Below are 53,552 nucleotides of genomic sequence, written 5' to 3' on the forward strand. Positions count from 1 at the left end.
GGAGATGGAAAATCTGTGGAAAGGGTGGCATTGTGGCACAGCAGGTAGAATAGGTGCTGCACAGAAAAATGGGTTCAGGGTAGTTAATTATAACATTAAACAAATGACAACTTTGTCATCACACTTGACTTTTAGTCAAAGTAAAGATTAAAATCCTTAGGACGGTTTTTCTCTGTGGTTTCAAACCCACACATGAAATAAAAGGTTTGAGGAAAACCTCTAGAAAAAGGTTTCATCTAGCACCCTAAATGATTTTTTTTATTCTGTAGAAACCTCTGTGGCAGTGATAAACCTCGAATCGAAATGTGGTCCAGAAATTCCCATTACTAGTAAACAATTAAACATTTAAAGAAAATGCTTAATCACTTTGTCATCACATTTTCCTCTTAGTTAAAGGACAGATGGAAAATCTGTGGAAAGGGTGGCATTGTGGCGCAGCAGGTAGAATAGGTGCTGCACAGAAAAATGGGTCCAGGGTAGTTTGTTTATTAGGATTTTAACGTCATGTTTTACACTTTGGTTACATTCATGACAGAAACGGTAGTTACTCATTACACACAAGATTCATCAGTTCACAAGTTTATATCAAACACAGTCTTGGACAATTTAGTGTCTCCAATTCACCTCACTTGCATGTCTTTGGACTGTGGGAGGAAACGGAGCACCCGGAGTAAACCCACGTGGACACAGGGAGAACATGCAAACTCCCCACAGGAAGGACCGGACCGCCCCACCTGGGGATCGAACCCAGGACCTTCTTGCTGTGAGGCGACAGTGCTACCCACTTAGCCACCGTGCCACCCCCAGGGTACTTAATTATAACATTAAACAAATGACAACTTTGTCATCACACATTACTCTTAGTCAAAGTAAAGATTAAAATTCTTAGGACGGTTTTTCTCTGTGGTTTTAAACCCACACATGAAATAAAAGGTTTGAGGAAAACCTCTAGAAAAAGGTTCCATCTAGCACCCTAAATGATTTTTTTTATTCTGTAGAAACACCTGTGGTAGTGATTATCAAATCTGGACCTCAAATCCAAATGTGGTCCAGAAATTCCCATCGCTAGTAAACAATAAAACATTTAAAGAAAGTGTTTGGTCACTTCGCCATCACACTTTCCTCTTAGTTAAAGGACAGATGGAAAATCTGTGGAAAGGGTGGCATTGTGGCGCAGCAGGTAGAATAGGTGCTGCACAGAAAAATGGGTCCAGGGTAGTTAGTTAAAGCATTAAGCAAATGACAACTTGTCATCACACTTGACTTTTAGTCAAAGTAAAGATTAAAATACTTAGGACGGTTTTTCTCTGTGGTTTCAAACCCACACTATAGAAAAAGGTTCCATCTAACACCCTAAATACTTTTTTTATTCTGTAGAAACCCCTGTGGCAGTGGTCCTTAAATCTGGACCTTGAATCCCAATGTGGTCCAGAAATTCCCATCATTAGTAAACAATTAAACATTTAAAGAAAATGTTTGGTCACTTTGTCATCACATGTCCCTCTTAGTTAAAGGAAAGATGGAAAATCTGTGGAAAACATACAGAAGATGAATTGGCTACTATATATTGACTGTGAATAAGAGTGTAGGTGAGTACATGTGTAATGCCCTGTGATGGATTGGTGGTCTGTCCATGGCGTATTCTTACCTTGCACACAGTTTTTCTGAGTGGTTTCAAACCCACTGTAACCATGACCACAATGAAGGAGCTAGTACAAATTAAAAATTGGAAAAATAAATTGAATTGGGCACCATGGTTGTTTGGCTGGTGAAGTGAGGGTACCCCAGGACAACATCATAATGTTAAAAACATAATTGTTTTTCCCATTTCCCAAAACACTGTGAACTGGCTAATCTAACTTGCCTCTAGATTTAAGAGTGTGATGTGCTATAATGGATTGGCACGCTGTCCAGGGTGTTTTTTTACCTGACTTTGACCTATTTGAAAAAGTTAGTTAAACTGAATTTTAAAAATGGTTTAAATAATTTTGACCTTGATGGCTGTACCTGGAAGATCTCTGCCTTTAGGGATGATATGGCATGATGGTGAAGTAGGTAGTGTAGGTGATGCACAGCACCAGCGTCCTGTAAACCTTGGATCTTCCCTCTCTGTATTGTTTGTGAAAAGATTGGAACAGCATAAACAATTTGATCTTGAAGTAGAAATGGTTAAACCTCATCCAAAGACCATCTGTGGACCCCTTTGATTTAGGCAAGGCAAGGCAAGGCAAAGTTAATTTATATAGCACCTTATACACAACCGTGGCTGACCAAAGTGCTGTACAGGCTCAGTATACTATGTAACATAAAAATCTTACAATAAATTCCATTCCTAATACATAATACATAATAAAACGATTAAAACTATTAATTACAGTCGCTGCACCCCTCAACCAATGTTAAACGCCAAGGTAAAAAGATGTGTCTTCAGCCTTGACTTAAAAACACCAAATGATTGTGCAGTCCTAATCTGGGAAGGCAAGTTGTTCCATAATGTTGTAGCAGCTACTGCAAAGGCTCGATCACCTCTGCTTCTGAGCTTAGACCTTGATGTTTCCAAAAGCATTAGGTTACCAGACCTTGGGTGCCATCCCATTTAAGGCCTTAAAAACCAGCAATAATACTTTAAAATTAATGATAAATTTCACTGGGAGCCGATGAAGGGAAGCCAGGACTGGCGTTATTGAATCACGTTTCCTTCTTTAAGTTTTAATAGCAATATTGTAGTAAATTGTAATTCTTTAAAACTAATCATTTTAAATGATCATTGTTTGTTGATTCTGACAATACATTTATAGCATAAAATTTTATGCACAATTTAAAATACATATAAATATGATCATACCAAATGTCTTCACTAATTGCGTAATCATGGTCAGGTTTGTGTGGGTCTAGCACCACCCAAAAACACTGGGCACTTGCAAGGGTGTTAATCCAAGGCACCTCACTATCCTTTTTGTCTGATAAACTGTCAGGGTTAGAACACTAGCCAAGGCTGTAGTGTTTTCATTGACTGTATGCTAGCTTTCATTCCAGCATGGACAAAGTCAAGCTTACTCCAAATCCAGAAACGTACAAACAATGTGTGTCGCAGATGCACTCAGACATGATAAACTTTGTTTGCATCTGGTTGATTTAGAAACAGTGCATTTATCAAGTGGTTGAACAAAAGAAAGTCTTAGTCCAATGGGTCTTGGAAGTCTCAGGAATTTGGGACATTTGTGGTTGTGGTCTGCTGTGGGTCAGCGGAACATAAGCTCTATTAGTAACTGTCTCTGTATGCGTGTGTATGTGCATGTGCATGACCAATATTTGCATCTTAGTCAAAGCTTGGCTTTATGTGCCTTGGTATCAAATGTCAAGAGTTGAGCACAATTTAAATGCAATAGTCATTCATAACCTGCCAATCTTACACTCCCTAAAAGACATCAATGAGTGTTTAAAACACAGTAGTCATTTAGTCATACTATCTGTATGCTATTTGCTATAACATAATCAGAAACCTTACTCTAGGCCTTTTTGAAAAATCATTAACTAGAGAGTACAAGTTCACATGGCTCTACGCATTAAATTTATATAACAGGAGAAATATTCTGATGAAAAAAGGCCATAATACATGTGCAACTCTCTACTAAGCATTATAGAAATCTTTTATGTTAAATATAAGTCAAGTACATGCCAGTGTAAATGCCAGTGAATGTGATGATTTATAGCACTGTAGCCAGATAGGCAGCAGGAATACACTATCTTTTTACACCACCAATAACTTAAAATGAAGATGTTTGTATTCACAAATATTTGTAAATTGCTAATATTCCACAGTGTTCTCACAGACAAATGAAAGCTCTGATTTACTAGTGAACTGAACAAAGACTCACTTGAACATATTTTATGCGTGTATTTTAAACCAAGCAGCATGTGTTTGCAAATAAGGCCTACAACCATTAGACTTCTTCAACATAAAATAAAAAATGAACAAAGCCAAAAACAGAGGGAGAGAAGAGACGGTTATTTATTTATTTTTTAATTTTTTTAATGCATTTTCTCCCCTTTTTCTCCCCCTTTTTAGCGCGTCCAATTGCCCCATTGCATCATGGTTCCTCTCCGCCTATGCCGATCCCTGCTCTGCCCGAGGAGATCGAAGCTAACCCATGCCCCCTCCGACATGTGGGCAGCAAGCCATATGCATCTTATCACCCACACATTGACGAGTGTTGTGCCACCTAGCGTTGTGTACGTTGAGACACACCCTAAGAGCACTCTTTCCTCATCTCTGTGTAGGTGCCTCTAATCAGCCAGCAGAGGTCATAATTGCACCAGTCTGACAGAGAGAGACCCATATCCGGCTTAGTCCCGCCCATCTGAACAACAGGCCAATCGTTGTTTATGCGGCCGCTCAGCCTCAGCCGGCAAGGCAGAGCTGAAATTCTATACGATGTAATCGAGATCCCAACTCTGGTTGCAGCGTGTGTTTTTTACCGCTGCGCCACCTGAGCGGCCTAGAGACAGTTATTTAAATGTTGATACCAAACCATACCTATAGCTCGGTGCTATTCAACTGTGCTGTGATGCCAACTGAGATAACTGATCAAAAATCATTCATATGTCTCATAAAAGAAAATACAGTGACGAGTAATTTGACTTGCTCATCATGATTTTCCTGTTTTACCACTGTCTTATCCTGGTCAGGGTTGTGGTGGATTTGGTCTTCCTGGAATCATCAAGCACAATGCAGGCAACCCCAGACAGGATGCCAATCGACGGGGCATTGGCCATATACAGCTCTGACACAGCCAATGATGTCTGTATATACGTAGACTCCCTACCGGCCAATAACACCGCTGGGAATTCGAAATGCAGTTTACTGCTGTGCCACCAAAGCACCTGACATGGGTCTTTTATTACTGAATTCAATACAGCAACACTGAAATATCTATATAAAATTTATTAATTTGAACTCCTGTGTGGAGTTTGCATGTTCTCCCAGTGTCTATGTGGGTTTCCTCTGTGTGGGTTTTCTCGGCTTCTTCCACAGTCCAAAGACATGTAAGTTGGGTGATTTGGAGATACAAAAATGCTTGTGATGGTGTTTGACATTGAAGTTGAACTGATGAATCATATGGAACCTGTAACGACCTGTCCTGTCACAAATGTAACCAAAAGTGTACAACACGATGTGAAAATCCACTCTATTAGACACTCCTACCTGGTTGGTCCACCTTGTAGATGTAAAGTCAGAGACGATCGCTCATCTATTGCTGCTGTTGGTCATCTTCTAGACCTTCATCAGTGGTCACAGGATGCTGCCCACGGGGCGCTGTTGGCTGGATGTCTTTGGTTGGTGGACTATTCTCATACCAGCACAACACACACTAACACACCACCACCATGTCAGTGTCACTGCAGTGCTGAGAATGATCCAACACCTAAGTAATACCTGCTCTGTAGTGGTCCTGTGAGGGTCCTGACCATTGAAGAACAGCATGAAAGGGGGCTAACAAAGCATGCAGAGAAATAGATGGACTACAGTCAGTAATTGTAGAACTACAAAGTGTTTCTATGTGGTAAGTGGAGCTGATAAAATGGACAATGTGTGTAGAAACAAGGAGGTGGTTTTAATGTTATGGCTGATCGGTGTAAGTTTCTGTTGAAACCATTTAGCCATGTAATGCCCCTAGTAAAATGAATTACACAAATTGGGTTTTGTTATACTGTTGTCTCTTTAAACAGCTCCATGCTCAGATTCTGCCTGGTTTAGGATGTCCGTCAGCAAAATAAAATAATCATCATGGAAATGTATGTAGAACACACAAAGATCCCTATGTGGAAACATATTAGTACAAAAACTTCACATCAATAATTCAGTTCTTAAAACTGCCTCTAGCTTGAAGTCTAAACCTAATTTAACCTGAACCCATCCTAACCTTACAACCCTAATACAAACCACTGACCTAATCCTTGCAAGCAGGCTTATAAAATGTCTGCACAAGGTCAATGTTGTGACATTTTACTAACCTTGTGCGTGCTAGGTTCCCAGTAAAAACATTTACACATGCACACACATGTTTTCACTGGCACCCAGTTTACGTGCATGACGTGTAAAACGTATATTTTCATTGTTGACAAGAGGGTTCCACCTGCTCTAAAGATGGAATATCCAGTGTGCTGCCAGCAGTCCAGAGAGATGAAAATAGGGTGGTTGAAAGGTTGTGCGCTTAAATACACACAGCAGACAGACTGGGGAAACATAGAGAGCAAACAGGCAGATTACTAATTGTATTTGTATCATTTATCTCATTATCATAGTTTCCATTTTTTCCTATACTAATTTATATAAAGAAGAATTCAGCAAACTCTTAAATGTCCATTGTCACTCACATTTATATCTGGATGTGGAAAATCTGAAAAGCATACAGAACATAGAGCCAAAAATAAATAAATAAATGGATAAACGGACAAACTTAGAAATTACATGCCTGTGCATTCTGTTGTTGGACACTGCTAATACAAAAAGCTCATAGGATATAGACAACAAGCCAAAACACCCCCTCTACTTCATTTTTCCAATCACATAAGTAATGTATTATTACACCCACTTATAGTAATTATCTCAAACCTAATTTTATTTTTAAACCAGCTTTTCAAAGCAATTGAATTGTCTGGCATGGTTTTAACTATCAGCTTCACAAAGTTGACTGGGCTGCCATCTAGAGACTGTGTGCAGCTAGTTTCTTTTTTTATTGACTAGCTCAGGTCAGGATTTTAGTAGGATAAAACCACATTGTTCTAGAATGCTTTACAAATCAGCACAGATACAGGTTAGATACAGGTATGGGCTGCTGAGGGGCAGAAAATCTGAAGAAGGTTTAACCATTTAACAGAAAAATGTACCTGCTTTTTAGTGTCTAGTGAATTTGTTTAGTAAAAGCTGTAAACCAATCTGAAGTTCGTCCCGGAGGCTAAATGCTGCCAGTGTAAACACTTTTTCTGTCATGCGATACATTTAAAGGAGACCCACAACACTTACACTACACTACTGTAAATTAGACAAGAGATGCTCAACTGGTTTGTTTTACACTATTCTGTAAACAGACCTCTGCAGGTGGCGCAGCGGGATATTCCGCTAACACACCAACTCCTCGGTTCGAAAATCGGTGTTGCCACTAGTGATGGGTCGGTCGCGAACGATTCGGCTCTAAGAGCCGGCTCTTTAAAGTTAACGACGGGATCCGGCTCCTGATTGGGAGCCGATTCGTTTTTGTTTTTTTTTCGTTTTTGTTTTTCTGTTAAAGCCGCACATAATAGAGAGAGAGAGAGAGAGAGTGAGAGAGAACTTTATGAAGTTTTACATTGCGTTTTACACAGGCAGACATTACACGCTGGAGAGGTGAGGAAAATAAGTGAGAGGAAACAGTAAAGTTTGGACATGAGGAGCCCCTTTTACAGAAAATTTCAGACCCACTGAACTGGTGGGAGACCAAGTATTCAGTCTACCCACATCTTATACATGTGTTCATCTTAGACTGTGTAATGTAGCAACATCTGTCCCCTCAGAGAGAATCTTAAAAAAAAAAAAAAAAAAAACAGGGCATATGAAAACTGAAGGAGAACCAGGATCTTCGCTAAAGACAAATACTGTCACCTGGATGCTGCTTTTTTTTTTTTTTTTTTGCACATTTTCATTTATATTTTGTTGAGTGATGCTTTGTTGATGTGTTCTTTCACTCTAGATGCAAATTTACAAATAATATACACAATCAGACCTTTTTGTCTAATTGAGATGGGTCTCAAGTTGTTTTGGTATTTTATAATTTATTGTTGTAGCACAATGTTCCATGTGGGTGGCATGGTGGCTAAGTGGGTAGCACTGTCGCCTCACAGCAAGAAGGTCCTGGGTTCGATCCCCAGGTGGGACGGTCCGGGTCCTTTCTGTGTGGAGTTTGCGTGTTCTCCCCGTGCCTGCGTGGGTTTCCTCCCACAGTCCAAAGACATGCAAGTGAGGTGAATTGGAGACACTAAATTGTCCAAGACTGTGTTTGATATAAACTTGTGAACTGAAGAACCTAGTGTGAAGATAAACTACCGTTCCTGTCATGTATGTAACCAAAAGTGTAAAACATGACGTTAAAATCCTAATAAACAAACAAACAATGTTCCATGTTGAGTATATAAATAAAGCCATTTAAATAATAAACATTTGATACAATGTTTTTACATTAGTAATAAATTAATTTAAGCAACAAAAAAATCTAAGGAGCCACTTGGGAGCCGAAAGAGCCGGCTCTTTTCAGTGAGCCGAGCCAAAAGAACCGGCTCTCTAAAAAGAGCCGGAATTCCCATCACTAGTTGCCACCGGTCGGCTGGGCGCCATCTAGCAGGTGCCTGAATAGGGCGGGACAACCGGATTATGTGGGTGGGGTCTTCAAACGCTGTGTAAGGACCCTGATTGGCAGATAGAGAGGTGCCTGTGCAGAATGCATAGGTAAAAAAGGGTTCTACTAAGGGCTGTGCGCGGGTCAGAGGATGTGAGCAGCAATATACCCTCCTCAACTGCAATCAGGGATCCCCCAGCAGCGGAAGACAAATTGACTATGCTAAATTGGGAGAAAATGGGAGAAAATGCATAAATAAAGTAGAAAGGAAAAATACAGACCTCTGTTATAAATGTAAGCATAAGTGCTGTAGGTCCAGACTGACAGACCCTCATCTACAGTATGTTGCATCCTGCACATCACATCAGCTGTTGTTAGGAAAAAAAAAAATTTATGCTTTACTGTTACAGATGTGTATAGTTTATCATTTCAAATGTTACTCTTCAAAGTCTTACATGCGATGCTTAACTTACAAATGTTTTAAGTATGTAGTACTTAACTTATTGTTGTTGGTCATGTTGCCATATTGTGCCAAAAGTCAATAAAACTGTTTAGCAAATAGGAATTTGAAACTAGACAGTTGAGGTTAACTTTACAGACAGTTTAAAGGGACATGGGGTATGTTACCCCAGCTAATTATTAATCCAGGGATCTCAATTCCATGCTGGAATGGCTTTACTGGTGTGTAAATACTTACAACAAATACCTTCTTTAAAAATCCTTCACAAATGTAGAATGTCATGATGTGTAGCTTTCATCTAGATGGAGGTCTGTCAGTCTGGACCAAGTGAGCTTCTTTACATTGTGTCGATTGTGCATGTTTGAATTAAATAATTGTTTTCTTTACGATTTGTCACATTGTTGAACAAAAAGGTTTCAGGAAAGTTTGAAAGTTTCAGGAATTTGGGACATTTGTGGTTGTGGTCTGCTGTGGGTAAGCGGAACATAAGCTCATTTAGTAACTGTGTCTGTATGCGTGTGTATGTGCATGTAATGTGTAACGTCATGATGTGTAGCTGTCATATAGATGGAGGTCTGTCAGACTAGACCAACAGAGCTTTTTTTTTTTTTACATTGTGCAGATTGTGCTTGTTTGAATTGAAAAATTGTTTTCTAGTCTTCATGTTTTATATTTTAATATGGTAAATTAAGCTGATAAATACCACTTGTGCGCTACAATTGCTTAAAATGCCATGTTGACGTTTGTTCCCTGAAGAGGATGTGTTGACTGTTTTTACCTTAAAACCAGAGGTGTCGGGCCGCTCAGGTGGCGCAGCGGTAAAAAAACACACTGGAACCAGAGCTGGGATCTCGAATACATCGTATCGAATCTCAGCTCTGCCTTACCGGCTGAGGCTGAGCGACCACATGAACAACGATTGGCCTGTTGTTCATATGGGCGGGACTAAGCCGGATGGGGTCTCTCTCTCTCTCTCTCTCTCTCTCTCTCTCTCATGACTAATGCAATTACGACCTCTGCTGGCTGATTGATGGCGCCTGCACAGAGATGAGAAAAGAGTGCTCTTAGGGTGTGTCCCTCCGTACATGCAGCTAAGCTGCACTGCACTCATCAAAGTGTAGGTGATAAAATGCATACGGCATGCTGCCTACGTGTCTGATGGGGCGTGGGTTAGCTTTGTTCTCCTTAATCAGAGCGGAGATCGGCATTGGTGGAGAGGAAGCATGATGCAATGGGGCAATTGGATGTGCTAAATGGGAGAAAAAGTGGAGAAAATGCATAAAAAAAATATAAAAAAACAGAGGTGTCTTTTTGACTTGGGTTTCTTTATTAAACTAATAACTACTACCTTACTATTAGTACTGTTTTGGTTGTTCAGATATGGCAAACTATGGACACCCATACATGTTGCGCTATCATGGCCTGACTTCGGATTTTCAGATATACTTTGCTACCATCTGCAGTACATACTGTGTACGTAGCAGTGGCTTCGTCTCATTCTGCATACTACGGTACTAAATAGTATGTCAGAATGCCAATGATATCGTGAAACATTTACTACTGTAGTGTGCGAAGTGTGTAAGGGCAAACGCTGATTGGTGGAGATTTGAGTCACGCAGTTGTTAGCCAATTAGAAGCAGTCCGACTCATTAAACGCAACATGAGCGCGAGCTTTGATGTAGATTTTGATCAGGGGAAAGCAAGGAGAGAAATGGCGTCTGTAAGAGAGCGAGCAGCTGCTTTAAAACTAATGGGGAAAATGTACAGCCCTATGCACCCTCCTGTCGGTAAGCACAGGTTATTTGTGATTATTAACTGAAGAAATGTCTTTTATTGATTTTTTTGCTGTTATACATAAGTAAAAGGGCATTTCGTGTGATAACACTGCACGCTAAACTAATATAAGGTCCTGGTATTCCCTATAGTGCCCCTTAATGTTAACCTATATTACTGAGTAAATGTTGTATTAATAATATGTGTCTCATTCAAACAAATGAATACCACTGCAAGCAGTTTTTTTTTACCACTGAAAAGTACCACTTCTGTCAATGGAACTGTAAATATGTAGTAATAATAGCAACATCAAATTATCCCTGTATTATTTAAGGAGAATCAGTTTTCTTAAACTACATAAATGTATGGTCAGGCAGGTAGGTCAGTTTGCCTAATGGAACCTATACATCAGCTAATGATTTCTTGTTTTACAGAGCAGCAAGTAGTCAATAAACCATGCCAGTCCAGCTTCATCTGGAGCAATCTCATAGCTCACCTCCAGTCAGAGGTAAAGGTCAAGCGGCGACGCCACTTTCTCAAATCGCACGACAATTGCTTTGTAGGCTCTGATGCAGTCACTGTAATCCAATCCTACATCAACCAGGGCAAGATTTTAGGGCATGCCAATGTGCCCAGAGCCAAAGCGGTGCGTGTGGGTCAGGCTCTTCTGGATTGCAAAGTGTTTGAAGCAGTAGCATCTAAATCGTTTGGGAAAGAGAGCAAGGTGTCTGAATTTCAGGATAGTGACTGCAGCTTGTACAGATTCCTGAGCACGCATAACCCTGTGCTAAGTCATGCTGAAAACACATTCACCTCCCCTTGTCAACAGAGAAAAGCAGACAGCCAACACAGGTAAATATTGAATATTTTTTTATTTATGATATCCTTACATACTCTACCAAAACCTTAGGTTTATATGTTGTTAGGCTGGAGTGGTGAGCTTAACATTTTTATGTTTTGGTATACATGTTCATGTTCTGTTTAGTTCTTTGTCACATAAAGTGTTAATAAACCTAGTTGACAATTAAACTACACACCCACGCTGTTTTACTACCAATCTTGATACCAGTAATGTCCGGACATCAGTCCCCAGTGTGAAGCTTTATTGCAGATACTGTATTGTAACATACAGTATTTGAAAAATAGAAGAAATCCGCATGGGGCAAATACTCTGAGCTCTGTATACAAACTAATACATACAGTGTATCACAAAAGTGAGTACACCCCTCACATTTCTGCAAATATTTTATTATATCTTTTCATGGGACAACACTATAGACATGAAACTTGGATATAACTTAGAGTAGTCAGTGTACAACTTGTATAGCAGTGTAGATTTACTGTCTTCTGAAAATAACTCAACACACAGCCATTAATGTCTAAATGGCTGGCAACATACAGGGGTTGGACAAAATAACTGAAACACCTGGTTTTAGACCACAATAATTTATTAGTATGGTGTAGGGCCTCCTTTTGCGGCCAATACAGCGTCAATTCGTCTTGGAAATGACATATACAAGTCCTGCACAGTGGTCAGAGGGATTTTAAGCCATTCTTCTTGCAGGATAGTGGCCAGGTCACTACGTGATGCTGGTGGAGGAAAACGTTTCCTGACTCGCTTCTCCAAAACACCCCAAAGTGGCTCAATAATATTTAGATCTGGTGACTGTGCAGGCCATGGGAGATGTTCAACTTCACTTTCATGTTCATCAAACCAATCTTTCACCAGTCTTGCTGTGTGTATTGGTGCATTGTCATCCTGATACACGGCACCGCCATTGAATGCACATGGTCCTCCAGAATGGTTCGGTAGTCCTTGGCAGTGACGCTCCCATCTAGCACAAGTATTGGGCCAAGGGAATGCCATGATATGGCAGCCCAAACCATCACTGATCCACCCCCATGCTTCACTCTGGGCATGCAACAGTCTGGGTGGTACGCTTCTTTGGGGCTTCTCCACACTGTAACTCTCCCGGATGTGGGGAAAACAGTAAAGGTGGACTCATCAGAGAACAATACATGTTTCACATTGTCCACAGCCCAAGATTTGCGCTCCTTGCACCATTGAAACCGACGTTTGGCATTGGCACGAGTGACCAAAGGTTTGGCTATAGCAGCCCGGCTGTGTATATTGACCCTGTGGAGCTCCCGACGGACAGTTCTGGTGGAAACAGGAGAGTTGAGGTGCACATTTAATTCTGCCGTGATTTGGGCAGCCGTGGTTTTATGTTTTTTGGATACAATCCGGGTTAGCACCAGAACATCCCTTTCAGACAGCTTCCTCTTGCGTCCACAGTTAATCCTGTTGGATGTGGTTTGTCCTTCTTGGTGGTATGCTGACATTACCCTGGATACCGTGGCTCTTGATACATCACAAAGACTTGCTGTCTTGGTCACAGATGCGCCAGCAAGACGTGCACCAACAATTTGTCCTCTTTTGAACTCTGGTATGTCACCCATAATGTTGTGTGCATTGCAATATTTTGAGCAAAACTGTGCTCTTACCCTGCTAATTGAACCTTCACACTCTGCTCTTACTGGTGCAATGTGCAATTAATGAAGATTGGCCACCAGACTGGTCCAATTTAGCCATGAAACCTCCCACACTAAAATGACAGGTGTTTCAGTTATTTTGTCCAACCCCTGTAAGTGAGTACACCCCACAGTGAACATGTCCAAATGTGCCCAAAGTGTCAATATTTTGTGTGACCACCATTATTATCCAGCACTGCCTTAACCCTCCTGGGCATGGAATTCACCAGAGCTGCACAGGTTGCTACTGGAATCCTCTTCCACTCCTCCATGATGACATCACAGAGCTGGTGGATGTTAGACACCTTGAACTCCTCCACCTTCCACTTGAGGATGCGCCACAGGTGCTCAATTGGGTTTAGTCCATCACCTTTACCTTCAGCTTCCTCAGCAAGGCAGTTGTCATCTTGGAGGTTGTGTTTGGGGTCGTTATCCTGTTGGAAAACTGCCATGAGGCCCAGTTTTCGAAGGGAGGGGATCATGCTCTGTTTCAGAATGTCACAGTACATGTTGGAATTCATGTTTCCCTCAATGAACTGCAGCTCCCCAGTGCCAGCAACACTTATGCAGCCCAAGACCATGATGCTACCACCATCATGCTTGACTGTAGGCAAGATACAGTTGTCTTGGTACTTCTCACCAGGGCGCCGCCACACATGCTGGACACCATCTGAGCCAAACAAGTTTATCTTGGTCTCGTCAGACCACAGGGCATTCCAGTAATCCATGTTCTTGGACTGCTTGTCTTCAGCAAACTGTTTGCGGGCTTTCTTGTGCGTCAGCTTCCTTCTGGGATGACGACCATGCAGACCGAGTTGATGCAGTGTGCGGCGTATGGTCTGAGCACTGACAGGCTGACCTCCCACGTCTTCAACCTCTGCAGCAATGCTGGCATGACGCCGAACACGTGGACTCGACTTCTTTGGTCGACCCTGGCGAAGCCTGTTCCGAGTGGAACCTGTCCTGGAAAACCGCTGTATGACCTTGGCCACCATGCTGTAGCTCAGTTTCAGGGTGTTAGCAATCTTCTTATAGCCCAGGCCATCTTTGTGGAGAGCAACAATTCTATTTCTCACATCCTCAGAGAGTTCTTTGCCATGAGGTGCCATGTTGAATATCCAGTGGCCAGTATGAGAGAATTGTACCCAAAACACCAAATTTAACAGCCCTGCTCCCCATTTACACCTGGGACCTTGACACATGACACCAGGGAGGGACAACGACACATTTGGGCACAATTTGGACATGTTCACTGTGGGGTGTACTCACTTATGTTGCCAGCTATTTAGACATTAATGGCTGTGTGTTGAGTTATTTTCAGAAGACAGTAAATCTACACTGCTCTACAAGTTGTACACTGACTACTCTAAGTTATATCCAAGTTTCATGTCTATAGTGTTGTCCCATGAAAAGATATAATGAAATATTTGCAGAAATGTGAGGGGTGTACTCACTTTTGTGATACACTGTATATCCTTTTATTTTGGGTCAGTAAAACCTCTTTTTAATGCTAGTGTGAATGTATATAAAATACTAAATCATTTTAAATTATTATATTTGGTTCTATATATTATTTAATTACTTCATTGTTAGTAGTAAACAATGACCTACGTTAAATTATAATTTAATTTTACATGCTTGTTTTACATTGTAGTTGCCATTTGTGCACACATTTGATTAGTAGATTTATTCATTTTAGTTTGCTGAAAGATCATATTGAATCTGAAATGGCAGCTGAAATTAAGAACACGTGATATGTGACTACTACATTCGGAAACCTTTTGTTTTCTTGTAGTATGTGTGTCTTCATGTTTATTTTCCTAGACAGCAGATCAGCCAGACACCTTTAATAAATAATCAAAGCTCTGCCATAAGTAAAAATTGCAGTCTGCAGTTAAATGTTATATTAAATTCACTTAATGACTAGTAAAGAATCTTAAGAAAGGTAGAAACCCCTAAAGTATGTATCTACCTCCTTTTTGTTTCCTTATTAAAACCAGAATATGTTCTTGTCTAACACACTTTAAATCAAATTCTTTAATGATATTGGTTGTTATTAGTTGCACCTTCTTACTAATTACTGTAACTCAAAATGCACTGTAATAGTTATACTTTGGATGACTTTGCAGGGTGGTTGATCCCTTTTTTTGCCACAGTACTCCAGTAAAACCGGGCCTCATTATGGATATCCTTATGGAGGAGCTTGATCTTAGCCCTAGCTTTCTTCAAACTGAGTGTCTGCCACAGTCAGGTAATATTGCCTCATTTTAGGGTAAGTTTACTGACCTTGACCACTTCTTTATGAGCCCTTGGTACAACTGTGCAGGTGTTGACATGAGTAATCTCTGGCATGTGATGCAAATAGCTTCATATCTTAAAGTGTCTGCTCTAAACTGAACAATATTAGAATGAGGCTTATGGGAAACATCTTTCAGCATAATGTTATCAGTTGTAGCCTTATACGTTTTTTTAAATGCCTAATTAGAGGTTATAAAGTGACAATCAAGTTTATGTGAATTGTAGAATCATGATCTGTAAGACAATGAAACTATTTGGAAATGTCATACTGTTTTTTATACTGTACTTTATTCTTTGATTATAGACAACCCAAAATAGAAAGAAGAGAATGTGTAGGCAGCTCAAAAGGCATTTGATGCCCAAGTAGTTGTGGTAAAAGGCAAATGTTGGAGGCCTAGGTTAATTTCCTTAATGTTATTTGGGGTTAATGAAGTATCTATCCAGCTATCTATGTAAAGGATAATAACAGAAAGTAATTTTCAATTTTTTTAGTGGTCAATCAGGTGTGGCAGGAGCAGACAGTTCAGAGGTTGCTGCAGTTGGTAGAGCTCCCACTGCTGGATGGAGTGTTGGACTGCGGAGAGTGCGAGTTTCAATTGCCTGGTGCTAACAATAATGAGTCTGACCTTCCATACACCAGTAACTACCTGGACAGAGAAATACTCAAGGCTTTTAAAGAGTCCCAGTGAGTTCAAATGTTCTACATAGGGTTAAGAATAAAACCAAATCATGACTTAAAGTATTTAAATAACTTGAAACATGTAAATAGCCTGACTTTGTTTTATTACTGCATGTTTGCATTAATAAATGGAAAATGACTGTGTCCTTCTGCAGAAGTGATGAATGGCTTGTGACAGCACTGGAGCTATTAGATTTTCTGCCAGATAAGCAGGTTGTTGAGGTGAGCAGAGAGCTTCCCAACCTCTCACTAGAGGAGGATGAGTATTCTGAAGGACATGGCCACTCCACACCCACAGGCATTGAACAATGCAAATCACTGCTCTTTGATGTTCTGACTAAACATTATGGACAGGCTAATATCCAGCCTCTTCTTCCTAGTGGTCTGAGTGATGTCTACACTCACGTTACAGAACTTTTAGGTAAGTTAGAACTTTTCCAAATTACTGTTGACGTGAATGACTGATGGTTACCATGAACATTTATTTAAGGGCTATTTGATTATTATTCTTTGATGTCTTGGTATTTCGAAGTGTCTTCTGTTAAACCACTTTTGAAGCATTTTATCTCATTCTAAATCATCTGTTTTTAAATGTTAAAAGCAAGTTATAAAAGCAGTACTAAATGATGCATTTGGTATTTTAGCACTCTTACCAAATATTTAAGCAAATGTAAGCATGTTTTTTTTTCAGTTTACATTTACATTACATTTTCAGCATTTAGCAGACGCTCTTATCCAGAGCGACTTACAGAAGTGCTTCTATTTTTTTTTTAAATGGAAAAGATTGGAATAAAGTGTTAGTAAATAAGTACAAGTCAGCCTAAGTGTTTAGTAAAAAGGTGGGTTTTTAATCGGTTTTTAAAGACAGCAAGAGACTCAGATGTTCGGACAGACAGAGGAAGTTCGTTTCACCATTTGGGCGCTAGAACAGAGAAGAGCCTTGATGCTTGTCTTCCTTTAGTCCTGGATGGAGGCTCAAGTCGAGCGAGACTAGAGGCTCGGAGGTTGCGTGGTACAGAGAGGGGTTTGATTAGACCCCGATTTTAGTCATTAATGCATCCATTCCTGATTTATCTGCAGTAAATGGGAAGTTTTCTGTGGCTCTGGAAGTGCTGCAGCTCTGTCTGAAGTTGCTTTCTGCTGCTAACAGAGAGGAGCTTTACAGGCTGCTGAGATTCATGTCATTGGCTGCGGATCCAGCACACTTTCGGCTTCACAAAGAGGTTAGGACGTTTTTGTACCTAGATTGTATGTGTCAGAAATATAAAATGAATACTTAGAAATACAAATAAGTAACTGATTGGGAATGTTATGACAAAAGTAAGCAAGCAATCAATGGAATATTAAAACTAAAGAACTATTATACTATATATATATATATATATATATATATATATATATATATATATATAATAATATATATAACTATTATAAAAATAATGGCTCCTAAACTGTTAGCTACATTCCTAAGTAGATTAATTACACTGATCTATTCAAAATGTATCCTTTTCACCAAATACAATTAATTATACAAAGCTGCCTAAAATGCCCAAAGATTTATTTACAATTCAATCATAAAAATAATAAAAAAGGCAATAAAAATAAGTAATCTTTGTTCATTTGTGATAAAGCCATGATGTCCAAGGAACTGTCTGTGGATCTACACAATCAAACTGTCACAAGGCAGAGACCAGAGCATGGATACAAAACAATATCTGAGGCCTTGAGTGTTTCCAAGACACCAGTGGCCTAAATTTTGAACACTAAGGTTGGCAAAGCCTAAAATATTACAAGAGTTGGCCATCCAGGCAAGGAGGCTCATTGGCAGGGAGGTTAAAAAAAGCCCAATAGGGCCGCTCAGGTGGCGCAGCAGTAAAAAGTACGCTAGCACACCAGTTGGGGTTTCGAATACATCGTATCGAATCTCGGCTCTGCCTTTCCGGCTGGCAGCTGCATGAACAACGATTGGCTGTTGTTCATAGGGGTGAAAAGTCAGACCATAGGTCCTCATAACTGGTGCAACTGCGGCCCCTGCTGGCTGACTGATGGCGCCTGCACAGAACTGAGGAATAATGCTCATGGGGGTGTGGCCCTCCATACATAGTGCCCGTCGGTTTATGAACTCGACTCGTGCAGGTGAAAAATGCAGTCTGTACTGACTGTATGTGCCGGAGGGGGCATATGTCAGTTAAGAGGCATCCTCAGTCAGCGGTGAAGGGTCGAATCAGTATAGAGGACATAATCAGGGTAATTGGACATGACTAGATTAGGGGGAAAAGTGGGAAAAATAGAAAATAAATAGAAAAGTCACTCTAAAAGAGCTGGAATAACCTGTTGGGTGGACTTAAGCCATTGTTGGGTAAAATGTATATGACTGTCCACTTGGGGGTTTGAAACAATATGTAAAATATTCTCTGATCTGATGAGACAAAACTTTATCTCTTTATTAAACTTATATCTATATCTTTAACTTTATTAGCATTTGGCTTTTTTTATCTGACCGTTTACTTGTATTATTGACTAAATCATTGTAAAATGTGTTTCAGATTGAGAATCGGGTGAATGTAAAGAAGATATTTAGCAGAGCTATAATACAAAGCAAAAATCTTCCAAAGGGAAAACTGGATTTGCTGCTGCTCTTTATGCTAGATAACTATGAGGACATTTTTAAGGTAATACAGTCTTGATTTCATTAGAACTTGATTGCACTGATTGTTTCAAAGCTGCGCTCTCTGTTCAGATTTGGTAGAGCATACAGCTTGTTGCAATACATTTCTGTTTCTCATTTTCAGACTTATTTTCGACATGTGAAAACTTGAGTGTGCTTTCATTGCAAACATTGTGAAATTTCTTTCCAACATTTTTAGATTCCAGGTTCTCTACACAAACTGGTCAGTGACAAACTGGATGATATTGTGAAAAAGAAGGACCCCAACATGCAAAGTATGTCTTATAAGTAATCACATACTGATTACACAAGTCTTTGGGTTGCTATAAGTGCTTGTGCTGGTCAGTAATTGAGAAGTGTATGTGTGGTCTTTCAGCAACTTAAATCATGTTCCAGTTTTAAATGATTTTGCTTGACCTTTTTTATTAAATTGCAATAAATGTTTCACTTTACATTTCGAGGCTTTAGTTTCATTGAACTAATGATGTTGCCCATGAAATGAAAACAGTGCTTTTAAAATATTAGGGTCATAAAACAGTCGTTATAGTTTAACCTCGAAGTAAAAAATGTTTATGCAGGCCGCTCAGGTGGCGCAGCAGTAAAAACACATGCTGGAACCAGAGCTGGGATCTCAAATACATCGTATCGAATCTTAGCTCTGCCTGCGGTTAGGCTGAGCGGCCACATGAACAACGATTGGCCTGTTGTTTAGATATGGGCGGGACTAAGCCAGACAGGGTGTCTCTCTCACATGACTGGTGCAATTACGACTCTGCCGGCTGATTAATTGCGCATGCACAGAGATGAGAAAAGAGTGCTCTCAAGGTGTCTCTCTCTGTACACAACGCTGAGCTGCACTGCACTCATCAAAGTGTAGGTGATAAGATGCATACAGCAGGCTGCCCACGTGTCAGGGGGGCATGTAGCTTCGTTCTCCTCAATCAAAGCAGGGATTAGCATTGGTGGAGAGGAAGCATGACTCAATCTTGCAACTGGACGTGCTAAAAAGGGAGAAAAAGGGGAGAAAATGCATAAACAAAATATATTAAAAAACGTTTATGCAGATGTATTTTAGCATTTTTCGCAAATGACTACAGAAGTGTTCTGTATTCACATTAACTTTAACTTGTGTATTAACTTTTTCTTGTAATGGCTTTTTCTTTATCCACAGGTACTGCATTCTGCCAGCAAATATCCAGCAACGAGTACAGCGATACTGTAAAAGATCTAACAAAGAATGAGTTGTTTGTGCTGCTCAGGAATATTGATGAAAACACAAAATATTCGGTGAAAGAGAAAAGGCGTCTGCTGACGCAGTTCTACAAAGGTCATCCTGAGATTTTTGCTCAGTATTTTGGGTCTAGACTGAGCACAATCAGTTTATTTGATGTATAGTTCTGTTTCCAAAAAATGTGTTTAAAGAATTGTGAAATTTTAAATAAATGTTTTATATAAATATTAAGTAATAAGACAGGGGAAAGTGTTTTAAAGATTTATATGATGCCATGCCAACATGTCAAGACTAATAAACGTTAACAGCATGTACTTGCATGTAGTTTTTTTATTGTGATTTAACACAATATCTGAGCATTGCTGGGAGCACAGAATTTGACATAACTGCTGTTTTATGTAACACAAGTTGCAGTCAGGTTAATTGGGGTATGTGTGTAAGTTTGTATGTCTATACAAACTTGACAGCTGTATAAAGTCAGTTAAAATAAATTATGTGCCATAAAGAGGTGATGAAGGATTGACAATTTTGGTTTGGATGAACTTAAATGGTGTGCACAGACCCCTAATCCCATTAAACGGCTTCGGAATAGTTTGGAACATTAACATAAAGGTCTTTTCCTCTTATACATCGGTGCCCACAGACACATTCCAAAATCTTCTGGAAAGCTTTCCTAGTAGAATGAAGACTGTTGTAATGCCCAGGGTTTTGGAATGGGATGTCTAACAAGCTTGTGGTCTCCAGTTGTCGACTGAGGTTTGGCTGTATAGTAGTGATGGGTCGGTCGCGAACGATCCGGCTCTAAGAGCCGGCTCTTTAAAGTGAACGACGGGATCCGGCTCCTGATTGGGAGCCGATTCGTTTTTTTCCGGGGTTTTTTCCCCGTTTTTTTTTCTGTTAAAGCCGCACGTGATTGGTCAAGATGCATAGTGGCATGCACAGACAGCGTGCACACGAACAGGAGAGAGAGAGAACTCAGCGCTTTACATAGTCAGACATTACACGCTGGAGAGGTGAGGAAAATGAGTGAGAGGAGACATAGTAAAGTTTGGACACGAGGAACCTCTTTTACAGAGAAGTTCAGACCCACTGAACTTGTGGGAGACCAAGTGTTCAGTCTACCCACATCTTATACATGTGATGGCACATAGACTATGTAATGTAGCAACATCTGTCCCCTCAGAGAGAATCTTTTAAAAAAACAGGGCAGATGAAAGAGGGAGAAACAGGATCTTCACTAAAGACTTACAAATACTGTCACCTGGATGCTGCTCTTTTTTTTGTTTTGCACATTTTCATTTATATTTTGTTGAGTGATGCTTTGTTGATGTGTTCTTTCACTCTAGATGCAAATTTACAAGTAATATACACAATCAGACCTTTTGGTCTAATTGAGATGGGTCTTTGTTTTGTATTTTATAATTTATTGTTGTAGTTTCATGTTGAGTATATAGATAAAGCCATTTAAATAATAAACATTTAATACAATGTTTTTACATTAGTAATTAATTTTACATGTAATTTGGTAAAAAATTTATTTAAGGAACAAAAAAATCTAAGGAGCCACTTGGGAGCCGAAAGAGCCGGCTCTTTTCAGTGAGTCGAGCCAAAAGAACCGGCTCTCTAAAAAGAGCCGGAATTCCCATCACTACTGTATAGTGTACATAGATGAAGTTGTGGTCACTGACAACACTACACGCAATGTAAATGATATCTGCTGTTGTGAGTCTGTGCGCGCTTTACGCGTTTCATTATGATTGGTTTATCATCATGCTGAGATAAATCAGTGTCCAATCAGAATCAAATGCGTCGCTCTAGAAGCAGCATTTTTTGCTTGAATATTTTTGGACTTGTCTCAGCATGTAGGGATGTTTATCTTTTTCCCACCCGTATTGCAACATGCCCCGCCTCCTTTCTTTACAGTTGGGACAGACCTCAAACTGGGCTTAACTGGGATTACATGTTTCTTGTAATTAGTAATACAATTGTATGCATGCATGACTTTTTTGCAGCAAATATATATTTAAACAACACTTTTTGCAAATGATAATGCACACTACTCTTATATTTAAAAGAATTATAAATAGAAAATAAAAACTGTGGCATTTGCAAGTTAAAACACCTTCAGATATAAAGCCACAGAACTTCATTTACTTGTAAGAATTGAACTGACTTGTTCTGACTTGACGCCAGGTCAACAATTGATTTTAGGAATTGTTAGTTTATGATCTTTAAATCTTGCCCGAACACACAACAATCAGCTGACTGGGTGACGATGAAGCTCATTTATGCCTACAGAACAAGTGAAGTGCTTCTGTGTCCGAATGTCATTTCTTTGGACTGTAGGTGGAAACCGGAGTGCCTGAAGGAAACCCACGTGGTCACGGGGAGAACATGTAAACTCTACACAGAAAGTACTCAATTCACTCCACCTGGGTATCGATCCCAAGACCTACTTGCTGTGAGGCGACAGTGCTACCCATGGAGACACTGTGCCACTGGCATTTATTTGTAATTACATTTGAATTTAATATATACCTACCACACACAATATATATACAATACAATTATTATTTATTAGGTTTTTAACATACACTCCTTGGTTACATTCAGGACAGAAATGGTAGTTACAAATTACACAAGATTCATCAGTTCACAAGTTTTAATGTCAAACACAGTCATGGACAATGTTTTGTATCTCCAATTTACCTCACTTGCATGTCTTTGGACTGTGGAAGGAAACCGGAGCTCCCGGAGGAAACCCACGCAGACGCCCCACCTTAGGATCAAACCCAGGGCTGTGAGGCAAGATGCCGAGATATATATAATGAATCTTGTGTAATAATTAACTACCATTTCTGTCATGCATGTAACCAAAGAGTGTAAAACATGATGTTAAAATCCTAATAAATAATAGATATACATCGATCAGCCATAATATTAAAACCTTCTTGTTTCTACACTCACTGTCCAATTTATCAGCTCCACTTACCATGTTAGTGTGTGTTGTGCTGGTATGAGTGGATCGGACACAGCAGCACTGCTGGAGTTTTTAAATACCTAGTTGATCCACCTTGTAGATGTAAAGTCAGAGACGATCGCTCATCTATTGCTGCTGTTTGAGTTGATCATCTTCTAGACCTTCATCAGTGGTCAAAGGACGCTGCCCACGGGGCGCTGTTGGCTGGGTATATTTGGTTGGTGGACTATTCTCAGTCCAGCAGTGACAGTGAGGTGTCATCTATATATATACAGTGTATCACAAAAGTGAGTACACCCCTCACATTTCTGCAAATATTTTATTATATATTTTCATGGGACAACACTATAGAAATAAAACTTGGATATAACTTAGAGTAGTCAGTGTACAACTTGTATAGCAGTGTAGATTTACTGTCTTCTGAAAATAACTCAACACACAGCCATTAATGTCTAAATGGCTGGCAACATAAGTGAGTACACCCCACAGTGAACATGTCCAAATTGTGCCCAAAGTGTCAATATTTTGTGTGACCACCATTATTATCCAGCACTGCCTTAACCCTCCTGGACATGGAATTCACCAGAGCTGCACAGGTTGCTACTGGAATCCTCTTCCACTCCTCCATGATGACATCACGGAGCTGGTGGATGTTAGACACCTTGAACTCCTCCACCTTCCACTTGAGGATGAGCCACAGGTGCTCAATTGGGTTTAGTCCATCACCTTTACCTTCAGCTTCCTCAGCAAGGCAGTTGTCATCTTGGAGGTTGTGTTTGGGGTCGTTATCCTGTTGGAAAACTGCCATGAGGCCCAGTTTTCAAAGGGAGGGGATCATGCTCTGTTTCAGAATGTCACAGTACATGTTGGAATTCATGTTTCCCTCAATGAACTGCAGATCCCCAGTGCCAGCAACACTCATGCAGCCCAAGACCATGATGCTACCACCACCATGCTTGACTGTAGGCAAGATACAGTTGTCTTGGTACTTCTCACCAGGGCGCCGCCACACATGCTGGACACCATCTGAGGCAAACAAGTTTATCTTGGTCTCGTCAGACCACAGGGCATTCCAGTAATCCATGTTCTTGGACTGCTTGTCTTCAGCAAACTGTTTGCGGGCTTTCTTGTGCGTCAGCTTCCTTCTGGGATGACGACCATGCAGACCGAGTTGATGCAGTGTGCGGCGTATGGTCTGAGCACTGACAGGCTGACCTCCCACGTCTTCAACCTCTGCAGCAATGCTGGCAGCACTCATGTGTCTATTTTTTAAAGCCAACCTCTGGATATGACGCCGAACACGTGGACTCAACTTCTTTGGTCGACCCTGGCGAAGCCTGTTCCGAGTGGAACCTGTCCTGGAAAACCGCTGTATGACCTTGGCCACCATGCTGTAGCTCAGTTTCAGGGTGTTAGCAATCTTCTTATAGCCCAGGCCATCTTTGTGGAGAGCAACAATTCTATTTCTCACATCCTCAGAGAGTTCTTTGCCATGAGGTGCCATGTTGAATATCCAGTGGCCAGTATGAGAGAATTGTACCCAAAACACCAAATTTAACAGCCCTGCTCCCCATTTACACCTGGGACCTTGACACATGACACCAGGGAGGGACAACGACACATTTGGGCACAATTTGGACACAATTTGGACATGTTCACTGTGGGGTGTACTCACTTATGTTGCCAGCTATTTAGACATTAATGGCTGTGTGTTGAGTTATTTTCAGAAGACAGTAAATCTACACTGCTATACAAGCTGTACACTGACTACTCTAAGTTATATCCAAGTTTCATGTCTATAGTGTTGTCCCATGAAAAGATATAATGAAATATTTGCAGAAATGTGAGGGGTGTACTCACTTTTGTGATACACTGTATATATATATATATATATACAGTGTATCACAAAAGTGAGTACACCCCTCACATTTCTGCAGATATTTAAATATATCTTTTCATGGGACAACACTGACAAAATGACACTTTGACACAATGAAAAGTAGTCTGTGTGCAGCTTATATAACAGTGTAAATTTATTCTTCCCTCAAAATAACTCAATATACAGCCATTAATGTCTAAACCACCGGCAACAAAAGTGAGTACACCCCTAAGAGACTACACCCCTAAATGTCCAAATTGAGCACTGCTTGTCATTTTCCCTCCAAAATGTCATGTGATTTGTTTTACTAGTGTTACTAGGTCTCAGGTGTGCATAGGGAGCAGGTGTGTTTAATTTAGTAGTACAGCTCTCACACTCTCTCATACTGGTCACTGAAAGTTCCAACATGGCACCTCATGGCAAAGAACTCTCTGAGACGAATTGTTGCGCTACATGAAGATGGCCAAGGCTACAAGAAGATTGCCAACACCCTGAAACTGAGCTGCAGCACAGTGGCCAAGATCATCCAGCGTTTTAAAAGAGCAGGTTCCACTCAGAACAGACTCGCGTTGGTCGTCCAAAGAAGCTGAGTGCACGTGCTCAGCGTCACATCCAACTGCTGTCTTTGAAAGATAGGCGCAGGAGTGCTGTCAGCATTGCTGCAGAGATTGAAAAGGTGGGGGGTCAGCCTGTCAGTGCTCAGACCATACGCCGCACACTACATCAAATTGGTCTGCATGGCTGTCACCCCAGAAGGAAGCCTCTTCTGAAGTCTCTACACAAGAAAGCCCGCAAACAGTTTGCTGAAGACATGTCAACAAAGGACATGGATTACTGGAACCATGTCCTATGGTCTGATGAGACCAAGATCAATTTGTTTGGTTCAGATGGTCTCAAGCATGTGTGGCGGCAATCAGGTGAGGAGTACAAAGATAAGTGTGTCATGCCTACAGTCAAGCATGGTGGTGGGAATGCCATGGTCTGGGGCTGCATGAGTGCAGCAGGTGTTGGGGAGTTACATTTCATTGAGGGACACATGAACTCCAATATGTACTGTGAAATACTGAAGCAGAGCATGATCCCCTCCCTCCAGAAACTGGGTCGCAGGGCAGTGTTCCAGCATGATAATGACCCCAAACACACCTCTAAGACGACCACTGCTTTATTGAAAAGGCTGAGGGTAAAGGTGATGGACTGGCCAAGCATGTCTCCAGACCTAAACCCAATAGAACATCAATAGGGCATCCTCAAGCGGAAGGTGGAGGAGCGCAAAGTCTCGAATATCCGCCAGCTCCGTGATGTCGTCATGGAGGAGTGGAAAAGCATTCCAGTGGCAACCTGTGAAGCTCTGGTAAACTCCATGCCCAGGAGAGTTAAGGCAGTTCTGGGAAATAATGGTGGCCACACAAAATATTGACACTTCAGGAACTTTCACTAAGGGGTGTACTCACTTTTGTTGCCGGTGGTTTAGACATTAATGGCTGTATATTGAGTCATTTTGAAGGAAGAATAAATTTACACTGTTATATAAGCTGCACACAGACTACTTTTCATTGTGTCAAAGTGTCATTTTGTCAGTGTTGTCCCATGAAAAGATATACTTAAATATCTGCAGAAATGTGGGGGGTGTACTCACTTTTGTGATACACTGTATATATATATATATATATATATATATATATAGGGGGGTTAGATATATATTAAACTTAAATGTAATTACAAATAAATGCGAGTGGCACAGTGGCTCGGTGGGTAGCACTGTCACCTCACAGCAAGTAGGTCCTGTGATCTATACCCAGGTGGAGTGATTTGGGTCCTTTCTGTGTGGAGTTTGCATGTTCTCCCTGTGACCAAGTGGGTTTCTTTTGGGACTGCAGTCAGGTTTATTGGAGATACAATATTGCCCCGTGTTTGTGTGTTTACCCTGGACTTTTTCAGGTTGTTTCCTACCTTTCGCCCAGAGAATTGCACCCACTGCGACCCTGACCAGGATAAAGCGGTGGTAAAACAGACAATGAAAGTCGTTGAACCACATTCACTTATGCTAGCAGTGATTGAAAAGTGATACAAAGTATCCAATAGCAGTGCGTAAGGCGGTGCATGACGGAATGAGGTGGGATAAAAAGTGCTGCGTGGACACTCTTGTCTCCTCCCCCTCCCCTGTGCCCAGCTGCAACATTTAGCCCCTCACTGTACAGTTGTGGGTCTGTTCATGGTGCGGGTTTGTGAGAGAAAGATGAAGTTCTTATTGGCGGTTACGATTATTGTTGCTTCGGTGTTTTTCCTGATGCTGCCGAATGGTTCTCAGGCTGATGAGAAAAAGAAAGGACCTAAAGTAACAGCCAAGGTAAAGCTAACATTGTGTGTGCAGGGCCTGTAGTGCAATGCGACATAAAGCGTTATTGTTCATGCACACAGCTGTAATTCATGCAGGTTTAACTAGCTAAACGCGTCTACACTTACATTTTAATACCACTATAAGAAATGTAGCTTAACTATTGTTCAGTAGCGTAAACAAAATGACTTATCATGTTCTGATAGGTTGATTTCCTCAGCTGTTAAATGCAGTGTTTGTTGAATGACCAGCACCAGTCAGATTGCATGCATAATGTTTACCTTTGCGCAGAACATCATTGCAATAATCTATTTTGGATCGAGTAGGGATGTGTGCATTCTGATGTGCAATGGCGTTTAGGCCACGTCCGCGTAAACTCGGCTACTGCGCAACCGCAGTGGCGCATTAGCAGTATCTCTCATTGCTGAAGCTGTGTTCATTATCTGTATAACAATACATTATCATGTCTGTATAGGCTAAGATGTGCATTAGTCTCAGTGTCACAATAAAATACAATACAAGGTAAACATTGGAATGTTTAACTGGTTAAATAACATATTCAGGATTGTGTGCAACACCCTTAATATACAGTATGTATTATTTTCACCAAGCTGATTCAAATAACATTAACTGCATTGTAATTTGACTGTTATAAACTACAAATCCCATTAACTTCTGCGCTATACAGTAGACAGCCATTGTCTAGTTGGATGGACGTCGCTCATTTGCAAATCTAATCGTCTGGTCTTTGTTCTTATTCGGAAAAAAAATCTCTTATTAGAACGTGACTCTCCCTTTGGTTAGTTTTAAAGGCGCAGTGTGCAGGAATGCCCGGATGATTTGGCAGGATCTGATTTGCCAGGCGCTCCCCGTGCTAAACGGGAAATGTAGTTCTGAGCTCAATTAAGCAGCAAAAAACTACAATTCCTTTTACTTTGCTGTCATATACTGTATGTATGTGTATATATATATATATATATATATATATATATTAAAATTTTAATCGCGATTAAAAAAATTAATCAAGATTAAAAAAATTTATCTAACTATTTGTATTTGGCTGTTTGTGCCACATACATGTGTCTCTGTGGTAATTAACTGTATTTTAGATGAATTAGGATGTAAAGCGCATGAACTGTCCGATGAAAAGCGGTTTTCACTTTTTTTACGTGTTGATGAAAAGATGAATAAAATCACGCAAGCTTTGTAACGAGTATCTCCATTGGCTGCTAGAGCTGTCCATCAAAACCGCGTAGCTCCGCCTCCTTCCCTCCGGTAAAAAAGTGAAACTGCGTGATGTTTCATCTCTACAGTTCATTCAGGTTATTCTATCACATGGTTATAAACATGATTTATATTTGTGATGTTTGTAGTTTTCTAAAAACACAATCGTATCTGATATTTATATGGACTAAGCGTTCACATGGACTGTTTTAATTAACACTTTTTTTATAGCTACAGTCAATTACGTATAGATAATGTCTGCTAACTTGAGGTATTTATAGGTGTTTAAATGGTAATTTAGAACAGTATTTCCCAGTATTCTTTCTGCACAAACACAGTATTAAAGGGTTTTCTTAATAGATCTATGAAATAATCATATCTGTGTTTTGATGCTTTATTGATGCCTTATATTAGATCAAAACATTATGATTGGTGCACCTGTTTTCAGTGTCAGGGTCATGAACAGGAAAAGATCCTCACTTTTGTCAGATAATGTGCTTTCTACAATGAATTTAGATGTAATAATTATCATATTTTATGAATGTTTTATTGGTAAACACGTTCTTGCAATAACAATGTGCATAACTGTTCAAATGTTGCTTAATCATTAGTTTGCGATTAATTGAGATGAATACATATATATTAGGGCTGTCACACGATTAAACATTTTAATCACGATTAATCGCGATTAATTTTGTTCTTTAATCTCGATAAAAAATTGTATTCGTGTGACAGCCCTAATATAAATATATATACATATACATATATACACACACACACACACACACACATAAAATACAGACCAACAACTTGTGCTAAACACCTAAGTTATTTCTCAAGTTAACAAGTATATGCCCTTAATTGATAAACGTGGCTTACTTATTCTGAATGTGCTCCAAAGTCCATGATAAACTTCAAGTGTGTGGAGCAATGTCTCCTTCTCCCCTTCTATGTGATGTACAGAACAATGTGATCTTGTCTTACTTGGATCATAACAGATCAGGCTAGCTAACCTTTTTCCCCTGTTGTAAAAATGTACATGACTCAACCGAGTGCATTAAGTTGTTTTTGGAAAAAAATTTTTTACCCCTCTAGTACTGAGATATCAAGTCCTCTGCTTTCAAGGGACTAAAAGTCAGTAACAAATTGATACCTTTAGCGTATGTCACATAGGAATGAAATCATCATTCCAATGATGCATACACAAAACACTATTCTGTATTTTCAGGTATATTTCGATATCCGTATTGGAGATGAGGATGCAGGGCGTATCGTCATCGGCGTGTTCGGAAAGACCGTCCCAAAGACCACAGAGAATTTCATCACTCTGGCAACAGGAGAGGTGCACACACTAATCTTTAATGTTTTAACAAGTAGACTTTTATATTAAATACTTATTCAGTATAGAGGGTTGATACTAAGTGCTATAAACTTTTACCTCAACAGAAAGGATTTGGTTACAAGGGCAGCAAGTTCCACCGTGTCATTAAAGACTTCATGATTCAGGGAGGTGACTTCACCAGAGGTGATGGAACTGGAGGTATGAAGCACACTCACTCTACAGTTACTTTAAACAGAATGTAACCTACACCAAAAAACGTACAGGCCTAAATGCCAGACAGTGAGGCCATCCAGTAGCTCCGTTGTGTTGTGGAGGGATGTCCAAATACAATCCAAGAACTTAAGGATTAAGGGCCTTGATCAAGGGCCTAACAATGGCAACCTGAAAGTGGTAGGGCTTGAACCAGTGACCTTCAATTACTAGTATAGTTCCTTAGCTGCTAACTTACCACTGCAGGGTGCAGTTGTCCCTTTAGAAGGAGAAGTTCATCCTAGTACAATATACTATTCTTACAATATATAGCAGGACATTTTAATGATTTGATTTTGGCAGTTTAAATCCATACTGCTGCTTGATATTGTCACCAGACAATGTATATTATGAATCTGGCCAATATTGTAGCAGAAACTGCTTTGAATTGTCCTGAAGTATGCAGAATTTTAATCTTATTAGTAAATTTAAATGTGTGTCGTCCTGTTTTCTGGTATCAAAAGGCAAGAGCATCTACGGTGACCGCTTCCCTGATGAGAACTTCAAGCTGAAGCACTATGGCCCAGGATGGTTGAGCATGGCCAATGCAGGCAAGGACACTAACGGCTCACAGTTCTTCATCACCACTGTGCAGACACCATGGCTCGATGGCAAACATGTTGTCTTTGGCAAGATTCTTGAGGGCATGGTGAGTTACTGTTTAATTAGGAACTAAGAGTCTTAATCGAAGTAACACCTATGGTCATATGCACATGCTTTCTACTGGCACTTTTTACTGATTATTATTTTGTTGTTGTTGTTGCAGGATGTGGTCAGAAAGATCGAGAGCACAAAGACAGATGGCAGAGATAAACCATTAAAAGATGTCACCATCCATGATTGTGGCAAGATTGAAGTGGATAACCCTTTTGCTATTGTAAAAGAGTGAAATTACCCTAAGGGGAGAAACAGGACTGTGGGTTTCTGGGGGTTAAAAGGTGTGTTGTACCACTATTTTTACTGCATAGTTTTCGGTGCTCAAAGTCGACTCCTTCCTACTTTGTAGTGGTTGGCAAAGCATCACACCTTGGGTCCATCTTGAACAATCATTCCACATGATCAAACTGATGCACTTAACATCTGCTTTTTTGTAAACAAATGTCAAATAAAGGATCCTGGTTTTGTTAGTTTCTGTGTGTCTCACTTTTTTAACAGACCATGAAATACTGATGATACAGCATTTATTTAAACATGCACATAGAAGGCAGCACCTAACACAGCCTGTCCTAAAAAAGTTACAAGAAATTAATTAAGTTATACAGTTGCAGAATTCTGTCACCGTTTAGAGAATTTGGAAGTGTGGCAAGGTGCCGCTTCAGGGATGGGTGAGTGTGTATAGAGGAATCCGTTACTTGGTTGATAAGTGTGTATACGAAAGCACGCACACACAATTGAAGATGTTGATACATATAAATATATACACCATTAGTAATACAACTCCAAGATGATATTTGTGCGGCACCGAAAAAAACTGAGGCTGTCTCATAGTTTCACCTCAAAACATAAGGTCAGTGTTAAACAGAAGTTGTTCATCAATAAATAAAGGCAATAATCAATGTTTAAGAAAAAATCTGTAGTTTATTGCAGCTGAATGTACCAAAACAATAAATAACCATTTAATCTGCCACAAATGGTGTTTTCCTCATTATTTTTGCATGTTTATCATCCACCTCCTTGTTTAATGGCAAGCTTTAAACCTTAAGTGCTGTTTTGACACATAAAAGCTTTTAGTTTGTTGCCATTTGTTTGAGACTGTTTTTCAGGCAGATGTAAAATGCATAGCTCCTGCTGATGTGTTGTCACACTGATGTAGATAAATTAAAAACGGCTCAGTTTAGATTGATCGGTAAAATGGCAGCTATGTCCATTCAAAAACAAATTCATAATACAATAATCACCCATAATGATGCTAATGATTTTTTAAAAAGAATTTGAAACATGGATAAAAAAAATAAAAAAAACCTTGCTGTGGCACTTCCGGTGCATTCTGGTTGCTTTAATTATCATGGAAATGAGTAGAACTGGGTTGTAGTACACATGTTGCAATTTAAATTGACCCATAATTTACACTGCACTGTGAAGACAAAAGCCAATCCATGAAGTCCAAGGAACTGTCTGTGGATTTACACAATCAAATTGTAGCAAGACTTAGATCAGACCTTAAGTGTTCCCAGTTTTGACACAGTGGCCTTAATCATTTTAAAATAGAAAAAGTTTGGCACACCTTGAACCATAGCAGTTCTAAGTTCAAGATGACAATGACCTAAAGTATACAGCCTAAACAACACTGGAGTTTACAAACACTCAATGGTCAGGACCACTACAGAGTAGGTATTATTTGGGTGGTGGATGATTCTCAGCACTGCAGTGACACTGACATGGTGGTGGTGTGTTAGTGTGTGTTGTACTGGTATGCGCGGATCAGACACAGCAGCGCTGCTGGAGTTTTTAAACACCTCAGTGTCACTGTTGGACTGAGAATAGTCCACCAACCAAAAATATCCAGCCAACAGCGCCCCGTGGGCAGCGTCCTGTGACCACTGATGAAGGTGTAGAAGATGACCAACTCAAACAGCAGCAATAGATGAGCGATCGTCTCTGACTTTACATCTACAAGGTGGACCAACAAGGTAGGAGTGTCTAATAGAGTGGACAGTGAGTGACAGCAGCATTGCTGTGTCTGATCCACCCATACCAGCACAACACACACTAACACACCACCACCATGTCATAGTCACTGCAGTGCTGAGAATGATCCACCACCTAAGTAATACCTGCTCTGTGGTGGTTCTGTGGGGATCCTGACCATTGCAGAACAGGGTGAAAGCAGGCTAAAAAAGTATGTAGAGAAACAGATGGACTACAGTCAGTAATTGTAGAACGACAAAGTGCTTCTATATGGTAAGTGTAGAAATAAGGAGGTGGTTTTAATGTTATGGCTGATAGGTGTATAGTGGGAAGAAACTGTTTCGTAGAACATGGATGTAGATTTTTCTACTCATTGAAGGGCATTTGGGATATAATGTTTCTGATTATGTGTATAAAATCTGATTAATATGTCACTATTGTCATAGAAATATTTGCCATTAACAGTTTGTCATATGTTTTAAATCAATATAAATGTCAAAGTAGTAAAAATCTATTTGACAAATAGCCATTAATAAATACCAATTAAAATTGATGGTTACATGTTACATATATTCCACAGTAACTAGCAAATACAACAAAACATGGTTACAAATAGTCCACAATTTAAAGGCTCTGACCAATAATACTGATTGAAGTATAATGCACTGGATTTTTTGTAATAAAGAATGTGCTGTTTGCTAAAACATGCAACATAAGATTGAGGAACCAGACGACTGAGGAACCATTGAGGAACCAGACGGCCCTAATCCTGAATAATTGTGCCTGCTAAATTTGCTGTGTTGGTTATTATAAATAGTCCAAATAAACCTTAATGAATAAATAAATTATAAAGTTATTTATTCAATATCTCCTGATGTCCACACCTTTCTTAGTTCTTCTGTATTTGAGAGAGGGTCAGTGGTTAACATAATTCAATGATTCGCTGTGTACCCCCCCCCCCCCCCCCCCCCACCCCCCCACCCCCCCAATCCTTAACAATCTGTTTAAATGTTTTGGCAGTAGATTTACAGTGTAATAAATGACTGCAGTATAAACAACATTAATAAAACCAGACCATTGCAGAAGCTAAATTAAAAACTTTACTATATTGTTTTTGTTAAAAATAGTCTGGTGCTGAAATCCACCCACTATGCATTGCTCGTGTGCTCTTGAAAAACGAGTCCTGAATTTGAAAAACATTCTGTACTACCCCTGTATGCAGTTCTTTGCTAAAAATAATGTACTTAACATTTTGAAAGAAGTCTGTGACAAGGGTGTGTACAATGAGAAATGATTGTTATATTAAATAAACATGGCAGCAAACTGTTTATTCAAACAAAACTTGTGAAAAAACTGGAGAATATATATAAAGCATATATAAATCTAACACAAAAGTAAATCATTATAAATACAATAAAAAAATAATGAATGAACAAAATCCTTCACATGCATGTGGAATCATGACTAACTATCATATTAACAAATACAAGTCCTTGAACACTTTCATTTCATCCTGTTTTTCTCAAGTAAAAATCTAAACACAATTTCATATAAATAAAAATACTAATATCTCCAGACATTGAGTCATTTTATCAGTCATTTAAAAAAACATTCATTTTGTTCTACTATCAAATGTATAAAAAGGCATAAATGTGTATTTAAGAATGTGCACTGATGGATCTAAAACTCTTCCCTAGTTTGAGAAGAAAGAAGTCACTTATTAATCATTATGTTGTAAACACCATGACATCTTGGTTTTACCTGTGACCTTACAGAGGTAAACATGAGCAACTCCTCACATCCAACCAAACAGCCACCAGGACACAGTTTTAAAAGCAGGTGGCTTTATTACAGTTGAAAATAGAGATGCTTCCAGTCTCTTGGGTTCTCTCCGTCTCAGGCAGTGGACTTAAACTGACTCTGTCTATGACAATGGAGGGCACAGAAGGCTGTCTGGATCTGGATGTAACACTGGGTTTGGAACATGTGCTGAAGCTCACCTTAGTGTCCTTCGGGAAAAGGCCTTGCAAGACTCCAGCCACAACCACATCTGGAAGGTCTGCATAAAAAATGTGTGACTTTGTGTTAATGTACTATTTACAGCAGTGATCTATGATTGAGTGAACTCTTCATTGAACAGTGTGGCTAAATTGTGATTAATCAGAGGATCCGGGTTACTTTTCTTTAACAGTACCGCTTTAAGAACAGTTTAAGGACAGTTCCACTGCTTCTCCAATAGATGGTGCCAGGTACCGTTTTTTCCCAAAAGTTTGAACACAAGTACCCGTGGCTACTCTAACTCTAAACACAAACATTATGAACACCTCGTTTCTACACTCACTGTCCAATTTATCAGCTCCACTTACCATATAGAAGCACTTTGTAGTTCTACAATTACTGACTGTAGTCCATCTGTTTCTCTACATACTTTTTTAACCTGCTTTCACCCTGTTCTTCAATGGTCAGGACCACCACAGGGCAGGTATTATTTAGGTGGTGGATCATTCTCAGCACTGCAGTGACACTGACATGGTGGTGGTGTGTTAGTGTGTGTTGTGCTGGTATGAGTGGATAAAACACCTTTTTAAACATCTTACTGTCACTGATGGACTGAGAATAGTCCACCAACCAAAAATATCCAGTCAACAGTGCCCTGTGTCGTCTCTGACTTTACATCTACAAGAAGGACCAACTAGGTAGGAGAGTCTAATAGAGTGGACAGTGAGTGGATATGGTATTTAAAAACTCCAGCAACGCTGCTGTGTCTGATCCACTCATACCAGCACAGCACACACTAACACACCACCACCATGTCATTGTCACTGCAGTGCTGAGAAAGATTTAACTGATGCGCCAGTTCATTCAAACATGTTCAGTGGGGCCTTGCCTAAACTGCAATGTTGGGGGCAAATAATTATACAATTAAGTTATATAATTGATTTATTACACCTTTTAGAAACTGCAATGTCCTAAACCGAAGGACATTCTGCCATCTTTGCTGCTTAAAGACTTTCGTGGACAGTGTTTTTGTACCAAATCATGATTACAATCACCTGCTGACATCACATGTTTGAAATAACAAAATTATTTAGTTTTTTGTGCCTCATTACTAGCCCTAAATTGCCCCTGTCCCAACTTTTTGAATAAGTTGCAGGCCTGAAATGCAGTAATGGATGTATATTTTTTGATTTGGGGTTGTATTTTACTCTGATATATACAGCAGATTCAGAAAGTACTCAGGCCCACTACTTTACTGTGTTTTGGATTTGGATTTAAATGGATATGATTGCCATTTACTATCAGTGTAATCTTTCCACTGTATGTTAATAGTAAACATTGACACACTGTCTTGCTGAGATTCTAAATTACACTTCTCTCTTGGGAAAATGTCAAATTTTGGTGACCCTATCCTTGATTAAAAGAGCACAATTATTACTGCACTGTATACCATATTTAAGAAACCTTGATTTGTAAATGCCAGTGATGCGTCATGAACACAGGCTGCCCACAGACATCAATGTCCTAATTCCAGGCTGGCCACGTTACAAAGGAAAATGCCACTACAGCACTAAAACTGCACAACTTTACTCAAGATGCACCTCATTTAAGACATTCCATAAATGTTCCACTTACCAAACATACAGTGTATCACAAAAGTGAGTACACCCCTCACATTTCTGCAGATATTTAAGTATATCTTTTCATGGGACAACACTGACAAAATGACACTTTGACACAATGAAAAGTAGTCTGTGTGCAGCTTATATAACAGTGTAAATTTATTCTTCCCTCAAAATAACTCAATATACAGCCATTAATGTCTAAACCACCGGCAACAAAAGTGAGTACACCCCTTAGTGAAAGTTCCTGAAGTGTCAATATTTTGTGTGGCCACCATTATTTCCCAGAACTGCCTTAACTCTCCTGGGCATGGAGTTTACCAGAGCTTCACAGGTTGCCACTGGAATGCTTTTCCACTCCTCCATGACGACATCACGGAGCTGGCGGATATTCGAGACTTTGCGCTCCTCCACCTTCCGCTTGAGGATGCCCCAAAGATGTTCTATTGGGTTTAGGTCTGGAGACATGCTTGGCCAGTCCATCACCTTTACCCTCAGCCTCTTCAATAAAGCAGTGGTCGTCTTAGAGGTGTGTTTGGGGTCATTATCATGCTGGAACACTGCCCTGCGACCCAGTTTTCGGAGGGAGGGGATCATGCTCTGCTTCAGTATTTCACAGTACATATTGGAGTTCATGTGTCCCTCAATGAAATGTAACTCCCCAACACCTGCTGCACTCATGCAGCCCCAGACCATGGCATTCCCACCACCATGCTTGACTGTAGGCATGACACACTTATCTTTGTACTCCTCACCTGATTGCCGCCACACATGCTTGAGACCATCTGTACCAAACAAATTAATCTTGGTCTCATCAGACCATAGGACATGGTTCCAGTAATCCATGTCCTTTGTTGACATGTCTTCAGCAAACTGTTTGCGGGCTTTCTTGTGTAGAGACTTCAGAAGAGGCTTCCTTCTGGGGTGACAGCCATGCAGACCAATTTGATGTAGTGTGCGGCGTATGGTCTGAGCACTGAAAGGCTGACCCCCCACCTTTTCAATCTCTGCAGCAATGCTGACAGCACTCCTGCGCCTATCTTTCAAAGACAGCAGTTGGATGTGACGCTGAGCACGTGCACTCAGCTTCTTTGGACGACCAACGCGAGGTCTGTTCTGAGTGGACCCTGCTCTTTTAAAACGCTGGATGATCTTGGCCACTGTGCTGCAGCTCAGTTTCAGGGTGTTGGCAATCTTCTTGTATCCTTGGCCATCTTCATGTAGCGCAACAATTCGTCTTTTAAGATCCTCAGAGAGTTCTTTGCCATGAGGTGCCATGTTGGAACTTTCAGTGACCAGTATGAGAGAGTGTGAGAGCTGTACTACTAAATTGAACACACCTGCCCCCTATGCACACCTGAGACCTAGTAACACTAACAAATCACATGACGTTTTGGAGGGAAAATGACAAGCAGTGCTCAATTTGGACATTTAGGGGTGTAGTCTCTTAGGGGTGTACTCACTTTTGTTGCCGGTGGTTTAGACATTAATGGCTGTATATTGAGTTATTTTGAGGGAAGAATAAATTTACACTGTTATATAAGCTGCACACAGACTACTTTTCATTGTGTCAAAGTGTCATTTTGTCAGTGTTGTCCCATGAAAAGATATACTTAAATATATGCAGAAATGTGAGGGGTGTACTCACTTTTGTGATACACTGTACATACAAAAATAAACAGACAACTTTAAATAGAAATGCATGAACAAAAATGCTTGTATTTTGCATTTTTTTATATTTAGAAGAAGCATTTTAGTTCCTATTCAATGCTAGTTCATATATCTACCTTAAAAGTACACATAGTGCCATCTAACTTTGGACTTTGAACTTTTACAGAAAACAGAATCAACACCAGCCACTTTATTAGATCTGCCTACCTAGTATGTACATTTATTGTTGCACAAGTGTTCCTTTGTGCACAGTCAGTCAGTCCCTCTACATATTTACCAGTAATAAAGGACCAGACATTATTTGGGTGGTGGATCATTCTCAGCACTGTAATGGCACTAGTGGTAGAGACATGGTAGTTTGTGTTTACTGGTATTAGTGTATTAGTTGAGACAGCAGATTTGAGGTTTATACTGGCTATGTCTGGAGGTTGGCAGAGGCCCTGAGATGAACTGCCATCCTATCCGAGGTGTGTTACTGTGTTGCACCCAGTAATTCTAAGGAATCACCAAACCAAAAAATTGGTCAACAAACAAATTGCATAACTTGGCATTTATTCAGCTTTTCATGCTTTTGGTGACCCACCGAAACAGACATAAATAGACAGTAAAACAGACATGTAATCTTAAGAACACCAAACCCACAGTAAAGTATGAAGTTGGAAGCATCATAATATTGGGCTCCTTCACACCGCATTTAAGAAAACATAAATGGAGCAATGTAACATTACAAATAAGAGGAAAATCACTCAGGTGGCACAGCAATCTAATGCTCTAGCTTAGTTTCAAGGACCAGCAGCCACAATGGTTTTCTGGTCATTGCTCTTGCAAAAAATGCGACCTCTGCTGTGTGATTGAGGCTGTGTGGTGGAGGGTATAGTGTGCAGACTGCAATACGAAATTAAAAATTACAAGACTGTGACGAAGGGGAGAAAAATTTTCTATTAAAATGGTGGCAGATTTTGAAATTGGAACGTTTATTAGAGGGATCATCAAGGGAACATAGATGGATTAAAGATCAATAAAAGTTCAAATAAAACTACAATGCTGCAAAGAGCCAGTATATTATGTTTTTTTTTACCACAGACATCTGAAAGCTATAATTCCCAACACAAATCTAATGTTATTCATCCAAGGTGTGTGAATAAATTTTTTCCTCTCAGTTTGTTTGTATACATATAGATTTTACATATTCATATGAAGTAAAAGCACTAAAAGAGTGGTTAAAATGTTAAGCAAGGTGGTATATAGTGTTTTGAATAATGCACACATTACCAGAGTCTGATGTGAGGAGATAGGGGTCACATGAGAAGCCAACCACTCTTTGATGCCAAAGCTTGCAGCTAGAAGAAATGGATTTGCAAATTTACAAAATTATACACAACAGAAAGAAATGTTACAGTTATTTTTTTCTTCACTGCTACTTGCATAACACTACAAGCTACCCCACGCCTCTTCCAACAAATGTTAAGCCACAGGCCACATAACATACATGCATGGATCAAATTCTGCCCTCTATATTCCTCTGCCTGTTGTGCAAGAGCCTGAACCAGACAGGACTTACTGTGGCAACAGCAAGTAGGTGATTTCATATCCTGGCCTCACCTTGTTTAGACACGCAAGGTTATTTCTGTACAGTGCCCAACCAGGCTGGTGACACTGCCTCAAGACTCAAACTCAAGTCTCTATGATGGTGTTCTAGGATGGTAGACAGCTATTCTACCCATGCGCTGCCACAGTCAAGTTTTATGTGTACATTACACAGAATATATGGTAAATCTTATTTAATAAAACTTCATTCTTATGATTATTAATAGACGGTTATCAGCTTAAAGAATGTGGCAAAACGTGGCATTTCTATAGTGTAATCTACACTTGCAATCAGAAATATTAAACCTGTCTGACCTTAAAATGTGTTATAGTGATGTGTATAGAATTGAATTCATGTATTCAACAAGAAGTCTCAGTAAACACGCACTGATCAGCCATAACATTAAAACCACCTCGTTTCTACACACATTGTCCATTTGATCAGCTCCACTTACCATATAGAAGCACTTTGTAGTTCTACAATTACTGACTGTAGTCCATCTGTTTCTCTGCATGCTTTTATAGCCCCCTTTCATGCTGTTCTTTAATGGTCAGGACTTGGGTGGTGGATCATTCTTAGCACTGCAGTGACACTGACATGGTGGTGGTGTGGTACAGCACTGATGGACCTCACTGTCCCTGCTGGACTGAGAATAGTCCACCAACCAAAAATATCCAGCCAACAGTGCCCTGTGGGCAGCGTCCTGTGACCACTGATGAAGGTCTAGAAGATGACCAACTCAAACAGCAGCAATAGATGAGCGATCGTCTCTGACTTTACATCTACAAGGTGGACCAACCAGGTAGGAGTGTATAATAGAGTGGACAGTGAGTGGACATTTTATTGAAAACTCCAGCAGCACTGCTGTGTCTGATCCACTCATACCAGCACAACACACACTAACACACCACCACCATGTCAGTGTCACTGCAGTGCTGAGAATCATCCACCACTTAAATAATACCTGCTCTGTGGTGGTCCTGTGGGGGTCCTGACTATTGAAGAACAGGGTGAAAGCAGGCTAAAAAAGTATGTAGAGAAACAGATAGACCACAGTCAGTAATTGTAGAACTACAAAGTGCTTCTATATGGTAAGTGGAGCTGGTAAAATGGACAGTGAGTGAAGAAACAAGGAGGTGGTTTTAATGGTATGGCTAATCAGGGTATACACAAAAGCAAATTTGCTTACATAAATTGTCAATTTGGATATTAACGGAAAAACATATAGTTCTCCTGACAAATGTTCATGTACACTATTATTTAACCCCCAGTCTCAGTGCTCGATGGACCACCTATTTGCTTTGATAACCTCTAATACAGTTTCAGTCAAATTAGGTTTATTAGCAAAATTTGCTAATAAACTTTCAGCTCTATATATTCCACTCTATATTCTTCCTCGAGGGTAAATATTTTTGATTGCTTCTATAGTTTAAATTTGGGGTGTTCAACATGTTTACAATAATACAATGATACTGACTAAAATAAAATGTAAAAACTAAAAAACAAGATTTGAAGTTTCCCAAGTTTGTGATTTTTTTTTTTTTTGTTATTTAAAAACCATTTTCATTAAATCCAGAGTTAATTTTGAGTGGTTAGATTCTCACCTGTGTCCCTGTTCTTTTAGATGTTCTTCACTAAAAAAAAGATAATCAAGAATGTTACTAACTGCATAAGAATTATTATCAAATGCTTAAAATTACATTTGACAACAACTGTACCACTGTGTACACTGGTTGGTGCAGTACATACTGAAAACTGCAGATCTTGTTTGCTGAATGGAAGTGTTTCAACTGCAGGAAATCCAGCAACTCTTGAGGAACTTCTTCATTCTGATAGAGAAGTACCTGCAAGCAGAAAGACCATATTGCGATGAAACTCTCATCTCTAAATATGTTTAACATTGGTGCCTGGGTCCTTTCTGTGTGAAGTTTGCATGTTCTCTCCGTGTGTACATGCAAGTGAGGTGAATTGGAGATACTAAATTGTCCAGGACTGTGTTTGCCATTAAACTTGTGAACTGATGAATCTTGTGTAACTAGTGACTACCTGATCTGTCATGAATGTAACCAAAGGTGTAAAACATGATGTTAAAAACAGTGGTATATAAAGAAATTAGAGTCTGATCCCCTGAATGTAGTTCACCTGTAAGTAGTTCTCCAGCTCCTGTCGTCTCTGCTCCAGTGGTTTGGTGCGTAGATTCTGGTTTCTTTTGCTAGGGAAACTAGGAGGCTGAAGGATCTTCTTGAGCTTCTGGTGTATCTCTTGAAATTCACTCTGTCGTCGCATTACAAAGTGTTTCCTTCCATTAAACAAGACCTCCACCCTGTAGAGCTATAAACCAGATCAACAGTTTTCAAACAAGTACCCAACAAAGGCGCTCTCTAGTGAATTAGATATGGACGATAGGCTGATGATAAATAGACCAATGGCTTTAATCTTTTACCTCAAAATGCGGGTCTTTACGGTCAACCTCACTAATCAATTACTTATAGTTGGGTGTTTTTTTGGTCATGATAAATAAAGAGTAAACAGATCACATATTCTTGTTTTTACTGCATTTTACATAAAATGTCCCAGCTTTTCCAAATAAGACTTCTAGACGATGCAGTTGTTTACTGTAATTACTCTTTAATCTCTTACTTTCCATGTGACTTATCTGGGTGGTTTTGAAAACCAGCATGATGAGAAGCTAGTAAACAAAAAACACAGTAAGTTGAGCTGGATCCCATTCAGGATCTTTTGTTGTAGTTCAGTGACAAAAGCGACTGCTGTCACTCCTCTCTCTATTGTAAATGTGTTTTGTCTCTTTTGTCTCTGTGCCTTATAATGTAGGGTTGGCCAGTGTTCCATTTCAAGTGCATTTAAACAACTGTATACTCTTTTTTGCAACAGAAATAGGGGAAACTATGGCTGCATGACACAAATGAAAAGTACAAGTGTTTACATCACTAATTGTTGGCTATATTTCCCTTTTTTTACTTAAATTGCAAAAGAGAGTTTAAAAACTACTAAATTGACCACATCTAAGTCATAACTACCTTTAAATAAAAACAAATCAATGTACAAAAAAGGCTTTGTGGCATGGATTCCAAAGGTATTGGAAATATTTAGATTTTGGTCCTGCAGGTTGCTGCAGGTAACTGCTGTTTGCCAGCTACACATTCATGTTGTAAACCTTTCATTCCAACACATTCCAAAGATGCTCTGCTGGATTCAGATCTGGTGAGTGGGGAGGCAATTAAACTATGCTTAATGAATCATGGTCATAAACATTCAGACAGGATGTGGTGTTCAAACAAAGCTTGACTGGTATTATTTAATTCCTTTATTGTGTCAAGGAAACATTTCCCACATCATTAAACCACCACCGCAACTGTTGACACAAAGCAGGGTGGTGCATGAATTAATTCTGTTTCAACCAATTTCTGATTCCACCATCCCTATGTTGCAGCAGAACTAGAGATTTATTTAACAGCTTTTACTGTCTAATCATTAACTGTGAGTTTAGGTGAGCATGTATGCACTGTAATATCATATTCCTTTTCTGACAAAAAGTGGAACCAAATGTGGTCTTTTCCTGTTCTGTTCTATTGTACTTTTACTGGCTAATACTATAGCCCATCTGTAGCTGTAGCTAATGAAGAGGGCAGTATACACTGATCAGCCATAACATTAAAACCACCTCCATGTTTCTACACTCACTGTCCATTTTATCAGCTCCACTTACCATATAGAAGCACTTTGAAGTGGTGGATCATTCTCAGCACTGCAGTGACAATGACATGGTGGTGGTGTGTTAGTGTGTGTTGTGCTGGAGTTTTAAAATATCCAGTCCACTCACTGTTCACCCTATTAGATGCTACTACCTGGTTGGTCCACCCTGTAGATGTAAAGTTAGAGATGATCGCTCATCTATTGCTGCTGTTTGAGTCGGTCATATTCTAGACCTTCATCAGTGGACATAGGCTGCTGCCCACGGGGTGCTGTTGGCTGGATATATTTTTGGTTGGTGGACTATTCTCAGTCCATCAGTGACAGTGAGGTGTTTAAAAACTCCATCAGTGCTGCTGTGTCTTATCCACTCATACCAGCACAACACACACTAACACACCACCACCAGTGTCACTGCAGTGCTGAGAATGACTCTGTGGTGGTCCTGGGACAGTCCTGACCATTGAAGAACAACATGAAAGGGGGCTAACAAAGCATGTAGAGAAACAGATGGACTACAGTCAGTAATTGTAGAACTACAAAGTGCTTCTATATGGTAAGTGGAACTGATAAAATGGACAGTGTAGAAACAAGGAGGTGGTTATGTTAATGTTATGGCTGATCGGTGTACGTATATAGCTAAAGGAGATAAAGGCTGTTGCTATTTGACCAACTGCACTATGCATGCACTGCAACACACACTTCACTTGCAACTAAGCAAAGATTAACAGTAAGGGACGTTGTAGCTTGAATCCTGGTTGGGTGTATCGTCTCTAATTGTTCTGTGTTGGCAAAGAAAGTTACATGGGTTCTCTGCTTAACCATTAATTCTTCAGCAAGTGATTCATAAGATCACCCTACACAATGCCAAAAGCTGAAGTGGTATACAGCACCACAACTGGACTCCTGGTTTCCTGAAATGCAAATCATACTGACATCTAACACACTGGTTTGGGCACAAACCAGAAAACACTACAGTTGGCCAAAGGTCTGAAGTTTGGGATTTTGGATAGTTTGGATGTGCCCTTTATTTCCGACGATGACTTTTTAGAAAATAGCTCATCAGTACGGCTTTTAGTATGGACTTCACATTTTTGAAGTTTGAGATTTTCCCAAACTGCATCGCAGCTTATGGTGCTCACTTCCACAATTTGTTCTCAATCTGAATGTAAATGTTTCACTTCTCATGTGTCTCACCTCAGAGAATCAACAGCCAATTGGCTTGATCCCTGCCAAGAGAAAAAGCAAGCCCTGTCTAACATGCTTTGACAAGTCGGTGTGAAATCTACCTGACTGATGCAATACTACACAGAATCTACTCTGTTAGAAATGGCAACTGGAAAATTGCCAGATTCTATTTAGTTTCCAGTAAGCACTAAGTTCCTCCAGTTCTCCAGATTAGATAGGACACATGACAATTCATGTTCTCTGTGGCGTTTATTAGTTAAGTAAATTAGTCTGAGTGAAACAAACATGCTGAGAGAGGAACGTCTGTCTAACTCTGCTCAGGAGATGCTCCATGAATGTGATGAACAGCATGACATCCCATAAACACTGGTTTGAACTTGCCCATTGAGGTTAAATTGTCATGGTTTCTAGCAAAAATTACACAAATACAAGAATTACTAAATCACATACCATGTTTAGATTTAGTGTCACATTTATTTAGTGATCCATGCTTATTTAATCATGACAACGGCAAGTCACATTCTGCATGTTTCAACAGTGAGGTGCAGTTACTAGACTGGCCTGTCTGCAGACAAGGCTTATCTCCCATCTCATTATAAAGTACAAAATACGCACAAAATACCACAACAAAGGCCCTGCACAGTCGCACAGCTTAAAACTTGCAAGGTGTCAGTGCATCACATTAGGAATTAATGTAATTTAATTTTCATGTATTACCACCACTTTATCCTGGTCAGGATCGTTGAGGGTGCAGTTTCACCACACTGGAAACACTGGGCACTATGGAGTAAAATACCCTGGACAGGACGCAATTCATGGCAGGGCCTCAACCCTTCTGACACCCAATCATGTCTTTATGTAGATGTCTGACTGGCCTGTATCAGTGGTAACTTATAAGCTAGTCTAATTTTACCACTGCACCACTGAGAACCCCATGAGTATGTATTTCCCCCAAAAAGGTTATAAGTTAAAACATATGGTGTTTCTATACTATTTTTAATTTAGTTTTCTGTTTTTACTGGCACATACTTACTGTTCCTACCTTTCTGCAATGAAGGTTTTTAAACCTGAATTATAAAACCTTAAGTGTCTTTCTCAATGAAGAGGACTGTTTTTTATCCAAATAGAAATGTATTATTTTGAAATGATTGATAGAAAGCTTACAGACAGAACTATAGAAGAGAGCACTTGTATCTGCGTTGCTCTTTAACCTGGGTAGAAAGACTATAGACAAAAACACACTGCTGTGTTTTGGTCAAATGTACTTCCCGCAAAAAGCTCTATTCAGTTTCTCAGCCTCCTTCCCTCCCTCCATCTCTCACTGACAAACTCTTACACACTCACTCTGTCTTACATACAAACAGAGCAGCCTTTGTGACCAACAGCACAGTTGCGTGCTTACGATAAGATGAAGTCCTACCACAGTGGAAGCCTCGTGTCCATGCAGGCACATACAAACAATTCCAATGTGTTCAACATATTAGCTCCAGCCAGCAGACTGAACCCAGCAGTCATCAACAACATGTCATCAGTGCTACACATGTGATGTGTGCTCTCTTCAGCCACACATCAGAACTAAAGGTGCACTAATCTGATAGAAAATATCAGTATTGGAGATTTTACATGGCAAATTAACACAGATTAAGCACACAAGACTCATCATTCACTCCCTCGTCTTAGACTGGGTGGCACATTGGTGAGGATAGGTGATGCTGGTGCTGCACAGAGCCAGGGTCCTAAGGAACCAGGTTCAATACCTGTTTCAGGTCTTTGTCTATGAGGTGTTTCTCATGTGTGTTCCCCATCTCTCCATTTCCACATAAGTTGGGACATTTTATAAAATGCAATAAAAACAGAATCTGTGATTTATAAATGTTCTCTTGACCAGTTAAATTGTATTTTGTAAATAAAAACAATATAATTTGATGCCTGTGGCTTACTCAAAAAAGCTGGCACAGAAGCTGTGTTCAATCAGTTTCCTAATAATTATGCTTTTTAATCATTTAGAAACTGAGGACACAAATTGTTTTACTTTTGCAAGTGAATTTTTTGCCCATTCTTGCATGATACAAAACTACTGATATCAACAGTCCATGGTCATTGTTGTCTGATCATACGACACATTACACCACACTTTGTTTTTAATAAAACACAGATCTGGACTGCAGGCAAGCCAGTCAAACCAAGCAGAATAAAGCCAGGAACCGATGTACATCTTTTCTATTAACAGAGCTTAGGTGGCAAATTTTGTGCAGCTGTGACTGTGTTAAGTGGCAATGGTTTCCCAAAGTACCCATGTACCCACTATGCTTAGCACAGTGGCATGATGATTTCTCATGCATTGCTGCCTGAGGACTCACGGGTCACAGAGATTCAACAGTTGTTTCCTGCTCTGCCCTTTACTAAGATTTGTTTGGAATCATCAAATTATTTTTAGAATTTTATGTGTAGTAGATAGTAAAATATCTACATTCTTTAAAATACTGAGTTGAGACTGAATGAACATTCTCAAAATTTAACATAAAGCGATGAGCGGTGGTACCCATTCCCTGCATATAGTGGAATATTTCAATACATGGTAAATTATAAATGTTTCACTCTTTTTTGTCTCTGTCCCAACTTTTTTGAGTGTGTTGCAGGCATAAATTCTGAATTTGTTCATAATTACGAAATATAAGTAATAATTTTCAAAACAAAAAAAATTTTTTTTTTTCATTTTGTCAGTTAAACAAATGTTCAAGAGAACAAATCACATGGTTTTTTTTGCATTTTACAAAATGTCTTAGCTTTAACAAACATGGGGTTTAAATGTGTGCAATCCAATCCATTCTCCAAAGAGAACGTCACCTTAACAGTAACTTTTCTCGCATTACTCATATACTTCACATACATATGTGTATCATTTAGTGTCTTGTCCTAGGATACAAGAAATACTACATGGCCAAAAGTATTTGGACACCTGAACATGACTTGTAGGACATCCCATTTAAAAAAAACAAATGGTAATAAATTAGAGTGACCATTTCAGCTATAACAACAACCAGTCTTCTCACAAGAAAGTGTGTCTGTGAGAATTTGTGCTCATTCTCCACAGATGTTTGTCCTCGTTGCTTGATGTTCCAGTTCATTCCACAGAGTTCAGGGCTCTGTGCAGACCACTGGAGTTTCTTTAAACCAAGCTTTGTGCACAGGGGCACAGTGATGCTGGAACAGGAAAGGACCTTCCCTGAACTGTTGCTGAAAAGTTAAACGCATATAATTTCCTATATATAATTGATTTATTACAATATAATATAATTTATCTTGCCTTAACTGCTTAAAATGTGTATTAAAAAATACTTTGTTTCATTTCTAATACAAAAAAACCCTGCTACTCATACTTCTCCTGTTCATTGAGTAAGAGGTAGCTGTCCACTTTCCAGTCATTTGAGTATTAACTAGAACGTGATATTACCCAAGAGGAAACGAAAAGGAAAGGAAGAAATCCTAATTATTGAGACTAAATACAAAGTCAAAAATGAGAACTAGGTAAACCTGATACTAAGAGATTATTATTACAACCTGTAATTATTTGACATACTCATACTTGCTGTAGTATCTGAATGTGTTGTCAGTGTTGCTTAATATTCCTGCTTTTTAAAATGACTACAATTTAAGAACGTATTAGTCAAACAGACTTTCTTACAACAATGATTTTTTGTGTATAACATTTGAATAACGAGTGGCACAGTGGCAGTATGTAACGCTGTCACCTCACAGCAAGAAGAACCTGGGTTTGATTCCCTGGCCAGGCAACCAGGGTCCTCTCTGTGTGGAATTTGCATGTTCTCCCTGTGTCATTGTGGGTTTCCTCCCACAGTCCAAAGACACGTAGTCAGTTTCACTGAAGCTAATAAAAAAAAAGTGTGAGTGAGTGTGTAAATGTGAATGTGTATGTGTGTGTGTTTGCCCTGTGATGGACAAGCGACCTGTCTGGGATGTCTACTGTCTTTCGGCCAGTGAATCAAACAAACTGCAACCCTAACCAGGATAATTCAGTGGTACACCAGACAATAAGTATGAATGAATAAACATTCGTTTTATTATCTCCCACTTTTAATTTGGTGTTACCGAACAATCAGTATTTTCTTACAAGTGCAAGTAAACAGTTGCTCTAATAGCTGTGTAGAACTAGTAAATCTAGTAAATTACAGAAGATGCAGTTAGACTGAAAGAAGTAGGCAAATGATTAACTGATTAAAGATTTGGGTCTGGAGCCCCAATGAGCACAGCGTTTGTTGACTTATGAACAAAGGTTGAGAGGAACCAGGCAGATAAGAGTAACACTTCCACATCTGGGCGACAGCAGAGGAAGAGATGTTGATAAATACTTGATGAATAGCATAGTACAACATAAATAAGGATATATTTTCTATTTAATCAAATTCTAATGAACTCTCTAATGAAATATCCTCTAGGTCACCCTTTTTCTACCTCTAATGTAACCTATAATTTGTACATTTCATTCATTCATTGTCTGTTTTACCACTGCTTTATCATGGTCAGGGTTGCGGTGGGTCTGATTCACTGGGCAAAAGGCAGGAAACACCCCGGACAGGTCAAAACAGAAACACTCACACTTAAGGCAATTTCTAGTAGCTCCAACTGACCTGATTGTAAGTCTTTGGACTATATGAGGACATCAGAGCATCCAGAGGAAACCCAAGCAGATACAGAGAGAACATGCAAACTCCACACTGAAAGGACTTGAACCCAGACCCTGCTTAATCTGTGCAATTGAACTGAAAAAAATATCTTTTATTTGAGGGAGGGGGGTTCGGTAAAAAAATAAAATACTTATGAAAATGTGGTATTAATTTGCACACCCTTAAACTAACACTTTGTTGAAGCACCTTTTGATTTAATTACAGCATTCAGTGTTTTTGGTAGGAGTCGATCAGCATGGTACATCTTGATCTGGCAATCTTTGCTCACTCTTCCTTGTAAACATGCTCCAAATGTGTCAGATTGTCAGGGCATTTCCTGTGCACAGCCCTCTTCAGGTCACCCCACAGACTTTCAATTGGATTCAGGTTTGTGCTCTGGCTGGGTCATTTCAAAACTATAATCTTCTGATGAAGTCTTTCTTTTGCTGATGTGGAGGCTTTGGGTCGTTGTCATGCTGAAAAATGATATGTTTAGCTTTTAGGCATAGGCCTGAATGTTTTGTGGCAAACTTGACTGATATTTGGAACTTTTCATACTTTCCTTTACCTTGACTAAAGCCCCAGTTCCAGCCAAAGAAAAAAAAAAAACACTGTGGGTGTGGTGCCTCTAGTGATGTGTAGTGTTGCTTTTCCACCAAACATACCTTTTGAAATTATGGCCAAAAAGTTTAACCCTGGTCTCATCAGACTATAACACAATTCTCACATGTTTTTGGAAAACTTGATTTAGGTTTTTTGCTAAATGTAGCCGGGCTTGGATTTTTTTCCTTGCCACTCTACCCCACAGCCCAAACATATAAAAAATATGTGAGACTGTTGTAACATGTAGTACACAACCAGTACTTGCCAGAAATTCCTGCAGCTTCTTTAATGTTACAGTAGGCCCCTTGGCAGCCTCCTGGGCCAGTTTTGTTCTTGTCTTTTTAAATGTCAGGAAAATCCTATTAGAAGAGCTGAACTTTATATGGGGTTAATCAGAGTCACTTTAATAGATTGGCTGGTGTCACTGACTACTATTAAACATGAGTTGGAATGTGATTGGTTCATTGTGAACACAGCCAAATTCCCAATTATAAGAGGGTGTAAACATTTATGCAAGCACATTGTTTTATTCCTTGATTTCTTTTTCCTCAACATGATTTCAGTTTGTGTTGTGTGTGTTGAATTGCAGAGCTTAAAGGTAACATTAAAGGTGGAAATTTGATCCTAGTCTGATTTTTTACCTCACAAACAGGGGTGTGTAGACTTTTTATATCCACTGTAACTCCTAGTAGGTTTTATCTTCTTAGTGTCATGATGACATTGTATTTTGTGCACTTGATGCATGGCTGCTTCAGGGACTGAAGGAATGGAATTCCAGCTCTGAGTGACATAGAGCACCTTTTAGCAGGCTAGTGAATCAGCTGTCTCCCACAGGGCTCTACTTTTAGTCCAGGAGATTATCCCACAGTCACACCATGGCATGTGGTGTATTCATGCTATCCTAACTCAGTAAGCTGAGCTGTAAAAGTGGTATTGTTGCTTGCTGATGACATTGCCACATGTCTTAGCATGCCTGCTTGAACACCACTGACACGAGAATAAATTTAGGTTCAAAACAAACGTGCTTTATGAGAAACTCCACATATCCTGCTCTGGAAGACTGACCGTTTGGCTTTTGCCTGTGCCATTTGTTTAAGTGTTGAGCCAGAGATGTGGACAGGTGTGAGTGTGGTGACCAAATGGACTGGATGTAATAGAGAATGCATCTCAAAATAAAAGGGCTGGAATCAGATGTACTACTAGGATACATAAGCCATTTTTCATTGCATGTTACCCTACAGTATACAGTACAGAATACAGTACGCATCCAAATCTAAGACTATTCATGCTGTACATAATGTGCTATTATCCATTTCCAATTGCACAAGGGAGAGAGTATGAGGAGTTCGTTCAAGACGAGGCTGTGATGATTTTCTCCACCAGACGCTGAGAGCAAATACGCCACGCAAACAACAGCAGAACCAACAGCAGGACTGTTTTCTGTTTGCCCTGTTGCAGTTGTTGTGTTCTTTGTGTGGTGCCCTGTAATGTGTTCCTAGTCATTTAAAAACCTAGTATGGAAGTGTGTGAGTTCTTTTGACCTGAGTTCAATCCTTGCCCTTTTTCACTGTCTGTAATGGGTTAGGAATGTTCTCCTCATATCTGTGAGAAATTCCTCTAGGTACACTGGTTGCATCTCACCTGACAAAATCATGCATTAGGTAAACTGTCTACTTTAAATTGCCCTAGGCTAAGTAGATAAATGGCTTTGTGTGTGATGCTCTGTGACAGATGTGCACCCTGTCCAGAGTGCGCTCTCACCCTGACCAGTTTAAAGTGGTTAGTAAAATGAATAAAGTTAAGAAAGATTTTAAAGATACACTGTCTGAAATGCTGCACTGATAAAAAAATAATGTAAATAAAGTGGAAATATCTGGAAAACACAATAATACCAAATTATTACATTTACAGCATTTTGCAGACACTTTTATCCAAAGCGACTTACAATACTGTGTCAGTATACAGTCTAAGCAATTGAGGGTTAAGGGCCCAACAGTGGCAACCTGGCAGTGGTGAGGCTTGAACTGGCAACCGTCTGATTACTGGACCAGTACCTTAACCACTAGGCTACAACGTGTTTAATTATTCACTCATTGTTGTTTTACCACCGCTTTATCTGATTTAGGGTCGCAGTAAGTATAATTCACTGGGCGAATTCACACACACACTTATACCTAGGGGCAATTTAGTATCTCCAGTTAGCCTGTCTTTGGACTGTGGGAGGAATCCCATGTAGACACGGGGAGAACATGCAAGCTCTACAGAAAGGACCCAGACCGCTTCACTTGGGAATCGAACCCAGTACCTTCTGTAAGGCGACAGTGCTACCCACCGAGCCACCGTGCCGCCCTAGAACAATGTGTTTAAAGCCAAAAAACAGCAATTAAACACAAAGCCAGACTGGCTTTTGTTCATTTTTGTCTGCTAGTCACATTATAAACATGCGCTCACTCTATCACTAGCTTTACTGCTTACAGACGAAAACATGGCAGACTCCCTGGCAAAATTCCTAGCATCTTAAAGCCAGGTGAATACAGTGAATATAGTTTTAATTCTACCAGATGCACATTTAAACCTATTATGGGCTTTAATTCATATGGATAAATTCTTTCACTCATATTTGAAGCACGAAGTAGGCGTGGCAAAGTGATTCACCTTGAAATATTACATTATAATTAAAGAAAACCCATGTAGACACGGGGAGAACATGCAAACTCCACAATTTAGTATCTCCTTTTAGCCTGACTGCATGTCTTTGGACTGTGGGAGGACACCTGAGCACCCAGAAGAAAACCCATGTAGACACGGGGAGAACACTCCACAGAAAGGACCCAGACCAAGCACCTGGGAATCGAACCCATGACCTTCTTGCTGTGAAGCAACAGTGCTACTCACCGAGCCACCCAGCTGCCCTATAACGATGTGTTTAAAGCAAAAAAACTGCAATTAAACACAAAGCCAGACTGGCTTGTGTTATTTTTTTATCTGCTTGTCACATTATAAACACACGCTCAAGAGCCCTTCACTCCATCACTAGCTTTCCTGCTCACAAAGGAAAACATGGCAGACTCCCTGGCAACATTCCTAGCATCTTAAAGCACTGTGGTTGCAAATGTAAAACTACTTGCAAATGAATACATTTGTAATTCGGTTACCAGATGCACATTTAAACTTATTATGGGCTTTAATTTATATGGATAAATTATTTCACTCATATTTGAAGCACTTAGTAGGTGTGGCAAAGTGATTCACCTTGAAATATTATAATACAAAAGTATTATAATATAAATATTTGTTTGGCATTATTATTAAAAAAGAAAAAGGGGTAATTAGAGTACAAATGCACTTCAAATGTACACAAGAAAAAGTTTGTACTCACTTTGCGCGTTTTGCCGGACTGGTCCACTTCTTTCTCCACAGACGGTATCGACACCTCAATCATCTCGCTTCACTCAGCATTGCCCGCGGTCCCCGTAACCGGTGTCTACTCTCCTACAGGTCGGTAATAACAACAGTCCAGTGACTCTTCTGCTTCAGCAATCTTCTAATAACAAGCATAGTGTATTTTACAGCACTCAGCTCTACAACTCCTCACAGCCAGAGCTCAGCCACAGCACATTCACACAGACTCCACCCACAAACAAAAACAAACCAGTTCTGATTGGCACGTTCACACATGCCCCACCTACAAAACAGACACACGCTTAATACAGGGAGTGTTGCTCAAATTATAAGGTACAGTAAACCCTTAAGGGCATTTTTTGGCTGAACCACTCTTTGTGGACTGACATTCCACAATATTTTGGCGTGTGTCTGTGGGAATTTTTGGCCATTCA

At 39.7% G+C, this 53,552-nt stretch overlaps 3 protein-coding genes across 4 annotated transcripts; 2 read left to right on the plus strand and 1 right to left on the minus strand.

The window, feature by feature from the left end:
- The first annotated feature begins 10,531 nt into the window (after positions 1 to 10,531).
- On the plus strand, positions 10,532 to 20,299 carry depdc7b (DEP domain containing 7, paralog b). Of its 2 annotated transcripts, none has more exons than XM_062993524.1 (9): positions 10,532 to 10,619; positions 11,040 to 11,457; positions 15,267 to 15,388; positions 15,928 to 16,120; positions 16,270 to 16,535; positions 17,195 to 17,337; positions 18,661 to 18,786; positions 18,982 to 19,057; positions 19,954 to 20,299. In XM_062993524.1, the coding sequence occupies exons 1-9, from the start codon at positions 10,544 to 10,546 to the stop codon at positions 20,175 to 20,177; spliced, it is 1,644 nt and encodes a 547-aa protein (XP_062849594.1). In that variant the 5' UTR covers positions 10,532 to 10,543; the 3' UTR covers positions 20,178 to 20,299. The 2 variants fall into 2 exon arrangements, with proteins under 2 accessions (XP_062849594.1, XP_062849602.1); XM_062993532.1 differs by having other exon boundaries at positions 15,294 to 15,388.
- A 6,745-nt stretch (positions 20,300 to 27,044) lies between these two features.
- Positions 27,045 to 31,149, plus strand: ppib (peptidylprolyl isomerase B (cyclophilin B)). Its single transcript, XM_062993541.1, has 5 exons — positions 27,045 to 27,219; positions 29,660 to 29,773; positions 29,878 to 29,971; positions 30,487 to 30,671; positions 30,789 to 31,149. Exons 1-5 carry the CDS (start codon positions 27,085 to 27,087, stop codon positions 30,909 to 30,911), a joined length of 651 nt encoding a protein of 216 aa, XP_062849611.1. The 5' UTR covers positions 27,045 to 27,084; the 3' UTR covers positions 30,912 to 31,149.
- Positions 31,150 to 34,227: 3,078 nt separating this feature from the next.
- On the minus strand, positions 34,228 to 53,290 carry snx22 (sorting nexin 22). Its single transcript, XM_063003586.1, has 6 exons — positions 53,096 to 53,290; positions 41,672 to 41,860; positions 41,279 to 41,373; positions 41,134 to 41,163; positions 39,214 to 39,281; positions 34,228 to 34,709 (listed from the first exon to the last, which is right to left on the minus strand). Exons 1-6 carry the CDS (start codon positions 53,156 to 53,158, stop codon positions 34,480 to 34,482), a joined length of 675 nt encoding a protein of 224 aa, XP_062859656.1. The 5' UTR covers positions 53,159 to 53,290; the 3' UTR covers positions 34,228 to 34,479.
- Between the last annotated feature and the right edge of the window lie 262 nt (positions 53,291 to 53,552).

The sequence above is a fragment of the Trichomycterus rosablanca genome, chromosome 1 (genome assembly GCF_030014385.1).
Source record: "Trichomycterus rosablanca isolate fTriRos1 chromosome 1, fTriRos1.hap1, whole genome shotgun sequence".
Classification (NCBI taxonomy): Eukaryota; Metazoa; Chordata; class Actinopteri; order Siluriformes; family Trichomycteridae; genus Trichomycterus; species Trichomycterus rosablanca.

What these genes read in the sequence shown, in the direction of transcription:
- snx22 (XM_063003586.1), bottom strand. Translation starts at nt 53,158, where the DNA reads ATGATTGAGGTGTCGATACCGTCTGTGGAGAAAGAAGTGGACCAGTCC. An exon ending in AGTCCGGCAAAACGCGCAAA is followed by an intron (nt 41,861 to 53,095) that starts GTGAGTACAAAC and finishes TCTGGTTTATAG; the next exon opens with CTCTACAGGGTGGAGGTCTT. An exon ending in AGCTGGAGAACTACTTACAG is followed by an intron (nt 41,374 to 41,671) that starts GTGAACTACATT and finishes TTCTGCTTGCAG; the next exon opens with GTACTTCTCTATCAGAATGA.
- depdc7b (XM_062993524.1), top strand. Translation starts at nt 10,544, where the DNA reads ATGGCGTCTGTAAGAGAGCGAGCAGCTGCTTTAAAACTAATGGGGAAA. An exon ending in TCACGTTACAGAACTTTTAG is followed by an intron (nt 16,536 to 17,194) that starts GTAAGTTAGAAC and finishes ATTTATCTGCAG; the next exon opens with TAAATGGGAAGTTTTCTGTG. An exon ending in ACTATGAGGACATTTTTAAG is followed by an intron (nt 18,787 to 18,981) that starts GTAATACAGTCT and finishes CAACATTTTTAG; the next exon opens with ATTCCAGGTTCTCTACACAA.
- ppib (XM_062993541.1), top strand. Translation starts at nt 27,085, where the DNA reads ATGGTGCGGGTTTGTGAGAGAAAGATGAAGTTCTTATTGGCGGTTACG. An exon ending in CAGAGGTGATGGAACTGGAG is followed by an intron (nt 29,972 to 30,486) that starts GTATGAAGCACA and finishes TGGTATCAAAAG; the next exon opens with GCAAGAGCATCTACGGTGAC. An exon ending in GCAAGATTCTTGAGGGCATG is followed by an intron (nt 30,672 to 30,788) that starts GTGAGTTACTGT and finishes TTGTTGTTGCAG; the next exon opens with GATGTGGTCAGAAAGATCGA.